Here is a 57,285-nt window from a genome sequence, read left to right as displayed (position 1 = left end):
CAATTATATGTTTGATATTTATTATTGAGCCTGGTCAAATTGTCATCGTCTTCCTCACGCTTATAATTTTCAAAACTAACTTTAATTTTAAAGTGGAACTTCTTTTGTAATGAATGAGACCACAGGCATTATTCCACGTGTAACATTGCAATTGGGTAGCAGGCAAGTAGAAATTAAAAAAAGAAATCAAATTGGACTGGCTCTAAATGGGGCAACGGAGAATAATAAAGAAGATCCCAATTTGATGGGATCCAAGTGAGGAAGTGGGCCCCACAGAGAGAAAAGGAGGGAAGCTTCACAACCTCCCACCGTGTGGAAAACAATCTTTTACTTTTCTAAAGGTATTAAATATATATAGACTTGACCATTCCTTTTCACAAACGAAAGCGAATAATTGGTGCATTACCCATTAGAAAGCATATAATGCAGAGTATTTTTAAAAAATATTTTTTATTTAAAAATATATTAAAATATTTTTTGTGTTTTTTTTATTTTTAACATCAGTACATCAAAACCAGTAAAATATACTAAAAGACATTTATCAATTTAATGTGTTGGGCTATAAGACTTCGTTTGTTTATTCTTATGATTTTTAACATAAAATGATAATGTCAATAATATTCATCTTCCTGCATATCTATGTGTATAAAAATCTTTTGTAGATCTATCATATTTTCATCATCATTAATATTATGTAAGAGATATTATCCCTCATTGATATTGTATAATGGATATTTATCTTTCATTAATGCTATCAAGAAAAAATAAATCTTCAACCCCTTCACTCAAGCAAAATAACAACATTAAGGAGTCATAAATATCTCATGAACTACCAGATAAAGGGTTCTCCATCTCTATTATCTAAGTATTCATACTTTTAAGTCTCAGATCATTTATTATACCAAAGCAAGAACATTCATTATTGTTCTTGGAGTTTAAAACTTATTTTTTTTATTTATTGTAATTTTTTACTAATAAAATACTAATTTTATCATTTGACGGTCTTTAAACCCCACTAAAATTTCTTTATTTATAGGTATTATATTTTTATCACTAACCATCTACTTTTTGAGCTTTAAAGATTGAAATATGAATATATACTTATCCACTATTTAAACACTAAAATACCTCATTCTTGTTCATATTAAATTTTCATCATCATCACTTTTGGAAAGTAGACTCGTAAAAATAGGTTTAATTTACAATTTTCAACCATGCCAAGAAGGGAGAATTCCAAAATTCATGACCATAAGGGATTGGTTCAAGTCAATTTACAATTTTTCACAACACGGAACTCTAACAGGCTATAAATTTCATTGAAAATAAATTTCTCAAAAAAATAAATTATTTAACTAAATGACATTGTTTTTAATATGTATTTGGTATTATGATGCAATATATTTTTTGTTTAAAAATATATTAAAATACTTTTTATATTTTTAATATTTACACATTAAAATTATCAAAAAAATATTAAAAAACATCAATTTGATATTTTTATAAGTTAAACGTATTTTTTAAAATGTACATAAATATATTTTCAAACGGAAAAGTAAATAGAGTGAATCATTCCAAACTTTGTCTTGCGATGAAACAAATGGATCCCATGAAAAAATAATTGGATCAAAAGAGTCTTCCCTTAACAAATCCTCAGCTCCTCATGCCTCCACCTCTCTTTCTTTTTCTTTCATGGAACTTCTATTTCACCAAATTCTTCCCGCATTGTGGTCCATTTAATATAATTTTTTCCACTTTTCCATTAATGGGCTTCCCCTAATTCACGTTGCAAACAAAAATCGTTGACTAGTCAACGCCCCTAAAGTCACTCGGTTTGGTGAGTTCTTGCTTCTCACGCGGCAAAATCTCAAGAATTTCTGCCACGTCCCACTTTCAACAAGCCCACCTTTGAAGAATCAGAATTGCCTGATCAAGGGTCAAGAATAGCGCACGTGTTCTCCATTAAATGGCCCAAGATTACTCTCAGGTTCAAGTCAAGACCTGGGCTCTCTCTCTATAAGTATGGAACAGGGAGGCACATTTACATATTCATCACATCACTTTTATTACAAGGAAAAACAGAGTCCCACTTAAACAGAGAAAAAGCAGAGCAAAAACAGGGGCGATCTCTTCTTCAGCAACACATTATCAATGGCGAGAGGACTCGACATGGCATTCCTTGCAGCAATTGCTGTAGCTGCTTTGATACACAGCTCAGCAGCACAATCAACCTATACGGTAGGTGATACCACAGGTTGGACCATTCCTCCTGGTGGTTCTACTTTCTACCCAACGTGGGCTGCAAGCAAAAACTTCAGTGTTGGTGACATTCTAGGTAAATACCATAGTGGTTTAATTTTTGTTTTAACTATTTTTTGAGGTATAAATCGGAGCGACATAAGGCTAGATTTCTTTCAAATATTGATTTTTTGGGTCATTTTTTGCAGTTTTTAATTTTGCGGCCAATTCTCATGATGTTGCCAAGGTGACAAAGGCAGATTACGATGCCTGCACCACAACTAGTCCCATTTCTTTGGCAGCCACGCCCCCAGTAAGAATCACCATTAATGCTTCAGGAGAGCACTATTTCCTTTGCAATTTTCCTGGCCATTGCACTAATGGTCAAAAGTTGATGATCAATGTTAGTGCTGCATCTTCTTCTCCTTCTCCTTCTCCAGCTCCTCAAACATCTTCTCCTACTCCTCAACCCTCTACACCAGCTCCTCAACCTTCCACTCCAACTCCCCAGTCTTCTCCTGCTCCTCAACCTTCCACTCCAACTCCCCAGTCTTCTCCTGCTCCTCAACCTTCCACTCCTACCCCAGCTTCTAGCCCATCACCACCAACCCCAGCTTCTAGCCCATCACCACCAACCCCAGCTTCTAGCCCATCACCACCTACCACACCTCCTAGTTCATCACCACCACCACCCCCAACCACCACACCACCAACTGCTCCTCCACCAAACTCTGCTACATCTCTTGGTCTCGCTGGCTTTACCACTTTCTTGTCCATTTTTGTAGCGTTGTGCTATTAGATTAGACGAGGTTGAGAGTTTGATTAGTGTGATTCATTTCTATGTAAGGTTATTGCTATAGATATTGTTCCGACATACAGTGAAGCTGGTTTTCACATTTTCAGCTCAATTTGTCATTGCTATGTAATATTTACAATTTCTTTTTATTTTATTTTCATTTTATTTCAAGAGTTTATACATCATGGACACTTTATAGACGATTTTTCCTGTAATTTATTTAAGATATGAGCAAGGGGGGAATAACATGATGTCAATCTGTCAACCCATTTCACTATCAGCTTTTGAATTCTACATAGCTGGATTACACATGAGAGAAAAAAAAAGGAAAGAAAGAGAAGAAAAACCAACATGAAAAGATTGCTTTAAAATGAACGACTATGAATTATTCAAGACCATTTAGTGTTCTTATCTCCTTTTCTTCATTCTTGGTGTCTGTCTGTAATTGGCTTGAACAAAGTGAGGGTGATTTGGTGGAGGAGCGCAAATTGTTGGTCAGCTAACAGGGGAGATCTTATCCTATTTATGAAGTTGCCCAGTGACTAATAAATAGGGCATTGGCATGCTCTGCTTCTCTTTCATGATCATGTTGTGATCACGTCTTCATTTCATCATATCTGCCCTTCTTACAGTTTTGATTTTACTGATAAGCATAGATCTTTGCACCGACAAGGGGTTTGAAATTTATCATAATGGATCAACTTTTTCCACTTGTCCGTATACGGAAATTTTATCAACTTCCAGAAAAAGAATGATAGTAACTGTCCATTTCCGAAGAAAGAACAAGTAAATAAAACATATCGAAAGACTCCAAGACGCCAAGAAACAAATCATATATATATATATATATAGAAAGAGCTCTTGCTTTGCCCTAGGGAAAAAGCTATCAAATGAATTAAAAAAAATTGACAAGCATGTTTATACACTAATCATATTGTTAGGAGACTTGATTTAGAATTTGATCAGTTTGAATCACAAGTTTTTTTAAAAATAATTAAGAAAATATTGTTTTAACTTATCTGAGACAAATCCCGAAACAAGACCTACCGAGTTTTTCAAACTAGTTCCTAAAACTATGCAGAATCATGCTCGACCTATGTCTTTGTCTTCGTGTATGAACTAATTATAATAAGTTTTCAGCAATTAATTAATTAACCTGTGAAATATAAGTCGTTGTCTTCGTATGGCATAGTAATAATAACCGGCCAGCCTGTCAGATTGACCCAAGATCCAGTTGACCCGGGATTTTAGCCGGGTTTTACACGGATAAAAACTGGAGTTGCATTTGACTAGATAAACCCGAAAGACCCGGTATAACCTGGGTCTCTTTGACCCAGATAAGCCCGAATGACCCGGAATAACTGGGTGAGACCCGACATATATATACATATACTTGACAAAACGATGCTGTTTTGTTTTAGGGGTAGAAATCCCGACCTTCCCTTCTTCTTCCTCTTCTTCCCCTGTTCTTATGCTTGAGTGTTGGCTTGTCTAAATGGGAATTAAGAGGCATGAAGACATCAAGAGTGGATGGTGAAGCCGAGGAAGAAGAGGCGGTGGTGCCTGAGAGATCTGAAGGAAACGGAAAAGGAGAAAGATGAAGAGGAAGAAGACCAATATTTGGATCCATATCAACCAGGGAATTCTATAGTTTTCTACTGTAAGCTTGTCGCCAAGATCAAACATGGGTAGAAGAAGAGAAGGTAGATTTGGAAGTGGTTGCTTGACAGAGAGAGAAGCGGGGGTAGGACGAGATGAAAGGAAAGGTAGGACCTAAGCTAGGGGAGGTCAAGGCGGGGAAGGCTCTAAGGGGAAACAGGTGGGAACTGGGAAAAGCTTTAAGAACAAAATATTAAAAATTGATTATTGTATTTATGGATTTGTTGGGCTCACTTAAAGTAGAATAAAAAACATCATGTGATTTCAACATTTTATTGGGTTCCTATATATATAAAACCCGGTCGGCCGATTGATACGAGATCACGTAACCTGAGGTTAAACTTGTATTTGTAATTAATCTGATTAAAATAAAATAACTTATTGGATTAACTTAAAACCTGAATAAAATATGAACTTTTTTTAATATTTTTTTAATAAATTTAAAAATAATAAAACTAATTTGTATATACTTGATATTAAATATATTTTTTTATACCGTTACTTTCCATGAAATAATTTTTAATTTTTAATATGAAATAATTATATACATAATTCATTAATGTTTGTTACATATATATTTCTTAACTTTTATATATAATTTATTAAGAAGTTAAATATTTTTTTTTCAAGGTTAATATGGGTCAATCCATGTGACCTGGAACCAGATTTGACATAGTAAATTTCTAGACTGGACTTAATAATTTTGATCTTTCCCAACTCAAAGCATTTTCTTGTTGACAAATTAGTAAAAAAAAAAGTTTTATTAACCCGGGTGACCCTTGGCCGGTCTCTTGACGGGGTCAAATTTCAGCCTGGGTTTAATAAGTATGCCTTATGGTTTAATTTATTGTCCAAAATCTGCATTTAATTTGGTAAAATGGACTTAAATACCTGGATCCCAAGGTTGTCAATTCTGTTCTGTTTTGCCCGGAATAGCCGAAACATTCCATACCAATTCAAAAAACATAACAAATTTCATCTCATTTTAAATCTTGGTCCGTTCCGGATTTTTCATCTAAATTCTGTCCGGAGTGTTCCGGTTTCATTCCATATATTCTGTTCCGCTCTTGAAAAGTCATTGGATCAAATTGAACTTTGTTCAATTTAATTAATTAAATCACTTAATTATAAAAAAGCTCTTTTTCATTACTATTTTCAATAACAATGATAATAATAATAATATTGAAAATTATTATTACTATTTTCATTAACAATGATATTAATTTTTAAAAATTAGATTTATCACTAATATATATGGTTTATATTTAAGTTGTTTTTTTATATTTATACTTTGTAGGAATTTGAGTAAAACAAGGAATGCTTTAGATTCCATTAGCCTTGATAACATTGATCTAATTTTATATTTAAAATATTTGTGTTAAAACATTTTACTTTCATAATATTTTGATATTTTATTTAAGTTGAATTACTTTAAGTCAAAGATCTATTTAGTCTTGACTATTTAGAAATATTTTAAATTTTAAAATTATATTTGTTTGACATTGTGCTTGTATTGCATAATTTATAATTAATTTATCTTGAATTTAAATTATATTTGTTATATATATATATATAATACAACCCTGAAACGTAAATCAAAACACTTCAAAACTGAAATATTTTATTTTAATTAAAAAATAAAACACTTATTAAATTAAAATTGACACCCTTGCTGGATCCACTCGGCAAAGAAAATAAAGAAAGGGGCCGATCAAAAGATCATAATCCGCGGCAAGGAAGGCCCGCGCTATTCAAAGCAGGCGGAATAAGGTTTCTCTCATGAACTCGATTAACAATATCATGGTATGTGGCTCTGGTCACTCGATCAGATCATGTGGATTCACAAGAATTTGTGACGATAGTTTGTCAGGAGCAGACTGGAAATGCAGGCAATAATTTCAAACTCTGAGCTCTGTGGTCTATATATGTTATAAACAAATATGATTAATTAGACTAGATTTATACTCTAATCTTATTCTAATTTAAACATCAGTATCATTGAGGTTCTACATCACTAATTTCTTTTCCCAGAGTCATGACTGTAGCATACCAAAACTGTAAACCCATGAAAAATAATTTAATAAACCCAAGAAAAATCATGAATTAGATCTCAAAAATCGTGGAAAAACATCACTTTTTGACACAGATCCGATTGAGAAGCACGGCCGGAATACCAAACCGGGTGTTCGAAGTTAAAGCAACATGTTCGTTTTTTGAAATGAAAAGTTACTTCAATTTCTTTACACAATGGTCCCTCAAATCTTAAGCTCTTTTCACTCTAACCCTTAACTCTTTTAATATCATAATATAATTCTTAAATTCAACTCTTAATCATATATATGAATTCAACACTAACATTAATATGAGGTGATATTGCACCTATCCTCTATGTTACTGAGTTTGATTGTTGCTTATTAGCTGGCTAGTCTCGAAACAGTTTTCATTGTATGAGGTGATATATATTGCAAGGTAGTGTAGTGATTCAATGCTCTGTTAATATTAATATAAATTACTTTTTTGTTATCAACATCCTTCTTAATCTAGTTTTTCATATTCGAGTTTTGTCTCACGATTTTTTTAATTAATTAGAGAGCTCAATTAATGAACCTTAAATTATTATAACGAGGATATAGATCTTTTATTATGTTTAATTAAGGAAACTATAGATACTATAAGATATATAGGCTATTGAGTGTTTGCCATTTCGGAAGACAAAGTTGACGAGGTCTTGGTTATTTGAAAGTGATTGGCATTAAGGCTAAAACAATGTTTATTTTAAAAAAATTCAAATTATTTTTTTTATCATTTTAATATATTAATATAAAAAATAACTTTTAAAAATTATTATTTTATAACATTTCAAACAAAAATATATTTTAAAACGTAATTTCTACCGTTCACTTAATTATTCTCTCAAAATAGGTTTTAGCCCAATAACATGGGCATGAAGCCCATACTTATTAACTGAAATTCCAGCACAGAACAAGAGCCTCCTCACTTGCAATTTGGTTTTTCTTTCTTTCTGTATATATGATTTTTTTTTTCTAAAATAACAAGGGTAGTCATAATTTTTTTTCATCCTTGTTAATTTTTTTTAAAATTTTTAATTAAATTAAATTTATTGATTTTATCCTATCATTTAATTTGAGAGAATATCTGAAGGAATTTTGTTTTTTAATTAATTTTTTTAAAAATTAATATTTTTTATTTTTTTACCTTTTATTTCTATAAAGTTATTATGATACGATGTCTTGAATTACGAATTCAACAGATTTATTGAGTTTGATTTAGTTTTTTTTTTAATTTTTTTTCATCATGAATTAATGAATAAATTTTTTTTTAAAAAAATAAATTTGCATTATCTTAATCTTTTATACAATTAAAAAATATAATAGGTCTACAACAAATCACGTGCACGTATCTAGTAACAATATCAAAACGATTGAGGTGGTGAAACAGACAAACACCAAAAAGGGAGATTGGCTCAACGTGGGACGGCGTTCTATATCATCAGTAGTGAGGCTGGCCGGAAATAAGACACGCGAGGGAGACTCTAATAACCAGCTATGGATTTTATTGATCTATCTGATCCACACCAACAAAGCAGTCAAAGAAGAATGGCAAATCAATCAGGAGACGTGATTTTGTCATGTAAAATGTAAAGACGAAGCATTCTTTAACGAAGTGTTTGTTTCTATATATTTTAACAATATTTGCCTTATTCGCGTGCCGTCAAAAACCGGGGCGGCAGGATAAATTAAGGACTGAATCCTGGTTTCATCTTTCATGACGACGTTCTAGAATTTCAGTCGAACACTCAATCAGTTACCTTTTGCAAACTTTTCATCGTGCATATAACTTATCCTCGCTCCCTCTCTATATATAGGTGCATTCCTATCCTGGGAAGATCGTCATCTATCTTTGCTGAAGACATTTTTGAAAGACTATATATATATTCCCTCTCGTTATTTCCGAAATCAAAGAATCCTTAAAAGAGACTGTGCCCCTACAACGTTGATTGTCAGAGGCAAGAAAATGGCTAGCCGATTGTGTTTCAATATTGGGTTCTTGATTGTTGCATCGGTGGGTTTGCTTCACGGTGCATATGCAGCTAATACTTACACAGTTGGAGGTGATTTGGGATGGATTGTTCCTCCGAACAACACTTACTATGAGGAATGGACCAGCCAGAGGACATTTCAGATAGGAGACACCTTCGGTAAGCATTTCTTGATCTCTTTATGATCTTGTTAATTAATTACGGCTCTATTTATTGCATGCATGCATGATATGATACTGATGTTGCTCCATATCTCTGGTATGCCTAATCCTATATATCAAGAGGTATCGTGCCACTTTGGATCTTAAGCCTAAGTTAACATGTAGGTATAGGTTTGGTGGGTTTTGTCATGAGGAACAAGCATGCATGGTATTTCCTCAAATTATTCTTATAACTCCATGCCAATCAATCAACGAGACGTGTTTTCCTTTTCATTTCTTTCAGTATTCAACTGGACAACCGGAACACATACCGCAACTGAAGTAAGTACCAAGGAGGAGTACGATAATTGCACAAAGATGGGAATGATATTGGCATTTGCAGGAGTTAAAGTCACTTTCAATGAAAATGGGACGCACTACTTCCTCTGCTCTGAAGGAACACACTGTGAGCAAGGCCAGAAGATGATAATCAAAATTGGAGATGGCATACCGCCAAGTTTTGCAGCTCCATCTCTTACCGCGGCCGCCGCCTTATCTGCTCTTTTCTTCTCCACCTTAGCCATCTTCTTCTTAAACTAAATCTAAAGACACCCCCCGTCATGCAAGTTACCTTTTCTTATCCAGTAGCTCTAGAATTGGGTGAGCCCTAGATAGCTCGTTGGTAATAAGAAGATGTGGGGATATAGAATAATCGATGTGATCCATTTAACTTGTTTATGACAGTGTACCGATTACATTTGTTCGTTGTAATAAAGCTGTCTTTGCAATGGAAGATTCATACACCGATAAGGTCAGCAGGAGACAGCCTTCCTTGGACCATCTCCTGCCAGTCCTGTCACATTTTATGACCAGAAGTTATGGCATAGCCTCCTTCACATCATATGGATCGCAATAAGTGGTAGTTGAATTATATAATTTAGTATGATGAATTCATTTACACGAAATAGGTTCATGTAAAAAAAAAGAATAATTACCTGAGACTTCTACTCATATCTTTCAGAACTGACGGAGAGAAATGATGAAGGTTCCAGTTTAATGGTTTAAACATCAAATTTCTGGTTCAACCACTGGGTCAATTACTAAAGGAACCCGAAGATCTCAATTACCTGTAAGAACAGTCATGCATGAACAAGCAGCTATACGAATAAGAACTGTCAATATCCATCACGTTCACGAATTACCATATACTGCAGTTGGAAATGGAAACTCTCAGCTCTTCTCCTTCATCTATGCCAAAAAGAACATGGCTGCCTTGTCTTCAGTTATTTCCACCACCATCGTTGTTGCTGCTAGTCTTATTTATCTCTGTTCTTTCTTGTTGTTAGAGAGAAATCATTATATTAACAAGAAATTAAGAAGTGATTGTGTTAGAAAAATTATTCATATTGAACGTACATGCCTTTGTAACGTGAAGATTTGTTGTCTTTAAAGTAAAACATTTCCAAAACTAATTAGGCCTTTCTTCGTCAGAATATATATTATTTAGAAAATTAGTCAAAAGCATTCGTAATGATAAAATTATTATAATACTATAAATCTTTATTTTTTGTTATAATTAAAGAAGATATAATTAATGTGCTGTTTAGGAATTTGCAGATATTTGTGGGTCGGGTCTCAATTTTTGTTTTTTTAATATTGAAGCTTAAAAGAAGAAATAAAATGTTGACAATTTGTTTGCCATTCCGGAAGACAAAGTTGACGAGGTCTTGGTTATGTGAAAGTGATTGGCATTAAGGCTGAAACGATGTTTGTTTAAAATTAAAAAAAAAAATATTTTTTATATTTTTTATCGTTTTGATATATTAATATAAAAATAAATTTTTAAAAAATATATATTATTTTAATATATTTATAAATAAAAAAATACTTTAAAATACAATTTCTAACCTACTCCTCACTCCCAGACTTAATTACTCTTTCAAAATAGTTTTTAGCCCAATCATATAGGCATGAAGCCCATACTTATTAACTGGAATTCCAGCACAGAACAAGAGCCTGCTCTCTTGCAATTTGGTTTTTTACTGAAATGCAATTCAAATTTCATGTGCTCCAAAACATTATTATAAAACATAACCTAATGAATTTACCTGTTAATTTGAAGTCTGACCTAAGTTGAGATGCATTTTGAATTGTTATTGACATTCACCTAACCAAATTTATGTGACGAGTTAAGCTGTGTTTTGAATTATTTTTAACATTGACCTAATTAAATCCATATAACCCAACAAGTTAATTTATAACTTGGCTGACACAACTAAACATTATCCAAACTTAATTTAAACTTAACGATATCAAAACTAATGAATTTTTTTTTAAAAAAATACTAAAATAATATCTTTTTAAAATAAAATGATATATATGAATTAGCCATCAACCTAGCAGTTAGAGCTCACAACCTGGTTGACCTAACTAAATTCAATCAGGTCGGGATATAAATGAAAATAATGAGCTTATTTTGTATTCAAAGTCGGGGCAGAAATCTCAATCTAAAACTATGTTGGTAGGGAATGAGGAGACTAAGTGATTAAAGAATCCCAAATCAGCATGTTAAATGAACTGAACAGGACAGGAGCAGGTTATGTGATAATGAAGGCCGAAGATCATGGAGCTATCGTTGAAATGGATTCTAAACACAAGAACAAAGATCATTACATTACATTACACTGTCCAAATTGAACTGATTTTATCCTTTCGCGGGCAAAGTAGCATGTCTCGGGTCTAGGGGTATGATGGTATTTTTCATGAGACACATTGGTCTCCTTGAAAGGAAGGGATTAGATGAGATTTTTGTGATTTGCACCGTGTGAGTACTTAATTGTCCTTGCAAGATAAAAAAAATCACTTGAGTCAACAAGTTTTTTAATCTTTGACTTGATTTTTAAACAAGTAAATTACTTCATTCCTTTTGAAAGTTAAGAGCTTTTTTATTATTTACATGTGGTTATTTGATAGTTACTGGGTGTTTTTAGTGCAATAAAACAATTTAATAAATAAAAAAAGTTAAAAAAAACTTAATGAATAATATTAATTATTTTCTAACAACACGTGTAATGCCGTCTAGTAGTTAAAATTATGATTCCAAGACAACTTTTAAAGTATTTTGGTGTCCCTACTTAATTTTAATGTGGAATAAAAAAAAAATCAAATCAGCCCTAAAGTAACAAATATCTCTCGTACTCGATTTTGCATTATCTTGATCTTTCCTGCAATGAAAAAAAAATAAAAGGTCTATAACAAATATCTATAACAATATCAAAACGATTGAGGTGGTGAAACCGACAAACTCCAAAAAGGGAGATGGGCTCAACGTGGGACAGTGTTCTTTATCATCACTTGTGAGGCTGGCCGGAAATAAGACACGCGAGGGACTCTACTAACCAGCTAGGGATTTTATTGATCTATCTGATCCACACGCCATTTCAGAGATAAACACCAACCAAGCAGTCAAACAAGAATGGGAAATTTATGGGGAGAGTAATTTTGTCATGTAAAAAGTGAAGACGAAGCATTCTTTACCAAGTGTTTGTTTCTATATATTTTAACAATATTTGCCGAATTCGCATGCTGTCAAAAACTGTGTCGGCAGGGTAAATTAAGGGCTGAATCCTATAGCTTCTTCTTTCACAGTGACGTTCTAGAATTTCAGTCAAACAGTCAATCAGTTACCTTTTGCAAACATTTCATCGTGCATGTAACTTATCCTCGCTCCCTCTCTCTATATAGGTCTGTCTTTGCTGAAGACATTTTTGAAAGACTATATATATCTCGTTATTTCCGAAATCAAAGAATTCTTAAAGAGACTGCTCCTAAAACGTTGATTGTCAGAAGCAATAAAATGGCTAGCCGATTGTGTTTCAATATTGGGTTCTTGATTGTTGCATCGGTAGGTTTGCTTCACGGTGCATATGCAGCTAATACTTACACAGTTGGAGGTGATTTGGGATGGATTGTTCCTCCGAACAGCTCTTACTATGAGGAATGCACCAGCCAGAGCACATTTCAGACAGGAGACGCCTTCGGTTAGCATTTCTTGATCTCTTTATGAGCTTATTAATTAATTACGGCTCTATTTATTGCATGCATGCATGATATGATACTGATGTTGGTCCATATCTTTGGTATGCCTAATCCTATATATCAAGAGGTAGAACTAAGTTAGCATATAGGTATAGGTTTGGTGGGTTTTGTCACGAGGAACAACCACCTTCTACACATTTTTCAAGTCGAGTTCCTTACGCACAATTCGTTGTCCAAATTAAGGACTCAAAAACAAGCATGCATGCATGGTATTTCCTCAAATTATTCTCACTCCATGCCCCAATCAATCAATGAGACGTGTTTTCCTTTTCATTTCTTTCAGTATTCAACTGGACAATCGGAACACATACCGCAACTGAAGTAAGTACCAAGGAGGACTACGATAATTGAGTTAAAGTCACTTTCAAAGAAAATGCCACGCACTACTTCCTCTGCTCTGAAGGAACACACTGTGAGCAAGGCCAGAAGATGATAATCAAAATTGGAGATGGCATACCGCCAAGTTTTGCAGCTCCATCTCTTACCGCGGCCGCCGCCTTATCTGCTCTTTTCTTCTCCACCTTAGTTTTCTTCTTCTTAAACTAAATCTAAAGACACCCCCCGTCATGCAAGTTACCTTTTCTTATCCAGTAGCTCTAGAATTGGGTGAGCCCTAGATAGCTTGTTGGTAATAATCGATGTGGGGATATTTAAATTGTTTATGACAGTGTACCGATTACATTTGTTCGTTGTAATAAAGCTGTCTTTGCAATGAAAGATCCTTACACCGATAAGGTCAGGTAGGAGACAGCCTTCGTTGGACCATCCTCCTGCCAGTCCTGTCACATTTTATGACCAGAAGTTATGGCATAGCCTCCTTCACATCATATGGATCGCAATAAGTGGTTGTTGAATTATATAATTTAGTATGATTAATTCATTTACACGAAATAGGTTCACGTAAAAAAAAGAAAAAAGTTACCGGGTAGTCTTGTAAGGGCTGTCCAAATCCCATGTTTTCACAAGTATTTTCTACACAAATTCTTGATTGATATTTGAACAATTTATGCAGATTTACCTATATCTTCCTTTATGGTTTTCTTGCTGCCTGATTTCCTAATAGTTAGAGCAATACAAAATGTTTAAGCTGTTGCGCGTGTGTGCAAGTCTTACTGCAACAGATCAAAAAAATTGACACGGGTCATTCTTGAACATTTCACATCAGACATCTGTTTCTTTAGCTGGATTGTCAGATGTTGGGCATGCTTTTGATGCCTATGCGGAGAAAGCAGTCTTTCCTAAAGTCTAAAAGAAAGCCCGGACTAGCACGAATATCTCCCACGCTAGATTCATCTTTGTTAATTTAGAAATTATTTATTCAAACTGTTAATTTGAGAAGTATTTTGCCCACTGTTCTAAAATTGGAAAGGTGAGGTTCCGATTTTTTTCCCATATTCAACTATGTTAATTTGAGAAATATTTTCCCCACTGTTCTAAAATTGGAAAGGTGAGTTTCCGAGTTTTTCCCACCTTTCCAATTTTTTTCCCACCTGATGTTGTGCCTGGCCTGCAACCCCAGAACCTGAGACTTCTACTCATATCTTTCAGAACTGACGGAGAGAACTGATGAAGGTTCCAGTTTAATGGTTTAAACATCAAATTTCTGGTTCAACCACTGGGTCAATTACTAAAGGGACCCGAAGATCCCAATTACCTGTAAGCATAGTCATGCATGCATAAGCAGCTATACGAATAAGAACTGTTAATATCCATCACGTTCACGTCATGGACAGAGGTGCACCACTCCCCTATGCATTTCCCTTGAAGTAGACGCTATGCTAGGATAGCAGATTGCAAATTGTACAAAGGGAAAGAAAAAGACAAAAGAATGATGAATCCCACATTGTTCTGCACTCAAAATATTCAAATACATAAAGATAGGGGGTGAGGAGGGAAAGGCGTTGAAAAGGAAATGACACGTGTTAACTCAAATCAGTCGATTATGGAGACATAAATGGAACTATGGAGTCTGAAAATGTTCACTTAGTTTGAACTATCTATTAGATGCTCCATTTCCCTAATAGCAACTTTACTCGTGCATAAGAATCAGACATCCAATCAATTATGTAAAAGCCAAAACCAAGATGTGCTGGTTAGGTTTTAATTCAAAATAACTAATAATAGCTTAAAAAATATTTACACGTATGAGTGATCAAAGAAGAACATGAACATATTCTCCGATATCTATTACTTGTATACAATTATGTGGTGGAAATTGAGCTTATATCCACTGCTATAGAATGATTGCCAAGAGCATGCTATGAGGAATCCTACCATTCTTTCAAAAAAGATCTCAGCACCTACAATAGAAACAGAAGAAACTCCCAACAAGTTCTTTTTCAGCTAATCAAACATTAAATGCCCAAGCTGAGGTATTAGAGGCATGCAAGAGGGAAAAGAGAAATGAAGCAAATAGTAAATGACGGAATGGAGAAATTGGGAGCAGAGCAGGCATTATTGAATTTCATTTTTGTCTTCTTTATATCACATCTGGGGAAGTCTCATAACCTGACCACAGTAGAGTTTCAAATTAAAAAAGATTTGTAGGAAGTTAATGACAAAACTTGATATTTTTTCAGCGCTAACTAGGGAAAGCTGCATAATGCATGATGGTTAGAATCCTGTCCTTTTCCATAAAAATAGTGAACTCTTAAGTTCCAGAACATACAAGACACCGGAAAAGGGATCCACCTTTCTTTTGCTGATGGTAAAGAAACAGTTCGAGAAGGCAGTCAGTCACCGCTTTAACACCAGCAACTGGCCATTTCCATTAAAACAAAAAAGCATTATCGAAACCTATATTAATCTTCTTCCATGACACATTGATGACAGAGAAAAGTCCAAAATGATATCTTGATCACTCCACCAATTCAAAGTGTACCCCATTCCACCAATATACTCTCACCAATTGAAATTACTCAGAATAGGTACAGTGAACTCGATTGCTCGATTGAAGATTAAAGCAAACTTTCTAGCGACCTCCTATGTTATGTCATCGCACCAATAAAACCGCAAAAGGTAATAATCCAAGCTTCAAATAGATCCTTGCTACAGAAACCATATAAAAGTAACCCCCTGAATCATTTCCAGAAATGCTGAAGAAACACACAAAATGCCGAAGTAACCTTCTGAATCATTTCCAGAAATCTGATGTGCTTTAATACTCTTCCACATTCTCAGCATGTTGTCTTACTAGTTACCTCTACGTAATCCATTCTCATTGTCAAGCCTACTATCAGAATCCTCTCCAGAATATAACTTGCCCTATCGAATCACAACCAATTACCTTTCTAAACCTTCTTTGGATATACCCAAGGAAGAGGAGCTGCCCTATAGAATCACAACCAGTTACCTTTCTAAACCTTCTTTGGATATACCCAAGGAAGAGGAGCATTATGCACATCAGATTCTTGCAACAAACCCAGGGTATATTGCCTTAGCTGAAACCTAATTATGTAAATTTGTACAAACCGAAATGGGGGACAAGAGTATCTTTCTTCGCACCAGTTTATTGGGAAACTAGGCAACACTCTCCCCAATATAGAACAGACTTACCTCAACCCAAAGCCTGAGTTTTTTTCTTTTTCCCTTTTTTTTCTTATTTCTTATTTCTTATTTCTTATTTCTTATTTCTTTTTCTTTTTTGGTCTTTTTGATAGATCAATGCATAGAGGCTTATGAATGTAGGTACATACATTTGAAGTTTTTTCTTGCATGTTAGAGAGGACATCCATGAAGAAGCCCCACAATGTCATACCAGGACATTTCAACAGGCTGGTTTCAATGTTATTCCATGCTGTCCTTTGACGTCTTAAGTTTTGTCATATGTCCTACTCCAACAGTGGTGGGTTACTTTACTTTCTCTAAGCTGTGTCCTAAAACTGTTTCTTTTTTCTTTTTTTGTTGTAGGAAATCAAGAAGGTGGAATGAATAAATGATTGTGGTGCTAAACAGATCCCAGTAATATCTATTTAGATGTTGGTGATGGCTTGATGTCTAAATTTTGAAAGCTATGTCACCAGCTATTAAAATTTAAATCAAACTCAGATTTCATTTACAATTCACCTTTTTACCAAGTCCCAAGTTGCAATCTCGTTGTTGGCATGTAAATCTCTGTGATCTGAACTACATAGGAAAATGAGGTTGCAGAAAGGATCGACCAGCATAATTCTAACCATCTCAAATTTTGAAGCATATACACTACAACGAGGAAAACAATGCCTACAAACCTGGCCATTCTATTCGACCAATGAACTGGTTGGACTGCCAGCAAAATGTCCATCCTCCACATTGTCACTGAAGGGTGCCTTGCGCTTTCTGATGTTTGCCTCCAAATTCTGAACATCACCCTCTGAGGCCCACTTATCCGGACAGGACCCAGAGGGATCCCTATTGCTTGTACTGGGAAAAAAACAGAATTCCTTGTTTCTATGTTGAGAAAAAACACTAAACTTGTCTCTTTCTTGAGAACTGCTCGAGCCGATTTCATTTTCTTGAGCTTGATTTCTTTCGGTGCTTATACAAGGGTCTGAGCATGGACCCAACCTTAAGGATAAATCACATTGCGTGCCAGTTGGCTTCTCATGGATATTCCTGAAATCTGCTTTTGTGATTTTCATGGAACCAACTTCAGCACTGGAACATGAGATAACGCCGATATCCCTATGCGCAGCTACTGATGTACCAATAGGTTTACCCACAAGTATATTGTTGGAGTTCATCCTTGTCGAAACTTCAGAGACCATATCAGATGCTTCTATTTGATATTGATCTCCATAAAACAAGGGATAAACTGAACCAAAGTTCTGATGCATGTCGGCTTCCTTGGTAGTCAACTGATCACTGCCAGGAGGGATATTCTCATACAAGATAGGGTAACTGTGAGGAGGAGCAGCATTACTACTCTCAGCCAGACGATGACTAGACTCTGAAACAGGAAGATTTGGATTCACAATTGTGGTGGCTCTTGCAGCAAAGTTCAATGGATTGATCGAGTGAATTGGCATTAGCCGAGGGCCTTGCTCATCATGAGTTCTATCTACAGCTCTAGGAGCTACAGATGCCGGTTCTTGCGTTCTTGGGCTGAGGTAGCTCCTGGGATTGTTGTGTCGTTGGCTTCTCGAAGCTCTCTCCACTTTGCATCCCAAATTAAGGGCAGCTAAACAATATTTCAACAAAGTATAAATGATTTAGCACCTCAAGTACTATTGTTACAAACTATACCTAATTTCAATTTCTGAGTTACACAATTTAAGCTTAGACCAATGCATGCTTTAAAAACTTAGCATGCATAATTTACAATCTCAAATGCAATTGTTACAAGTAATTTAAAGTCTTAGACTCTGACATTGTCAACAAAAAAGAAGTCTTGACTCTGAGATGCTATGCTGCCAAAATGAGAACCCGGAAACATAATTTCAAAGTTGGATCCAAGAAACATGACATTGCATAAAGAAATCAGTACCTTCAATACAAGGAGGCAAAAGATCTCCAGTTTCAGTGCTCTCATCTCTCCTTATAATGGTATTAACGGCATCGTTTACTCTGTCCCATAAAGTCTCTTTGCTCACATACTCGGCCTGGACAGCAAAAACCATGTAATGATGAGTTTAAAATCACAATACAACATAATAAAGATCCAAGAATCTATAGACCAAAAGAAAAACAAAAAGTTTAATCATACCTCAGAGTTGGCTTTGGAGTACATGATTTCCTCAGCCCTGTAAACCACAAGAAGAAGCTTATCTTGCCACTCCCTATTCCCTTTAGTTGCAGCACTATGAGTGTCATAGGCCATCCTAATCAAAGCAAAAACTTTACAATCACAAAATGCATAAAAAGATTCAATCTTTATTCAAAATAAGCAAAAATAATCAAGACCCAGAACCTTAAAATTTGTCCAATCATGGAACCTCTGATGGGTTTGTGTCTATCACTATGCCATGCTCTTCTCACACACTCATAAGGCCTTGGCCCTGGCCTTGGCATCTTCCCCTTGCTAAATACACACACACACACACTCACTCACTCTAAAACACGCACAAAACTAATACCACTGTAGTAAAAAAAAACCAAGTGAAAGGAGAGAGAGAGAGAGAGAGGGAGGGAGGGAGAGACTTGGTGAGATATTTGAGGGTTTTAAATAGAGGGAGGGGAGAGGACACTACATGGGTCAAGGTCACTTCAATTCTTTCAAATCCATTCTTCCAGTTTGCAATGGGGGGGCTCTCTTTTTTGTTGGCTGGGGAGTAGCACAAAAGACTGGAGAGAGAGAAAAAAAAAAGAAAAAGGAAAAAGAGTTGCTTTCCTATGGTTTCCCTGCCCCAGCCCCAATAATTTTAGAGAGGTTACCAGTTTTTCCTCCTCTTTTTTTTAGTTCTTAAGGTAATGTCTTCTTTTTTACAGTGAAAGGTTTTTGGGATTTTGGTTTTCATACTCATTTCTTGGGGAGAAGAAAAGGGGAGGAGTGGCTTTGATGTGGGTGGGCGTCAAAAAACTAAAGGATGGCATCGTCCACTAAAATTTATCTCCCTAGCTTGGGTGCCATGTATTCCTTTGGATTGCCTAAAGCATGGGCACAAACAAAAATGACATCTTATCCTACACCATCCCCTAGAAATCAAATCCCATGTAATCATGACTGTAAACTATTGTTATGCTGTAAGAATTTAGTTCTTTCTTTTGATTATGCCTCCTTTTCCAGAATTTTAAGTTGACCTTCTTTGCTACTTTCAACCAAAAAACAAAAAACCCATCTACATTTTATTTTGTAAAAAATTATTTAATAATATGATAACAGTTATAATTTTTTTTAATATTAATATATTTAAATGATCCAAAATATATAAATTATATTAAATTTTAACAAAAAAAATTAAATTTTTAAAAAATACTATTTGCATCGTGTTTTTAAACACATTTTAAATAGAATCATCCTCTCTCTACTCTGTTTTTCACATGATCTAGGTTGGAGTTGTTCCCATGGTTATTAGGTTTTGTTTCGTGGTTAAATTGTTTTTAGATTGATTAAAACTTTAAAAAAATTATTTGATTTTTATTGCATAAGCATGTTTTTCATGATAGAAACTTGGGTTTGAGAAAATACTATAATTCATGCTTTTTTAAAAAAAAATTTAAATTATAACCGTAAAAACAACTACAATATTAAACAAATTTGGTTATTTTAAATTTGCTTTTATTAAAAAATAGCATTGGAATAATTGCAAAAACAACTTCGGCTAGCTTCAGAAAAGTTTTTTTTATATAAAAAAAAATGACTAAAATCCTTGCACGCCATTGAATAGGGTTAATCACAAGGATTATCATGCAATGCAACTTGGTGTTGCAGTAACTGTTGACTATTTTGGAACAAAACGTTTTTGGGTGGAAAATAAAAAAAGGCAGTGGCTGATATGGATGGAAAAGATGAGATGATGAATCCTTTGGTTTAATGGATATAGCCAGTGAAAAGAACATACGAAAAGAAAAGAAGCGGGGAATCTATTCTTCTTTCCCAGACTCTCCGATTTTCAATCAAGAAGCTGTGTGTTTCTTCCTTTTCAATCTCTTTTTTCATTTTTTTTATTTCTTTGAAGGGTTTCATAAGCCATGAGCTACATATGACTTAAAATACTTGTAAATGACAGATCCCATGGCTGAATGGCTACCTTCAGTAAAGGTCCCTTCTAATACCTCTTTTTTAGTCTCTTTTATTTTGTACATGAACAAAATTCAATTCCATGGAAGGGTTGGTATGGGAGCGCGGTATGATGTAATTGAAACTATGTTTTGACCCGATTATGGTTTTAAAAGTATTAATTTGTTAATTAACTTATAATATAATTTTGCATGATATATCAGAACAGAAGCGCTATAAATACCTACATGAAGGTTTGAGAGAGGCTCAGCACTGCCTTCGACATGTCCCTGTAACAATGTGTGGGTTCTCCCACTCACAAATGCCATATGCCCACTCTTGAAAATGGCTGGCCACAAGCCAGCACTACTCCTGTGGACTCCTTTTTTGGTACTTTATAGACCATTTAATCGAACCCTCCTCGCAGTAAAATGGTCTTGGCTTCCATGCTCGTAGCTTGTGGAAGATGATCCAGTAAAATGGTCTTGGCTTCCATGCTCGTAGCTTGTGGAAAATGATCAGTAAAATGGTCTTGGCTTCCATGCTTGCTCGTAGCTTGTGGAAGATGATCCGGTAAAATGCTCTTGGCTTCCATGCATGCTCGTAGCTTGTGGAAGATGATCCGGTAAAATGGTGTTGGCTTCCATGCTCGTAGCTTGTGGGAAAAATGGGGCAAGCGTCCTCCAACCACATCAACAACAAAAACAAATTAATGTACAGGCCAATGAACCCATGAGTCCATGGCAATGCATGGGAGACATTTTGTTGGGTTACAGTTTGTAGTATCTGTGAGTGAGAATCTGAAAGAGATAGTGCTGATGCTTCGCCAGTAATTGGTAGGGCACTGCCTGGGTTATTTTTCCTGATGAATTTCTTTGATTAGTACATTAATGCAAGTTTTGTGGTTTGATGACCCGTCTTGCTCCATCATCACCATTATATCATGAGCTTGAAGGCAAATAGATATCATAAAATGTGAGGAATCAATGGACCATGCATGTTTGGAGGTGATTTAACGTAAGTGATACTGTATAATATTGATAGAAAATCTTAAAGTATTTTGTGTGAATTATTTTTCTTAGTTATTAATTGTCAACTTTGATTTAATAATCATGGTTGTTATACTCGAGCCACCCTCGTTAATTGACTTGAAAAATCAAAAATCAAAGTTTGACTCGAGCTGAATTGTTAGTTAAATCAGATAAAATATTAACTTAATCAAATAAATTTAAAAGACTTGACTGTGTTTTTGGTAACTTTGTTAACTTAATTAGGTTTAGTTAAACTCGATCCAAACCCCGGCAACATTATTAACAATTTAAAATAAATGAATGAAACCATATTATTTAAATAAAAATAATTAATTAATCCAGACTTGCATGGTGATACAAGTTTTTTTCGTGTCAATCTAACAAACTACGGATTAAGCAACTTTTTTACTGTACTTCAAGCAAATCATCCATACCCAAAAGTTACATGTATTCACATCATTTTTTTAGGCAAACTTCATAAAATGTCCTCCAACTATTGACTTGGTATGAGTTTTATTTTGAAATAAATTTTTATATTGAATTGGGCTTGTTTGGAAGTGCAGTTGCGGTTAATTTTTAAAGTATTTTTCATGTTAAAATATATTAAACTAATATATTTTTTATTTTTTAAAAATTATTTTTGAAATCAGCACATCAAAATGATATAAAATATATAAAAAAATTATTTTTTAAAAAAGCATTAACTGACCCGCATTTCTAAACACTCTTGTCATTAAATATTTCTCAATTTAAGCTTTTATCATATATAATTTATTAACCAGAGATTTTAATATCCTATAAAACAATGTCGTTTCTTGGAGAAATAAATTACAATTCAGATGAAATATATAAACAAATAAAAATACTTTGTTGAAATTTTTTGTAACTTGAAAGATAAAATTGATATAAAATCTCTTGGAGGTAAAAATGGAGACTGTCTATATAATTGAGATCATTTTTTTATATTTCCCAAAAAAACATTTTGTAGCCTTATCATATCTGGTTCAACTCCAAAAATAAGGAGAATTTATTTGTAAATATACAATTTTAAATTTTAACCCATCCGTAGACAATGAAACCTATCTGAAAATCCCTTAATTTTAAAAAAGAAAAAAAAAAGAAAACGAAAAAAAGAAACAATTAATGTTGTGGGTACACATTCAATGTCCAATGCTTGATCGACTCTACGATTCATTTTCTAGTCCATTAATATATTTTTATTTTTATTCTACGGCTAACAGTAGCCAACCAAGAAAATGACAAAAGGAAAACAATAGTGCTTAGCATCCACGTCAATTAACTTCAAATTTAATCTCGTTTTAAATTTTTTAAAAAATATATTAATTATATGACTATGTAATTTAAGCGTTGACCTCAAAAATGTCGAATTTAATAATTATAGCTCACATGTAATCCGAGGTTTGACCTGATGGTCGTCGGGGCTTTTACCTTTGGAGTTCTCCATGCAATACCACATCTTACCCAATTAATTCATCAGCTTATTGTGTAAAAGTTACCCAAATCATGAAAATTGGGAGCACAAATTGTTTTTTCTTTTTTTATTATTTCTTCAATATTAAAATACAATGAAGAGGACATTTTCACGAGGTCTTCTGCGTACATGGCAGACATTCAAATTATCCATGATTGGCCTTCATTGCTGTTAATCTTTGAACCCTTTTGTTTTCGTACGTTGTTCTTCAAATCATGAAAAGATGTCGAGAGGAAAATTCCTCTGAGGTAGGGTCTACATCCTGCAAATAGTCATCAGCACTATCGCGATACATTTGATCAAGAACCAGAACCAATCCCATTGCAAAAGCAACATTAACCTGGTGATAGATTCTTTTTATAAAAAAAAATATTTGAATTTTTTATTTCAAATTAATTTTTTTATAATTTTAAATTGTTTTTAAATAAAAAATTATTATTTTAATATATTTTTAAATAAAAATACTTTGAAATAATTACACAATGCCAGCACACATCCTTACCAAGCATCAGATGAGTTGAGGGGTCCACTTTTATTGTAACTTATTTGTAACTCTTGCCGGCATTTATCCTGTTAAAACGATTGTCGGTGTTTCTCTAGACCCCCAACTTGGTGGGGTTTCTCGCGTAATTTGAATTACATTTGGGATTTTAAAGAAAAGTACGTTTTCAAAGAGACAACAACAATTGAGAAGTTTAAGGGATTAAATTATAATTTTTCAAAACTTAAAAACTGAGTTATGATCACATTCAAAACCTGGGGACTAAAGAATAATTTACTCAATTATTGCCCCAAGGTTAGTTTTCATGTTGAATGATGAAATTTATAAACTTTTTTATTAAAAAAAGATATAAAAAATGAGTCAAGTGAATCGAGTTAACTTGTTAAGCATTATTATTGGGTTATAAAGCTGAAATAACCTATAATAAAAGGCAAATTAAAACAAATCTCGAAACCTAATTTTTAATCAAACACAATATTAAATGATGAAATTGAGGAAAACAATTATGAGACGGGAACAACCCAATAAAAAAAAAATACATGAACCGGGTCATGAGACTGAAATAACCTCTTATAAATAAAATAAAAAAGACCTGATTTAACCATGGCTACGATGGTAAAACCAACAACCTTGTTCATGAGATCATGATATCCTCGTGAAAAGCAAATTAAAAGAGATTGTGAATTTCAATTCCCAACCGACCCAGTGCTAGAGATAATGAAATAAAAAAAATCAATTAAAAATAAGACACAAAAAACAACTCGAGTTTACTCGGATTAATTTTTTAAATATTATTTCCAAGTCACGTGGCTGAAAAATATAATAGAAAATAAACAAAATAAATCATGGAATCTAATTTTAATTTAATATAATATTAAATGAAAATTTTTTTATAAAAAAATTTAATTAAAAAATTGAATTAATTCTTCAAATCATATCAATCTGCTAAAACTGTGACAGCTATATAAAAAATAAATTTAATATTAAATAATAAATTAAAAAAAATAATTGATTGAAAAAAGAAAAAGCAAAGCTTTGTGACAGGGGCTACACTAAACCCCCTTTTTGTTTATAGTTAATTAATAATTTACTGAATTTTTGTATCAATCCGTCGTGTCTGGTTGGATTTGACAACCACGTCTGGATTCCTTTAATGATAATGACACGCGACTTCTTCCTTTACCTTTCTTATGCGTGTTGAATGGTTCTGATTGCTCAAAAGATGATCTAAAGACTTACAAATATTGCTGTATATTTTAGGCCCCGTTTGTTTGCAGGAAAATAGTTTTTTTTTGGAAAGTGAATTTTTGGAAAAGTGAATTTCAGGAAAGTGAATTCCGATATTTGGTAGTGTAATGGAAAATAAGTTGGAAAACACTTTCCAGTGTTTGGTTATGTTATGAAAAATGAGCTGTAAAATAACTTATTAATGTTTTATTTTTTCAAGTTTATTAAAATAATAAGGAACAAATCTTACAAATTAAAAAGTTGAATAAGAATAAAATTACAAAAAAAAAATTCATAAATTATCTCAAATAAAATAAATAATAATCAAAATAATAGAGATCAAATCTAAAAAATTAAAAAAAATGAAAGGTGAAGAAATTAAAATAATAATAATAAACATTTTATAAATTATTTCAAAAAAAGTAAGTAAAAATCAAAAGAACGAGGACCAAATTTGATAGAAAAAAAAAATTCAATAAAAAAATGATAAGGAAAAAGCAAATAACAATTATAAAAATAAGGACCAAAATTAATATAAAAATTAAATTTTAAGAGATGAAATTGAAAAATAAATATTCAAAACAAATTATATATAGCAATCAAAAGTTTGAGGATCAAATTTGATATAATTAGCAAATAATGACATTTCTAAATTTTTCACAACTTCCGAAAAGTGTTTTCCGTCCAAATTTTTCAGGAAAACACTTTCCTGAAAACCAAGCCAAATTTTCCTTTGACTGAAAAGTGTTTTCCGTTGACCAACTTTTCCAATGGCAAACAAACACAAGAAAGTTTGGGAAGTGGTTTCCCGGAAACCATTTTCCGGAAAACAAACACAGCCAAAAGAGAAAACACTTTCCTAGAAACCAAATCAAATTTTTCTTTGACTGGAAAGTGTTTTCCGTTGACCAAAAAGTGTTTCCGTTGATCAGAAAGTGTTTTCCGTTGACCGGAAAGTGTTTTCTGTTGACCAACTTTCCTAATGACAAACAAACACAGGAAAGTTTGGAAAGTGGTTTCTCGAAAAATGAATTTCAAGAAACAAACATGGCCTTAATAGTGGAAGAGGCATTCTATATGAACTTTTTCGGAAACGTGGCTGGCATCATGTTTATTAAAAAAATGATTTTTTAAAAAAATTCTTTTTATAATTTTAGATATTTTGATTGTTTAAATAAAAAACATTTTTTTAAAAAATCACTAACACAATAAAATAAAAAAGAAAGTAGATTCTAAGATATTTATAATTATACTAACGTGGATATAGTGGTTAGATTCTAAGATATTTGTAATTAGACTAACGTGGATATAGTTGTTGGACTGAATTCATTCATGTCGGAGCGATTGGTCTGTGAAGATAAAATGCTTGGACAACTTTTTTTTTTTATTATAATCGGGCTATTTAGTTCAGCTTACACATATTATAATTAATTTTTAAATTTACTAAATATCTTATAAATTTAGTAAATATATAAAAAAACATGTATGAAAAAAAAAAAGAAGTTCCTTCTCCCACTGTATCACGACAAGTGCGTGGCTGTGCCTTGAACAATCCTGTTCCCCCGCTCGAACAACTTGCTTGATTACATGGAAAGAGGTGGCTGTGACTTTTTGTTACTCTCGATTGCTCTGATAGCAATTTCTTTTAGGAATTATTTAGTAATTGTTTTAAAAATATTTTTATTTCGTAATATATTAAAATAATTTGAAAACATTAAAATATTAATTTAAAATAAAAAAAAATATTTTTTTTAAAAATACTTATAAAATAAAAAAATAAACAGGAATGCCGCGATTGATGGAGGAAAAGTTTACAGTTGTTTAGAGCTGACGGGAAAACATTGGCGATTGTGTCTGGAGAGGTTTCTGTAAGAGAACCTAATTGTATACAGCCCCAAAAGATAGAAATACGAGCAATCTGGCTGCCATTGATTGTTCCACCGTCATCCTAGTTATGGTTTTTTTTTTTAAAAAAAAGAAATAATCAAATTAAATACTTTTAATTATTTCCTGAATGATTAAAAAAATCAAGAAATTAAACTCTATTTCCTATCATTTAATTCAAGAAATCAAACCATTCAAAATAATTAGAAAATTATTTTTATCATTTAATTAAAGAAAATAATGAAGTGTTTTGAATAATTTATTTTATTTCTTGTATGTGGCTATCCATCTATATAAACTCTGTCTACATTAAATGTAATTAATATAATCAAATTATTAAATAATATCTTCCTCTTCTCTTGATCGATGCTCTTAAATGATGGACCTGTCATCCTTTTTTCTTATCTAGGTTGTTTTTTTTAGAGCTAGTTTGGGTTAATTTATTTTAAATATATTAAATTGATGCAAATCATCTAAAAACATAACTTAGTTATGATTAATAATAATATTTTTTAAAAAATATTAATTTAATATTTTTTTAAACCGAACATATTTAATGCTATTTATACAAAAAAAAAACAGCACATATGTTCATGAAGATGATGAAGATTGCCTATTTATATTATATATTTATGTGACATTTACATGTATTGATATAGTACTACTAATTCAACCATCAATGTTTGGATTTATTGAATCTGAAAAAACAATTTATCGACGTGATGAACACGTAAATCTGTTTCCGCATTGATATTATATAGTAGCACGAGTGGACAATGGACATCAATTAGAGCATTACACACCTACATCTACGCATTACTAAATCGAGTCACCCTCCAAAAAGTGCTAAGCCATTATTGCACCAAGTTTAGAAACAAGCTTTTTCAAATGGAACCAGGTCTAACAAGGTGACTCGCCAATCTTGCACCCCACTAGCCCATCAATGGCAATCATCATGGTCTCCTGGGCACGAGGCCGATCAACATGCAACTAGACTTCTGACTATAGTTATTAACTTCCAGTCTAATCAGATTAAAAATTTAGATTATGTAGTCGACCTACCAATTTAATTAAAGCCTACATACACTATTTTAATATTTTGTAAAATAAAATGACATTTCTTGAATAATTTCTTTATATATAGTTTATCAACGAGATATAATTAGATCAATGTCAAATCTAATTTAAAGTCCCTAACTAAAACTAAATTATAATTGATTTTGTTTTTTATGATTTTTTTTAAAAACTTAATTGAAAAAACATTAAATTAATATTTTTTATACAATAATATTAAAAATAATAAAAATTATTTTAATATATTTTCAAAATCCAATTAAATAAACATATGTTAATGAGAATGGTTGTGGCCAGTTAAAAAAAAAAACGGACTTTTTAAAAGTTTAATTCCAATTCCAAACAAAACTCCCCGTTTCAACGCCATCGTCTCACTAACGCCAGAAGGAAAGTCAGCTCTCCTCTCCTCCCCTCTCCAATGCAAAACTGAACAGGTTCCTCCCCTCCCCTCCCTCTCCCTCTCCCTCTCCTTCTCCGGCAAATACAATGTCCCTCTCTAGATCACAACCAAGCAACACCACAACTGATACAATCCTCCCTGGCCCACCTTCCCGTAATAACTTTTCCTCCCTCGATCTTTCATCTTCAAATCTCCTCGCCTTTCCCTCCGGTTCTTCCATTTCCATAGTTGATGCTCTTTCCCTCCAATTAATCTCCACTTTTCCTCTCCCTCCTCCTCCTTCTTCCACTTCCTCTCCTTCTCTTTCCCCCTTCATCACTTCCGTACGCTTCACGCCTTCTCCTCTCAATCGCAACCTCCTCTCCACCGAACCTTCTTCCTCCCACCTCCTCCTCGCCGCCGCCGACCGCCATGGCCGTATTGCTCTCCTCGATTTCCGCCTCAAGTCCATTGTCCTCTGGCTCGAACCTGATCCCAATCCGAAATCTGGTATCCAAGACCTTTGCTGGATCCTCTCTCGTTCCGATTCATACGCCCTCGCCGCCATTTCTGGTCCTTCTTCTCTTTATCTCTACACCACCACCGGCGCCGCTTCCACTGCCACCGCTTCGAATTGTTGTTTCTTTAAGTACGATGCGTCGCCGGAGTTTTTGTCGTGCATTCGTCGTGATCCGTTTGATTCGCGGCATTTTTGTGTCATCGGACTTAAAGGATTTTTATTGTCGGTGAAAGTGCTCGCAGAGAGTGAGAATGACGTCATTTTAAAGGAATTTAAGATTCCGACGGATTATAGTGATTTGTTGAGGCTAGAGAAGGACGTAACGCCGAGCAGTGGTGGTGTGGGAGGATCCTTGGCGCCGGCATCGGCGGTTTTTCCGTTGTATAGTGTGAAAATGGCGTTTTCACCACAATGGAGGAATATTCTGTTTGTCACGTTTCCTAGGGAGCTTGTGGTTTTTGATTTGAAATACGAGACCGTGCTTTTTAGTGCTGCATTGCCTAGAGGCTGTGGGAAGTTTCTGGATGTTTTGCCGGATCCGAATAATGAATTGCTTTACTGCGCTCATCTTGATGGAAAGCTCAGTATTTGGCGGCGAAAAGAGTAAGTGTTTCTGTTAATTGGAAAGTGAAGTCTGTATTCATCTTGCAGCTCTTTTTTTCGTATGAAAATTATGTCAAGAATTGTTTTGTGAATTAATTGATTCAATGATATTTGTGTGGGTTTATGGTGTTATTGGAGAAATTGTTATGTAGGCTCGGACTAATGATTTTTTCAGTGAACTTCATTCTTACAATTGGTTAGTGTTACTGTTTTAGATAATTTGATTGTTCTGGTATATGAAGAACTAGGTTTATGCAATGAGTACTTGTGTTGTTGGGTGAAATAAGGAATGCGCTTATTGGGGTAACCATTGCAGAGGAGAACAGGTGCATGTAATGTGTGCAATGGAGGAGTTGATGCCGTCAATTGGAACATCGGTCCCTTCTCCTTCAGTTCTAGCTGTTGCCATTTGTCAGTCAGAGTCTACGCTCCAACATGTTGCTAAGATTTGTTCTGATGCACCTGATTCTCCGTCGGCTGAGGTGGATTTTGACAATCCTTTTGATTTCTGTGATGATACTGTTGTTCACTCTACTACACATATGATCTCAATTTCTGATGATGGAAAAGTATGGAACTGGCTGTTAACTGCTGAAGGGACTGGAGACAATCATAAGGATACGGTTGCTGATTCCCATGAAATTCCACTTATAGGGGACAATGCCAATGCTGTAGTTGTGACTGATGGACTTGGCAAAGAAGCAGGCAAGCAACATGAGCTTGGGAATGGCAATAAAAACCGCCTCTCATCTACTTTGAGCCAGGATTTGTCGTTTAAGGTAAGTGAATAAACATCTCATCTTGAATGTTATTTTATGTAGTTTTATGCATTCTTCTTGGTGGCTGTTGGCCATAGACTGTAAAATTAGTAGCTGAATTGAGGAAGATTATGACTTCAAAATACAACCATAGTTCTGCAAGTTTCTGTTCCATGTCAAGAGTTTGTTTATAAGTGCAAGCTATTATGTTACCTCTCTCCTTTTTTTTTATTGTATTATTAAAGACGGATGACAGTCTTGGCGCGTAGATTTAGTGTTCATCCTATGTTAATTCTAGCTTTATCTGTGCATCCTTATGAGCCAAATTATTGATGCAGATCAGTTTAGTTGGGCAGCTGCAGCTTCTTTCTTCGACAGTTACTATGCTGGCTGTCCCCTCTCCTTCTCTAGTAGCTACTTTGGCCCGTTAGTTTCTTCTTGACACTAAATCCTTGAAGTCAATTTTTTGTTCTCGTTATAACCTAGATTAAGTTGATTATTTACTGTGAAGGTGGGGGGAATTATCCTGCTGTAGCTGTTCCTCTGGTTGCTCTGGGTACTCAATCTGGGACAATTGATGTTGTTGATGTTTCTGCAAATGCTGTTGCAGCTAGTTTTTCAGTTCATAATAGTACGGTTAGGGGGTTACGATGGCTTGGAAATTCTAGACTTGTTTCATTTTCTTACAATCAGGTAAATGACACTGAATCGGAAGTTATTGTATGAATGCATTGTAGTAATCTAAGTTTTACTTGTTTTCATTCACACTCTTTCTTTAAATATCTCTCTCTCTCTCTCTCTCTCTCTGTTGGGACAGGTGAATGAAAAAAATGGAGGTTACAATAATCGGCTTGTTGTAACCTGTCTTAGAAGCGGTCTTAACAGACCATTTCGAGTTTTACAAAAGCCAGAACGTGCACCCATTAGAGCTCTACGAACTTCTTCATCTGGAAGGTTGCTCTGAAACCTTTTTTTCTTCAACTGTAATTGTGGTGCATTACAGTTTCAACTTCATGTACAACTGCTGGCTATATATTTCGTTGCTGTTCTGAATGTTTCTTCATACTACTCTTTTGCTTCTGTTCTGTCTGTGTATTGATACACACATCACATTTATATGTTTTTATTGGTAGCTTACACCCGAGTTTTAAATTTCCAGGTATCTTCTTATTTTATTCCGTGATGCACCGGTGGAGGTTTGGGCAATGACAAAAACTCCCATCATGGTTTGTAGGCTGATTGATACCTTCTCCTTTTCCATCATTACTCAAAATATTCACCTTTTAAATATAACGAGTTTTGTGGTTTTAAGGTGATGTAGGAAGTACTTAATCTATTTATCTTGTTTGAGAGGAGGGAGAATGCCAAAATCTGAGATTTCTCTTGGTGCAAATGGTTGTTTTACTTTGGATAATGACATAAAATGAATCTATGTTTTTCCATTTGCATGCTAATTTCTTAAGGTAAATAGATTTAGTTTGTTTAAAAATATATAAGACACTGTTAAATTCAAAATAAGGCTAAAATTCATTATAAAAAACTTAATCTCTTAGCATGTAGTTGTGGACGTCAATCTTATCTCAGTAATTTCACATATCATGTACCTTCATTTTATATATTTTATAACAGCAGCCATTCATTACTTTTTCCTTGACTACATGAATGTCTGAAGTGTAAATATTTTTCTGACTCATAGTGAATGGTAGAATCTTGAGTTATAACCTTCTGTTTGGTGATTTTTTATTATAATTTTATCCATTAGATAATTATTATGCTTTATATCCTCATGTAGCTTAGATCATTAGCTCTTCCATTTACGGTATTGGAATGGACTCTTCCAACAGTTCCTCGGCCAGTTCAAAATGGTCCTTCTAAACAAGTGTTGTGGTCATCGAAAGATCAAACGCCTGTAGCACAAGATGGAGCATCCACTGCAAAGGAACCTGCATCAGAATCCAGTGAGCTCTTTTTGCTTGATTTTCTAAATTATTATGTAGATTGGTTGCTAGTCCAAACCATTTGATCCAGTTTCTTTTCTTGCTTTCTTATGTTCAAAATCTTTTAAACAAGGAAGTAGCTTTTATGTGCAGCAGCAGGAAGCTCAGATGCTTCTCAGGATGACACTGCTGAAAGTTTTGCATTTGCACTAGTAAATGGTGCTCTTGGAGTTTTTGAGGTTCATGGGCGGAGGATCCGGGATTTCAGGTACAAGTATTTGATGCGAGTTGTTGCATTAGGACATTTGGCATTTGTTATGCCTAAACATCCATTGCTTGATTCTCTTGTATTTATATTTTAGCCATGAGCATGGGCTTGCAAGTAGAGGATGTAGGTTGAACATTGATGAACAGCCAATTTATGCCAAAAAGAAGTTGAAAATATGTTCTTTTCTTAGAACCCTACTTCATTGGAAGCATAACTGGCCAACTGGATAATAGCTTTAACTTTTGTATGTTTTGATCAAGTTGGATTTTCTTTTCAATCATTCCCCATCAGCATCTGCCAGTGTTAGCAAAACATGATGGTCTTATAATAAAAGGGAGGCCAGGTATGTAATTTATGATTCGTATTCTGTGGTAGGGATGAAGCAAAACTTTTTCTAGTATTTTTGAGCAAGCCGTGGTTGTAAAAGAGGTAAAAAGCCAAGAATGTAGATACAGTCCTGCTTGAGTTGGATATGATGAAGTGAATCTGAAACTGCTTTAACGTTTTCATTTTGCTCGACAAAATAAGAACTCTGAAGAATTAAAGCCACCATTTGCTCTTAGGAAGGAGATGCCTTTAGCATCCTAAGTTAAATTATAAAGTCCATATAGATTTCACTTCTGGTTGATAATGAACAGGATGTATGATTGAACATGAATTTAAATTTACTTTATGCACTAGGTTTCTGTTAATTGTACTTTTACATTTTAAGTATCAATTTTTCTCCTTTTCTTACCCCAGCCCCCCAAGGAGAAAAGGATATACTGTAAAAGTCAAAAGGAAATACATAGTTTATGAAGCATGTACCATGATAAATTCCATCATAGATTACCACTTTCTGCAGTCATGTTTGCTGTGATTCATCCCATGCTTTTTCGCATTGTAATGTGGTGATTTTCTTTGCCATGTTCAATGCTTCACTCATCTCAAAGGTGAATAGAGGCTACAAAATGGCTTGAATAAGAATAATTGCCTTTTGAATTCCCCTATATAAAAAAGGCACTATATTTGCAATTTTATACAGATGCAATTTTTCCTTTCCTTTCTATCCCTTTCAAAAGCAACACATCTGGTTTGCTCAATTACTATCATCTATCACCATCAAATGCTACAGAGGTAGTTCTGTTTTTTGCAGTACATGGTGTCTAGTTGTTTGCCTTATCTCATGAAGTTTTCTTTTCTTGTCTATAGACCGAAATGGCCTTCATCTTCATTTGTGTCTTCTGATGGATTGATTACGGCCATGGCCTACCGCTTGCCTCATGTTGTATGTATCATTATATTCCTAATTATTTCAGTTAATTGGCCATATCAACAAATTAATTGTTCCAAAGTTTCTATTGTGAGAGGCAGTGACTTGACTACTTTTCAGGTCATGGGGGATAGGTCTGGGAACATACGGTGGTGGGATGTAACAACTGGGCATTCTTCATCATTTAACACTCACAGGGAAGGAATCAGGAGAATCAAATTCTCACCTGTTGTTCCTGGAGACCGCAGCCGAGGGCTTATTGCTGTCCTTTTTTATGACAATACCTTTTCTATTTTTGACCTTGTAAGCATGAAATATGGCAACGAATCTTGTTCCTTAAAGCATAGTCTGCATTCATGTTACTGTGATACAGAGTCTACTGTTCTGCTGGCAAATTTTAATGTCCATGCTATTTTTTTATTTGCAGGATTTGCCAGACCCGTTAGCTAATTCCCTTTTACAACCTCTATTTCCTGGAACCCTTGTGTTGGAACTCGATTGGTTGCCTCTGCGAACTAATAGAAATGACCCTCTGGTATTATGTATTGCTGGAGCTGATAGTAGCTTTCGCCTTGTTGAGGTTAACATGTATGTGCCGCCAAATATATGTTGTCGAACTTTTTTTCTTCACTTGTTATTGTCTTTATATTTGAAAGGGTTAAGTGGTGTCAATAATAAATTACTTTTTGAAAAACATTCTTGATTGGACTGGTCAGGGATTTAGGTGGTGCTGTAGCATGCAGCAATCTGTTTTCTTTGCACCTATTATCTCTGGAATATAATCAGATTGAATTGTACAACTAATTAGCGAACATGATTTGATGGAGTCTGATTAAATAGTTTAGAAACTTTTTATCTCTCTTCTGGGCATCGGACATTGGGGATTGTTCGTACATGTCTTTCATGCTTTGTCAATTACAATTTTACTGGCGCTATGTTTTGTGCAAAGTGGCGATTTGGTAGTTGTTTTGCTGTAAATTGTTTGATGATGTAGATCAGTAATTTTCACACTGTTGATATTTGTAGTGAATATTCCATTAAAAAATTGTAGTGTGTAATAATGCTTGATGAATTAGCTTTAATATAATATGTGATTCCTCTTAATTTTTTTTCAATGGATATTTGTCATTGTTTGTGCTTTGATACCAGTGCCTGTGGTCATCTTTTCATGCAGAAATGACAAAAAACTTGGCCTCCAACCCCGAGCTATTAAAGAAAAATTTCAGCCTATGCCTATATGCTCTCCCATACTGCTTCCCACACCACATGCACTGGTGAGAATTACTCTCTCTCTCTCTCTCTCTCTCTCTCTCTCTCTCTCTATATATATATATATATATATATATATCCACCCATCCATTCAGGGGTGGCTCTCTTTTAAGAAAACAAAAAACAAGGAATGGAAATCAAATTGTTGATGGGCTAGAAATTCAACTGCCCCTCCCCCACTCCCTCAACAGCCCAACAGCCATTTATTCCCCAATCAAAAAAGAGAGAATCTTTTGAAAATAAATCCCAGGCTATGTTTTGCTAATCATGGAGGTTGTAGCATTTCATGCCCTGCATTTACTGTCTAGGATATGGTGACATCCAAAAAAAGGCTGTGGAAAAAGGCATGTCTGTTTGTCTTCCAAAATTGGTGAATTTTTCGTGGATAAAGGCTGTCATTTATGGTGACCACCAACTACTGTTGTTGTTCCTTGTGCAGGCATTGCGGATGATCTTGCAATTAGGTGTCAAACCCTCTTGGTTTAACACTTGCAGCACAACTATTGACAAGAGGCCTCACTTAATTCCTGGAACTGCTTCATTCAAAGGGGATCTCCGGAATTACATAATTGATCTTCCACCTGTTGGTGACTCTGTGGTGCCAGAAATGCTCCTCAAAGTGTTAGATCCTTACAGGAGAGAAGGTCGGTCATGGGTGGCCTGTCCAACACGTGCAATACATAAAAAATCTACCATATGAGCATTTGTTTTAATTGGTTTAGCACTCACACATTCCTAATGTTTCCATTGCTCAAGGCTGCATACTTGATGATGAAACGGCTAGACTATATGCTATCGTAGTCAAGAAAGGCTGTGCTGCGAGGTTTGCATTTGCAGCTGCAATTTTTGGTGAAACCTCAGAAGCACTATTCTGGTTGCAGTTGCCTCGTGCTCTTAAACATTTGATGGATAAGCTAGTTACGAAGTCAACACAGAAAGCGCCTGTCTCAGCATCAACCCCAGAGCTCGATGACGTGACTATGCTGAACAGAATTTCATCAAAGGGGAGGTCGGTAATTGGGACTGAGAAAAAGGATCCATTGGTAAGTCATTTCATGTTTTCACTTTGTAAAATGCTAGATTGCAGATATTATGATGTTTTAATCATTTATAATGTATTATCATTTTATAACTTGGACTATCCTGTGGCAGAGTGAAGGTCAACTTAGATCAATGGCTTTCCAGAAAGAAGAACTATGGGAAAGTGCTTGTGAGCGCATTCCTTGGCATGAGAAATTGGAGGGAGAAGAGGCTATTCAGAATCGAGTACATGAGTGAGTTCCTTGCCTTACTGTTGTATGTTGCATGTACTGGTTACCTTTTCTTCCCCGCAGATCATCTATTTATTGATTGAAAGCTTGGATCTAGTATATGAGCTGTCTTCCCTTGCACCTGTATTTGGGTTTTAGAGTGATGATTATATGCCATATTCTTGATAAACAGGCTCGTTTCTATTGGGAACTTAGAAGCAGCAGTCAGCTTGTTGCTTTCTACTTCTCCTGAGAGCTCTTATTTCTATGTAAATGCTCTACGTGCAGTCGCTCTCTCGTCTGCTGTGTCAAGGTCTCTTCATGAGCTTGCAGTTAAGGTGAGCAATGATATAGAACAGCTTATGTTTCAATGTTAGCCCACATCCTGTCATTGGAATTGCACTAGCTACTTCTATGTGCATTTTGACTTCTTTACGACCGTGTTATCATCTAGGTTGTTGCAGCCAACATGGTCCAGACAGACAGATCATTGTCTGGCACTCATCTTCTTTGTGCTGTTGGAAGGTATCAAGAGGCTTGTTCACAGGTTAGGTTCTATATCAAACTGTCTGTGTTCCTTCAATGTCTCTGAAATTGATCACCAAAGTAAAATATTTTATCAAGATGCATTTTTATATTATGATCTATCACTTGATATCCACACTGCAAATTTGTCTTTCATTTTGGGTTTTTTCCATAATTGTTGAACAGTTGTAGAAATTGCACAGATTAAGCGGAAATAAATCTCGACAGTAATAAAATATTTATTCCATAATGATCCAATGACAACAGGGACAAGGAGAAATGCACATGTCATAAAATTAATAGTATTCATAAATCACTGTTGACTTTCCATGACAGTTGGCTGAATTAATGACAAGTTGAAGGAGATTTTGGATTGATCCCATCTGTATTGGTTGCAAATCCAATGATACTTTACATACGTGCATGACTTTTCTGCACAAAACTGGAGGCAAAAAAAAAAAAGCAGACAGGGCATAATGTCATGACCTCTGACTTGGAATTTGTTTTTTCTCCCATGACATGTGGAGAGGACTTTTTGTTCCTTTAGCAGGGTGTTAAATTGAGCAATGATTATTTTTTTCTAGACTGATAGAATACATAAACTTGTGCAGTTGCAAGATGCAGGATGCTGGACGGATGCTGCAACTTTGGCGGCTACACATTTAAGTGGATCTGATTATGCTAGGTTATGATCCTTTTCATCACTAAATTTGATGATTCTGTTAGCATTTTTAGGTGCATCTTGCAAAATTGCATAGCCTTTTATCAATCAATTTCCAGTCAACGATTTCATTTCTCAATGTGGTTGCTTGTGCATGTGTAATACAATAGTGCATGTGCTGTGTGAAGCATCTCTAATCAATCAAACCCAAATCTCATCTAGAATCCCTTATATTTTGTCTGCATTGCACATCTAGGCATTTGCATAGGTATAACTAATTTTGAACTATGCTAATCATACTTGCAAATTTTAACTTCTTAGGGTGTTGTTAAGATGGGCCAACCATGTCCTCCATGCCGAACACAACATCTGGAGGTACTATCATTTTCTGGTTTTGATGTTTGCAATGTTCCTGTCAATTTGCTCATGTTCCCGTCAATTTGCTAATGTTATCGTCTTGACGTTTGCAATGGGCCAATGCAGGGCTCTTATTCTTTATGTTGCAGCTGGTGCATTGCAAGATGCCCTAGCAGCACTCCGGGAAGCACAACAACCTGATACAGCTGCCATGTTCATACTTGCTTGCCATGAAGGCCATGCACAATTTATATCAAATTTAGGAAATTCAGATGATGAATCTGGGTCTTCAATCAAGGATACTCTCGTTGGCTTGCCAGGGTTGAATCCAGAGAATGAAGATGTCATTGCAGTAGGTGAATATTATGGACAATACCAAAGAAAGTTGGTGCATCTGTGCATGGACTCCCAGCCATTTTCTGACTAATTAACTGAGCATACCACCATATTTAGCAAAGTTTCTCTCGTTCAAGTGATAGTGATGCCTATTTCATAGGGTGATAATTTCAAGTTAAAGAGACCATGTCCATGTTAAGTCACCATGATTGCAGGTTCAAATCTGAAAATTGAGTTGGACTCCTATTTAGGGTTTGAAAATTAGAATGAACAGAGTGATACACCCGTCTATATGAACACTTTCAGCTGAATAACTCTGGCGATGTTGTCTGTTGTAGAGAAAATCACTGTGATGGTTGATAATGTTGTAGCTGATGTTAAAATTTCCACTGGAACTCACAGTAAAGAATATGGTAGGAAGAAGTAGTTATATAGTAATTCGTTTGTATTGTTGCAAAAGCATAAGAAATTTGATATGAATTATGTTATTGATTTTCTAGTCACTTTCTGTGACATTTTTGAGTAAAAATAAACTAGTGCTGATTGTTATTACTGCCTTGATTCCTTTGAAGGTTTTTTTAGCAATAAGAAAAGCACGGGTTTTCAATTCAGAGCTGAATTGAGAGATTTGTGCTGATTTCAATCTCTCATGGGTTTAGAGACGCTGTTGTTTACATGTTTTGATCCGGCATCTGGCTCTATTTCTTATCAAAAGAATGAAGAGACAGTTGGCTCTTGAGCTTGCTAGAAGATTGGTCAGCTTGAATCACTCTTGAAATTTGTTTAGATGAAACCAGTGGAACAAGCTCCATCACTGCTGGAGACTCTAATGCTGATGATTTATTTTGCTGAAATTCAACAATTCTACTTACAACGCTTCTAACAGAATTAGTAATGCTAGGCATCGCCGCCTCTATTCACAATCAGGCAGCTTTATTTGTTACTGTTTGTGATTGGCTCACCTTTCCCTTGTGGCTGTTCTTCAATGAAAAAGACATTCATTCGAAATCCACTGCAAACCCTACTCGTACAATATCCATGAGCTGTTTCGGTTCAACCATGGAAGTTTCGCAGATTGGGACTTCGATTTTTATGACCTCTATCGTCCCCATGCTATGTTCCAAGGCCAGATTGGAGGGCGGCGTTGGGAGGATAGAGTCCCGCTCAGGGTAGCTTGCATGACCATAAAAAAAACTACAATATGACTCGTAACATTTCTCGGATTAAGAATTTTGTACAGGACAGTTCGCCATCATTTTCAATGAAGTTGTGTTGTGTTGTTAGAGAGGAACGACATCAAAACGCAAACGACAAAAAGGATAGATGAGTCGATCACAATTGATTGTACGTAAACCAGCCTATAAACCATGCAAAGGTTACCGGATATTTGCACGAAAAATGCCAAGAAACCAACAGCCACCAGTCATTGAACGCTCTCTGTTAAACAGGTGGGAGTATGTCCCAAATAAAGAAAGCAAAACCCTAATAAGCAGGAATGGCCCTGAATTTGTGAAACCTCGATCTGGAATCACCATCTCTTGGATGCACAAGTATGGTGGCATGTTGGCTTTGCAGGAATACCGTAGGTGCAGTTTCTTCCACGGATTACCCTTTGCACCAAATAATTATAAGAATCAGGAGGCCAAAGAACAATGCGTCACCATGTCATAGTGATGACCGTAGATACGTCAGGTTTCTGGCTTCAGAAGTAAGCCAGTTAGGCCTGCTTCCACCTTTCTTTTGATCAACATGCATGCAAAAGCTCATCGCAGAAATGGCGGGACAGCTGGCTGCAATTTCCTCGTGTGCTGTTTAGTTCTTCCCTCCACTGATAGGAAAAGGTCATTCAAAATGAGAATCTGACATCTAATGGAAATTCAAGAAAGGTATAGACTTCTGTATCCCTTCTCAATAAAACAGCACATGTTAACTTGAAAGGTGGATGCAGTAAGGAGATAAAATACCTTGGGCAGTTTTGTTTCTCAATGAAAGAATCTCCTTCGACATCGAGCAGATCCAAGTTCCTCATACTCAGCCTTGGTAACACACATTGCTTCAAAATCAGGACTGGATGCCAAAAGGGATCCACCTCGCCACACACCTAGAATAGGACTGCACAAGCATTACAAAATTTTATCAATTGTGAAGCAGCAGCATTTCGAAGCCAAGCTAATACTTTCAAGGAGGGAAGAGTTTTACTCTTCTTGTGTAGTTATCTTCACTTGATAGTCATCTGGGACAAGAGGTCGAAGCTCCATTTCACTGTAATTTTATCCAATATAAAGTTTAAACATTGCCTCGAGATAAAATAAAAAAATTCAGCGTGTAAGCTAATAGGAGAAGTTCATGAGCTTACAGTCTCTCAGCAAATCTAGGGAACAATGTGCTTCCACCAGTTAATATAATGCTGTCCAAGCACAAGTTTTAAACAGTTATCACTTGGTATTGGGAAATAAAAACTAAAAAGAAAAACAGTGAAATGCTTGATGCATGAAATCACAAGACTTTGTAAAAGCACCTTTGGTAGAGCAGAGGATGAAGAAGAGGATGGCAAGAGTTCACAGCTCGAACAATGCACTCTGCTAGTCCAGCCTGATTCATACCTGCAGAAATGGTTAAAATTAGCACCATTTTCCAATTTGCTTCCACAAGAAACAGCCAAACATAAAACACTTTCCTCTTAATTTCATTACACAACATCTATCTACAAGACTAGAATATTTCCTGATACATTCATTTCTCTCTAAGAAAAAATCACGCATTAATTATTGTAAAAGCAAGTCTCCAAACACATGTTTCTCAAACCATGTAGCAGCAGAAATAAGTCCAGAGTGCACCTATACCAAACTGAAGGCATAGAAGTGTGTTTCACTTCTCTAATAGCAAGGAACAACACAAACCTAAATCTGCTGGGTGGAAAATCATCTCTGGAACCAGGAACCGTTCATTTGTCAAGTCAAACTCCTGTACAGATGGCAAAATTATCATTTTATTGACTTAGGCCAGGAAACATTACTTTCAAAGGTAACAAGAACTCACATTTTTAGTTAAATCAACTTTCTTTCGGTCCATAATTTCAGTGCGATCCATATCCTTTTTCGTTCCTAAATACGCTCCATCATCCACAGTGAGATACTTACTTGCTTCATCTGGGTCTTTAACAAAACCTTTTGTGTGGGTCACTCCATCAGGTAGAACATAAGTACACCTAAAAAAATTGTCGTTTCCTCGTCTCCTAATACAGAAAACTTCAAAATTTCAAAAACCAATTCAAAGAATCACCATCCCAACCAACCAAGCTATAAAGTAAAAAAAATCAATTTTTATAGGCCAGCAACAATCCCAAAAGCACACACCCACGTCAAAAATGTTGTCCTTTCTACGTCTCCTATTACAAGTTGCTCAAAATCCTAATACCTGAAACCCAAAGAATCATCATTCTACTAAAACAAACACTCCAAACTATCAAGATAACAAGATAACAACTTCCACTTTTTGCTAACATTCTAAGCCAATAACAAACCCGAAAATCATCCTTTTCATGTCCTACTATAACAAGTTCCTCAAAATCGTAAAAAACAAAGCCAAAAATCAACATTTCTACTCGCAAACAAGACAGCCTAAAACTTTACACTAACAACATAGCAACATTCATTTTTTATTCACATTATCAGCCAACAACAACCATAAAGAACACACCCCCACCTCAAAAAATTGTCAAAGTTCCTCAAAATGTTACTGCCAAAAACCCCAAAACAATCAGAATTCCTACTGGCTAACAAAATGAAGTCTAACGCTTAACATTATGAAAAACACAACAACATTCCATTATCATCACATTATAAGCTAAACAGCAACCAGAAACACAAACAAAAACCCACCTTGCAATCTTCAAATCTCTAGCAACATCAAGAGAAACAAAGCACAACTTCTCCTTAACATCATCCATAATAAAACTTTCATCCATAACACTAACACTCCTGTAAGACACCAATTCCTTCAAAAAATTCGTCAACGCTTTTCCTCCTAAATCAATCCTTTTCACTCCATAATTCAACGTAAAGTTCTGAAACACAGGCGCAGCATGCGTAAAACTAAACCCACAATCCACAACTAAGCTACATTGCGCTTTTGAAACTAACCCATATGGCCTTCTACTCGCCTCATAAAGATGAACCAACTTCGGTGGATCAGAAATGAACAGAGAATTGAACCCAAAATCTTCAAAAACAAGCTCATCGGTTGCACGTTCAATTGAAGGGAGGGAAAACAAGGGTTCTGTAAGTAGTAAAGAAGAGTTTGATGGGTTTATGTGGAGGAGATTGGAGAAGAGGTGGTTCCAGATATCGCGTTGGAGGTCTGGGTTTATTAGGTAGCCTCGGTCTATGGGGCGGCGGACGGCGGCGGAGGTGAGATCTTCTTCGGTGGTGGGAGTGGGGTGGAGGAATTTTTTGGAGGAGAGAGGACGATAGAGGCAGTTTGGGATTGTGGTGGAGGGGTCACGTTCGCCGCCGTAGCCGGCTTTGATTAGGCCACCGCCGTTGTCGAGAACGACGACGTTTGACATGTCGTTTGAGGATTAGGAAGGTGGTGGGTTTGTGCGGGGCTTGTAGTGGTCGAGCATTTTCTGGGGTTCTAGAGGCTGAATGCGAATGGCATGGTTTGAGAGTACTTTAAAAGTATTTGATGTTAAAAAAAATATTAAATTGATATTTTTATTATTATTTTTAGATTATTTTGATATATTTATATTAAAGATAAAAATAAAAATCTGAAAATATTTTTTTTTTATTTTTTAAAAAATATTATTTAAAAAAATATTATGCATTGTATCAAACACACATTAGAATTTTAACTTTTTTTTTAATTTTAGAATTTTAATGAATAATAAGATAAGTGAATTGGGTTAAATTTTTTCTAATATAGAAAAACCAAATAAATAGTAATTAAATAAATGAAAATTAAAATTGATAAAAAAAAATATAATTTGACAAGATACATTTAATTTTTTTAAGGGTTTAAACAAAAATTAAAGGCACAAATAAAAAAAAAGGTAAAGAAAAATATTTCATCAGAACACAAACGGTGCTCTATTATGTACACATGTTTGACCATTGTGAAGAGGATGTCAGGACTTTTCCAATGTTGTTTGGACTCAAGGAGACAATGCATCTGTTGTCTAATGAGTGTGAGTGTCTCCTACTCGTTAAAACATGCAATTTATTTATTAATTTTTTTTATTTTTAAATAACATTTTATATTTATAAAATATCAAATTGCCTCTAAATCAACTTAATAATAACCAGAAGAATATAATAAAAAAAATGCCCTTGAATGCAAGTTTAATATTATTATTTTTTTTGCTTTCAATAGCAATCCAATTATTTTACAATGTTTTAAAAATTAAAAAGTGTAAAAAGTCCCTGGATAACAATTTTATAATTTTTGTTTTTAATAATATTTAAGTTATTTTACCATGGTAAAAAATAAAATAAAAAACTAAATTGTTTCTGCTTGATATGTTAATGATCAATAAATCATATTGAAAAAACTATATTACTCTTGATAACTAGTTATTTAGTTTTATTTGAGAAAAACAAAATAATTATTTTATTATTTTAATCTACAATAATATTTTGCCAGTAAAAAAAACAGTCCTTTTAAATTTGTTTTTAATTGTAATTTATTAATTAGAGGGGTGATTTGTAATATCAAGATAAAAATAGTGAGTAACTAGTCTGCTGTTAGGTATGACCTACGAGGGTTTATGGTGTTTTTAATTTCATGACATGATTAATTAAATTTTTAGGGCTCTGAAAAAAGGAAAATGAAAAAAAATATTAAGGGTTTAAGATTTGATTTGTTAAAAAAGGGTTTGAGGATTGGAAGTAAAAAGAGTTATAACTTAGTCATTGAGGTGTATTTAAACATGTTAAATGTCCTTTATTATTATATTAAATAGTTCTTTGATTAGTGTTTTTCATTTGGTTTTTTTTTTCAAAAATGATTCTAACCTAGTCATATTTACCATCTTAATTATTTTTATTTTTTCTCCTGCCATTATTTAAATATAAAACTTAAAATTAATTGTAAAAAATAATAGAATTATAAAAAGATTAGAGTTGGTGTTGTATTGTGATAATGATTTCTTTTAAAATATATTTTATTTAAAAATATATTAAAATAATATTTACTTATTTTTAACATGAACGTATCAAAATATTTATAAATAATAAAATAAATTGAACTAAATAAAAAATTTATAAAAATACTTTTAAGATGAAAGAGCATTCGTACTCTAAAAGGTTATTGAGAGAGAGAGTTTAAAACAGGATATAATGTATAATATTTTCATTTAACTAAAAACAATAAATTATTACACCTAAAAAGCTAAAACAACGTGGCCTTTTACTGTAGTTTGCTATAGCTCAAGAAATAATACACTGTTATCGACATTGTTATATGAACAGTTTTATTTCACTGTGTTGCTGAATTTTTTTTAGAAGAAATTAAACTAAAAATAATATTTTCAGTTAAAAAATAATTTTTAAAAAAATTTAAAAAGTATATTTTTAATATATTTTTAAATAAAAAAATATTTTAAAAATACTATTATTATAATAACAAACAGACTCCTTGTGAACACCGTTACTTATATTATCCACTCATTAAAAAAATAGAAAAATCACGTGGAACTGACATTGCGAGTCCAAGCACGTCAGGGCATTAATTTTAGGGCCTGATGCGCAGGGATCCTACTTCTAGCCCCTAGCCTCTTTTTAAACTACACTTTTTTTCTAAAGAATTGTTTTTTATAAAATTTATTATAAATGAATATTATCCTATTTTACCATAATTTTTAAATAAAATTATAATTTTTTATGATATTATTAACAATTATTCTGTGAGTTATTATATAGAAACCTAATATGTAAAATTATAATAAAAAAGATATGTTCATGAATATTAAATGAGAATTAAATATTTATTTTTTATTATAAATATTTTTATTTAATTTTTAAGCTAATTACTCTTTTATTTATTTTTCTATTGCCTAAAAATTACGAGTCTTGTTTTTTTTTTTCAATTAAAACTTGATTTTCAAACAACAATAAGTTTTTGTTTAGAAAACAATACTTCTCCTAGAAAATGTTTTTTTTTTTTAAAAGAAAGAACAAGGAAAAGGAAAGGAAGTCTTTATTAAAGAGATACACCTTTTCCTTCTTAAATCAAATGATTAAATTTTTTATGAATATTTATTTTATTATCATTACGTTTTTATTAAAAACATTTTACTAATAAAAAACATGTTTCTGTAAAAAATAAATACATGAATAAAAAATGAAAATTCATCTAATAAAAAATATATTTTTTCAGAATTTAAATTATTTTTTCATAGATATCTATTTTAATTGTAATAAAAATAACTAAAAGTTAATTTTAGAAATTATCTTGCAGCATCATAATAAAAACAAACTAGTAATTAAATCAAACAAAAAAGATTATTTAAATAGGTAAACAAATGGATTTAGAGGAAAACAAAGAAAAAATAGGTAGTTATGTGATTGTTTTTCAAGGGTTGAAGTGAGTAAAGCATCTGGTAATACTGTGAGTATTTTTTTAAAGTGTTTTTTAATTAAAAATATTTTAAAATAATATATATATATATATATATATATATTTTATATCTCACATTAATAAATTAAAATCATCCAATACACATTAAATCCATCAATTTCATATCTTATTAGGCTGGTTGTTATTTGTGGCAAAACCTCGAAAGTCATGAACTCAGGGCCATTCCATCCTCAATATGCTTTAAATCACACTGCATAATTAATTTGTGTTTACTTCATTTTTAATATATTACAGTAAATAATTTTTTTTAAAAAAATAAATCATCTCGCTAGCCGTCAGCAAGCATAATAATTAATAGACAATAAGATTGACCAAAGCAGCTTGAAATGGTCATGGCCATGGCCATGACAGGTTAATTGGACCGGCAACCAGTCCTGAAAGTTGACTCAGTCAGGTCAAACTTATAAGGGTGGTGACGATGATAGATTGAGAGAATCAAAGTGAACTCAACGCTCCTTCCATGCCAGTCAAAGTTGACATGTTCAAACATAAAGTTCAAAGTCTCCTAATCAGGAGAGTTTCAACAGTTTGAAACTAGAAAGTGGAAATTTAAGACATGAAGGTTTCTTTAACTCCTAAATTCAGACAAGGTTGCCTTCTACAGGTGCCTCGTCCAAGAACTTTGAACAACAAAGTAAGCCACCGAGAGACATAAAAGACAACACAGATAGAATTCATTTTAGTGTGAAAATTCAATGGCGAAAGAAGTAAAATAATGTCCATCTTGTATTGTAATATAACACATTCAAAATCTTGCATGTCCCTTGCTTCCTGCGATGCAAGGAATTACTAATTACATAAAAAAAAAAAGGAACCATAATGGCCAGAATTCAAAAAATCTTCACAAAGTGATGCAGATCAGGAAAAAAGTATGACAGCAATGTGCATCATATGAAGTGCGAGCAGGTAATCGAGACAAGCGATCTTAATAGGAGGGATAGTAGTGCCCTCCCTGCTGCCTCATGCCACTGACCTGTGGCATCCCGGAAGGCATCACCATTGGATGAGGACTAGGGCCATGGTAACCAGAGGCACCATTAATCCTGGCCAAACCCACTTGACCGTGCATCCCATCCCTTCCGTAATGTTGCCAGAGCTGCTGTTCATTTACTAGAAAATGCTGCTTCCTCTCCATTTCTGCTATCTGCACATAGGAAGGAGGCGGAACTGTAAGGGAGGCAGCAAACGGGTCCTGATTCTGAACTGACTGCATTGTCCCATCAGGAGCAGGCAATGCCAACACTGGTGTTGCACTCTTGCCCACACTACTAGCACTCCCGCCAGTCAGTTGTGTTGTGCTCACATGTTGCCTTGCTGCCCCCTGATCATACATTCCATTCAAGAGCAATGAATCAAATCCACCACCTAAAGTAGTTCTCTGTTTCGATAGATTGCTAGCTGACTCCACCAACGCCAATTCCCAATCTGCTTGACTACTCTGGGCAGCTGGGGTTTGCCATGCTGAAGTCACTTCAGGTTCTCTAGGTGATGGGAATGCTACCCACGCACCATTTGCATTTGTAGTTGGAGGTCCAGAGAACAAAGCCAAAGCCAATTCGTTGCCCTGCTCATCTGCTGAAATGCCATCGTCCTTGAGATTTACCAAATCTTCTGTCATCTGTTGAGGCTGAGGCTGAGGCTGAGGCTGCTGCGAAGGAGGGGGTGGAGGAGGGGTATAACTCTCTGGAGGAGGAAGAGACTTGACCTCATTCATACCAGGTTCTTGGTCTTGCTTATCAGGAACCTTCTCCTCTATACTTCTCTCGGAACTCTTAGTTCGTCTATTAGTCATTTCTCTCAAGCTCTCCCCGAGGGCCCCCAAAATATTTTCAGTAATCTTCTGCACTTCAGGATACTCAGATGATCTTCCAATTCCTATATCCTTGCACCAAACATAAAACACCACCAGCTCATCAATTATCTTGGCTGCGCCAGCATAAATATCAAAACCTTTAAGACAATATGCATACTCCATCTCAGTAAATCTATCCAACAATACCCCCAATGCCTCACAAACCTCGGTGTATAGTCCAAAACTCTCCTTCACCACCTGGTAAAGGGCAACAAGCACCAATCTATCATTCTTGGCTATTCCTGTTGGTCTGCAAGCCAAAACTCTATCAAGGATCCTCAACTGCTGGTCCAATATGCCTAAGAGTCTCTCTGGCTTCATTTCCCTAATTGCTGCTACTTCCATCTTCTGTTCACGCCTAACCAAATCACCATAGGAGCTTGATCTCTTGGGCATCCCATACTCAAATTCATCCCTATTCTCTCCACGTCCAAACCCATCACCGCCCTCATCAAATTTCCTCTCATCCTCCCTCACTTTCCTCTCAAAAACAGAAAACTCGACCTTCTCATCGAGAAACATCGCGTAAAACCTCACAAACCCTGTATGATCCCATGAATTAGAATGCGCCTCATCTCTAAAATCCGACATATTCAAGACACGCATCCCATTCCTCGTCGCAAACAATAACGCCTCCTCAAACAAAGGGTTCCCATCAATCAAAACCCTATGTACAAGCATCAAAGCCTTCAAAGCCACAATCCAATCACGGGTTTTACTTATCCTTCTCGTTATAGTAGCCACACAAGCATTCACATAACCCCTTGAACTCGAAATACGGCTTATAATCTCCCTATAATACTTCTCACCAGCAGGATCCTCATCATGACTAGTAGCTTTAACAACCAAAACCTCAAGTTCTGCTGATGTATTCGCTGCCACTTTCGCTATACTTATACTCGTCTGATCTTTCACAGCCCCAATTGCTTTACGTAGTGCCATTTTTCTCCTCCGTCAGGATATGAGCCACCAAAACTCTATCCTTTCACCATAAAAAATCAAGAAAAACCAATAAAAAAAAAATCTTTTTAAATGGGTTCATATCGAACAAGCCTAAACTGCACCTTCATCAATAAAACTGCAACTGGGGTGTTCTTTTTATTTTACTATAACCTTTCCTCGGTTTTTTTCATGGATTCTTGATCAGTCATAATCAAGTAAAAGAGAAAATTGAAAAAAGAAAGAGAAAAAGACAGTACCTTTGGCTTTGAAGGTTCAAATGGTATCGGCCTTCGAAATGTGAGATCTGTAGTGGTGGCTGTATATATCCAAGAAGAGGTTGACACTGCAGCGAAAGAAGGACTCTCTCTCTCTCTCTCCCTCTCTCTCTGAGACTGCTTTGATTGTGTTGTGTTTCATTTCTGTACGCTGTTGTGGTACTTATTAGAGGCAACAAAGGCTGGCTTTGAAAAAAGCGCCTCGTAGGCGGTGAGATGATGACTTTGAAAGGATAATGCGCTGCGTGTGATGAATTTGGTTTTGCGTTTTTGAAAAAAAAAAAAGAAACTCGCTCTGAAACTGGCATTTTTAATTTGCTTAATTAATTATTTTGCTTTTTAACGGATTTGATTAATAGGGTGGGGGACATTTCCTTTTCGTTTTAATTGAGTTTTGACTTTGCATTTTTCTCAAAAAGTATATGTCATGGTTTTAATCGGCGACCTTCATTAGTCAATCTAATAACATGTTAGTTCAAACCTTGATTCATTGTAGATTTTATTTTGAATAGGTTTTTTCGATGATTAGTTCATTCATAGCCTGATTCTATTTTTTATATATTTTTTATGTTTCTTGATTTTTTAATATGATAATGTCAAAAATATTTTTTTAAAATAAAAAATATATTATTTTAATATATTTCTAAATAAAAAATAATTTAAACCATAATTACGCACTACCTTACTTTGAATTAATTTATTTTTCTTCATCAAAATAATATTTTTAAGTTGATCTATCATCAGTTCATATATCAATTTATTGAATTCATGATCTGAAACATAAACCGGATCGACCTTAAATATAATGTTGTAACAAGGGTACATGCCACCATAATACTTTGCCTTGTATGGAATGAATGATTGAATCTTGCTCGTGATCTATTAACATGTGACGTGTGATTGGATTTAATAATGATATAAGGTATGGGTAATGGTTATATAAAAACGGTAGCGTATGTTTCGAAGATACAGTATTATATTGTCGTGCTTTGCTGAATACTTGACTGTTAATTGAAAATTGAAAAACGTTATATTAAAGAATGTTCATATTCAAAATCTACAGTGTCTGTAGCTGATCTATTGATATGTCAATATTCATATATATATAAATATATCCAATTTACATGTTTACGTGCTGATTTATTGAATACTATGCGGATAAAATTGCTAATGTCCAAGGTTCGTATGTTAAATAATTCTACAAATAGTAAATAGTTATAAAATCTGAATTAAATTTGTATGTTTATTCAGGGCTTGTCGATCCAGGATTTGAACTATTCCGAGTTACATAATAAATATAAAAAAACATTGATATAGATTGAACCTCTCAAAAATGACTAGCAACGCATTGGACCCAATAAAATTAGTCAAAACATGTTGTTTTAAAAGATTATTTTTTGTCAGAGTGATATTATTTTGATTTTTTTTAAATACAAAATGAATTAACCTTCTCAACTTTTGACAACATTGCAACACTGCATAATGCAAGCTTCTACATGTTATATAGTTGTTGTAGGTCTCATTAATAAATTTAATGATATGATTATTTTTTTTTATTAATGTGGGTATTCGAGTGAGTTTGTGCGTACCTCGACTAATCTAACAGATCCTGAAATTAACAATCATGTAAACTTTTAGTAGCTCTAAGATTTGTCAGACTCGAACTAGTAAGATATAAAGAACAAATTCAAAATCTAACTACTTGAATTACACCCCTTAAAATTTAATGATATAATTTTTAGCATGTGAATATGGTAGTTGTGATATTAACGAATAAATAATATCATCCCAAGCAAATAATATCATCCCAAGCTAAATTCAACCCAACTTATACCAAATAAATAAATAAAGTAATCCAATAGTTTCATAAAACTATGATATATATATATATATATATATAAGTCTTTAATTTTTCTGAATTTGTTTGCTGGGAAGATGGCCCGGCTTTTTAAAAAAATATTTAACGAGTGTCTTTAGATTATTTATTAATTAAGAGGTTAATAATTATTAGTTTAATGGTGATTAAATGTTGCAATCATTATATGATTTTGGATTTTAAACCTCTCGTTTAATCATATCATAAATCTAGTGGCTGGCATCAATGGCTTAGTTGATGGTGATTCAATTAAATTCTTTAAATTAAAAATTCATTAGTTATTAAAATATTTTAATACCATTAATTCGCAGCTAACAATAACGAATGTTTGTAAAACAGCTATTAGAGGTGATCATTTTGAATTTGATTTAGTTTTTATTAAAAAAGTAATTAAACTAGTTTTTTTAAAAAAGATCAAAACCAAACCGGTTTTGGTTCAGTTATTTTAGAAAAAAATCGGTTTAAACTGGTTGGCTCGATTTTTTCTGGTTTTTAGCTCGGGTTTTTTCGGTCTGGGTTCGGTTCGGTTTTTTCAGTTTCAGGTTTATAAAACCAAAACCAAATCGGTTGGTTTTTTTTCACGGTTTGATTTTTTTGATTATTTTTTTTTATTTTTCTCAATTTAATCGGTTTTTTGATTTTTTTATTCACCACTAAAGCATAAGCTTTTCTAATAAAAAATAAAAAATAAAACAATCCATCAAATAAATACCTTGTAGAAGAAAACCAAAGGTAAAACAATCAATTGTTTTGTACCCGCCCAATCCTTTAATTATGTGTGTTTGATAAATCATCAATGTTATTATATTTAATAATTAAAGCTAAAAGAGGTTAAGATTATTTTTAAAAATCAAATTAAATTTTAATTAAAACATGAGTTGATCTGCTAAATCTAAATCAATTTAGTTAGCTTTAATCTAATTATTTTAAAATTCAACTTTGATTAGTTTTGGATTAACAAGTGAATGACAGTGGAACTCATATTATTTATTTAGTATAATTTTATCAATGTTAAGTTTTATATTTCATGAAAAATCTTAATATGGTCCCTGTTTAAAAAAATTCAGAAGAATTCAAAGGATACGTCCTTTCCTACTGTTAGCTATTTAACGGCAAACACCTCTCTTTTAACCTAACCGCCGATTTCCCGCGACTCTATTTGTTTCTGTTTCACCATTCTCTCTCTAGCCCAACCCCGATCCAACTCACCGATCCAACTCACTCCAAAAAAATGTTCAGCCTCCGAGTCCACTCAGTAGACAGCAATCATCCTCTAACTCTTGAAGAAACCACCTTCATCTCCGCGGCCGCCACCACCTCCACCACGGCAGCCACCACCAAATTCAATGAAAGGAGAGGCATTTCACATCTATATCGAAACGCATCGCAGAAATCCTCACTGCCAAACCCTAATCCTAACTCTCGATCCACTTCTCTCTTCGTCGTCGCCGTCCCTAACTACTTCTCCGAAGACGACTTCATCAGATTCTGCGGTTCCCATATTGATCATGTCCATGTACTCCTCTTCATCAGGTACTACCAAAACCCCTGATTTTTATCCCAGATTGAAAATTCTGTTGTCAGAAACTCTAATTTCATAATTTATGTTATCAAAAACGCTAATTTTTACTGTTAAGAGCAGAAAATTAAATTGATCATAACAAAAACTCTAATTTGTTTATCTTATGCAATTTTTGTTTAGGAATGATGGGATGGAAGATAGGTACAGTGTGTTAATAAAGCTTGATAATCAAGTAACAGCAGATAGATTCTACAATAGTTTCAATGAGAAGCGATTTTCGCCATCTGAGGTTAGTTAGTGTGAGATTTCGGTTTTGGTTATGTTGATTTTGATTTTGTGTTAAGTAAATTGATGAATATAAGTGTGTTTATTTTATGATGGTAATTTTTGTAGGCAGAGATTTGCCATATATTATATGTGCTTTCTGTGGAATTCACGGAATCGGCAGAAATAGCTAGCACTCCTCCGGAAAATTTCACCGAGTTGCCAGCTTGTCCAATTTGTCTCGGTTAGTTGCAGTTTTCCTTTTCGTTTTCTATACCTTTTTTTTTTCTGGGCTGGAGTGAGTGTGATTGGTATTTGGATTATGGTATGTTGATTTTGTGTTTTGTTGCTTTTAGAGAGATTGGACCCGGATACTAGTGGAATACGCAATACTCTTTGTGATCATTCGTTTCAATGTTCATGCACTTCAAAATGGACGCACTTGTCTTGCCAGGTGAGCTAGGTTTTTTTTTTTGTGTTGGTGTGATCAAGCTTCTCGAGGCTTTTATCAGTGACATTGCACACACAACAAACTCTGTTTTTGGTGTTTAGTGAACAACTTGGCTGTTATGGTAAAGGATCAATTCATCTATTTTTGTTAGCACAACATGATGTTGTACCATTATTATAAATAAGAACTGAAGGGCACATTTGTTCGAGTTCTATGTTTCTCTCTTTCCACATTGAACAGAATAAATCCCAACACCACATGGAAATCATAATATTCTGGGGATTCAATTGATGTATCCTTTTGTTATGAATATTAAAGGTAGTGATTTGGTTATCCTGAGAGGATTTTGATTTGATATGCACATTTTGTCAGGTCTGTCGTCTTTGTCAGCAGCAGGATGAGAAGCCAGCTTGTTCTGTTTGTGGAACTTCAGAAAATTTGTGGGTTTGTCTGATATGCGGTTTTGTAGGATGTGGAAGGTAATGCAACACTTCACTTACTGAGTATTCTTATGTGAAGAATCTAAACATACCATATAAATTTCACAGTTCATATGATAACTGTAAGTTATCCTTGTCACTTGCTGGGAGTACACAGCCACTTATGCCTTTTTCCCTGAACTCAGATATAAAGAAGGACATGCTAAAAGGCACTGGCAAGATACACAGCATTGTTATTCTCTTGATCTGAGAACACAACAAATTTGGGACTATGTTGGCGACAACTATGTTCATCGGCTGAACCAGTCAAAAACCGATGGCAAGTCGATAGATACAAACTCTTGTTGTGTGTCGTTTGAAGGAGATTGTGGCACTTGTGGATGTAGTGAGGATTCTGGAATTAGTGGGGCTCTCTTTAGCAGCAAAGTTGAAGCAGTACGTATTTCCATATGAGTATTACTTACCTTGTCTAGTACAGCCAAAACTAGAGATGAAAAAACTTCCTATTGTGGGATTTTTTTACCTTGCATGATACTACATGTTAAGGAATTTGATAGGGAGTTTACAGCTCTTGCAGACAGGCATGATTAACTCAAGAATTAACATTGTTAGCCTTCCATTGTAAATGTCTTGACTTTGTTTCACATGCTTGATAATAGATTGCAGATGAGTACAATCGTCTTTTGGCCACTCAGCTGGAGGCTCAAAGACAAGTAAATACACAGTTTCCAGCATCTCACCACCTCTTCTCTTTCTTTTTCCTTGGCTGGTTTGCAGTTGATCTCTAGTGTTCTCATTTGCAACTCTGCCTTGTTTAAATTTCTCGTTGAAATAATTCTCTAAATTGTACTCTCTTTTTTTTCCAATTCTCATTGCATTCTTTCAGCATTATGAATCTCTAATTATTGAGGCCAAAAGTAAAAGACAAAGTTCCATTTCAGAAGCAGTAGAGAATGCTGTGACATCCACTATGCAGGATATCCAAAATAAATTGGAAAGGTGTGAGCTAGAAAAAAATGCTGTAGCAGATGTAAGTGTTCGAGTATCTCAACAAGCTTTCAGAATTTGTATATGATATAGGTGATGGCCTTTTGCAGCACTTGGTTTCCTAATAGATTCACTTCTTTCTTTTCTTAGATCAATCGGGGTCTCATCAAGAATCAAGAAATTTGGCGTAAAAAGGTCAAGGAACTTGAAGATAGGTATGCTTTCCATCTCCCGCCCTTTCCTTTGTGGGGCAGAATTTGTTGTTTTGATTTGTTTCTTTTGGTGGGGGGATGGGATTTACAGGGAACAGGAGGGTGGTGCGAACGCAGCTTTTTTTCAACTAGTATTGTTTCATGTTTTCATGAAAATCTCTTGACTACATGCTGTAGAATGTAGACTTGGTTTCCATTGGAATAGGTGCATGCTGCAGAAACTAACTTAGCATGTTTCAGATGCACAACTTGCAGTGAATCCTTGCATTCTTTTCTCTCTTTTCTCTATTTAATGAATGAAAAGTTGTTTTGCTTTTCTTAGGGAAACTTCATCTTTATCGTCAAGGGACGAGAGAATACATGATCTGGAAGAACAGGTGATACAAAAACTTCCAAATATTATCTTATGACTGATTGAAAATATTGGTCTTACAAAAGTTCAATTGACCATTCACAGATTCGAGATCTCACAGTCTACATTGAAGCTCAGAAAACACTTCACACCATGACAGATACAGATGATGGGATTAAAGGAGGGACATTGTTACCTGTACCTCCGAAGCAATCTTCGCCAGCAAATAGCAGAAAACACGCAAAACTGGGTCGTAAACGGAATTAGATACAATGTTTTGTATACTTGTATAAAGTTAATCTGATAAGCTAAAAGGAAACAGATTTTTTGAGAAATAAAAATCTGGGGCTCACATTGATATTTTTAGCTCTCTTTATAAATATGATAATGTTATTCGTCCCAAATTAGTTCCTGAAATATTATTATCAACTATTGATGGGTATTTCTGGTTGAATAGCCTTATTCTTCTATATGTACACGCTTGCCAGTATCTTAAGAGTTTTTCAGAGGGTCGGTCTTTAACATTTGCTGCTTAGATAGGTGTAGGCCGACATCCTATTGGCCAAGCCACAAGGGTCTCTGCAACCGCAAGGGGGTAGGGTACTGTCATCTTTGTTGTATGCTGACATGACTGGAGTAACCAATCCTCGAATGACTAGTGTAATTTTCTTTCTTATTTTTTTTTGGGGGCTTTTGCCCCCTTGTTAAAAAAAAAAAGGGAAAGAAAAACACAGTCCATCTTGTTCAAAAAATGAAGTAGCGGATCTCAACTCTTCGAGGAGCATATAAAAGGGTATTTTTATTATTCTAATACAGCTTGATAAAATTTTTTAAAAAATAATATAGTTTAAACACAATTGCTTACAAAAATCAGTCAAAGATTTTATGAAATCCAATAATAAAAAAATAAAATTCAATATCCAATGACTAAAAAATAACAGAAATAAAATGATGTAGCGAGATAAACTAACGTTGCAAGAGATAGGAATGAAGAAAAAAAGAATGGAAAAAAAAGAACTCTGTATTTCACACGCATAATAAATGTTGGAATGAAAAAGTAGGTAAGACTTTGTTGAATAATGAAAAGATGAAGAGGAATGAATAAATGATAAAAAATAATAATAAATAAGACGAGTAATGAAGAGGATAACTTCCATGAATAAATCAAATCTAAAGGTATTGTTGAAGTTTTTATAAGTTGACTTCAAAAATTTATAACATCGGTGGAATCAATAACTGAGTTTTCATGGATAAAAATAAATAAATAAATAAAACAAGAAAATGGTGCCCTAAATAAATAAAAAAATAAAAATAAATAGAATTACATGTTGAAATTTTTTTTTTAAAAAAAAAAACCTCCCCTCCTGACATACTGTCATACCTGACATTAAAACTTTGGGTCAATTGAAGTTCGTAGGGTTGTCCGAAATTATCAGTGGCCAGGTGGACTAAATGAAATTATCAGGGCCAATTTAAACTTAGAATAAATCAGGCTAACCACTAGATAGTTTGGAAACAGGTTATAAATTTCCTCGGCCCATATCAGGCACCGTCGGTCAACATGCTCAGCAGTGCAGAGCCATCGTCAACTATTCCTTGTTGGATCGCCAGGCAGAAGAACTCGAAAGCAACCTCTCATTGAAAGTATCAAAACACATCGAAGAAAGGGAACGCCACTAAGAAGGACGGCCCATGTCAAGGCAAAGAATCTCAACTCTTAATTGAATCAAAATCAACTATGGAAAGGGATCAGAGAGTAAGAGATGCAGAAAAACAGAGACTGCTAATAAAAAGGAATAAAACAAGGGAGTCAAAGGCCACTAGCAGAGGGGAAAAAATGAAAAAAATTAGATGGCTATCTTCGAAAATAGATAAAAATGAACACAGACAAAACAACCAGCTCAAGAGTGTCTTCCTAAATCACCTTTAAAATTCTATAGTCAGACCTTCACCTTCAGTTTTTCTTCCTTCTTTGTTTTTGCATTTGACTCCTAGAATGTACAACCATAAACTCATGCTTCTCCAACCATTTCTAATGAGGGGGAACGGAGAACATCATGCCTTCGGAAGCAAAATGATTAAATTGGCACTTAAACGAGCTCTCTCTATCAGGATGCAAGTATCCTAAACCTATATTATAGTACCTAATTTCTGCAGCTTCCCCTCGAAAATCACAATGTGGTGGGCCCAGGGAGCGGGATTGCATACAAGGCATGCACAATAAAGGTCCTGGTTGAAAGCCATGCACCCGACTACCTTTGAGCTTGTTCAGAACCAGCAGCACCAGAAGCTGTACTAGGGCCAGCACCATTTTCAACAGGAGGCGAGGTCCCCCATTTTCCTTCCGACTCCAATGGTTCAAGCACATGAATTCCACCGTCTGTTAGTCCCAGTGCGAATTGATCAGGCTCAGAGGGATGTGCAGCAATGACAAGAGGATACACTCTCAAGCTGTTAAAATTACATCATCAGGCAGATAAAACAAGCAAAAATTTTTGAATGGTTGGTCTTCTTAACAAAGAAGA

At 34.5% G+C, this 57,285-nt stretch overlaps 8 protein-coding genes and 1 long non-coding RNA gene across 15 annotated transcripts in view; 5 read left to right on the top strand and 4 right to left on the bottom strand.

Moving 5' to 3' along the window:
- Nucleotides 1-2,038: 2,038 nt before the first annotated feature.
- LOC133673799 (cucumber peeling cupredoxin-like) lies at nt 2,039-3,202 on the top strand. The gene is made up of 2 exons (XM_062094690.1): nt 2,039-2,332; nt 2,445-3,202. The coding sequence occupies exons 1-2, from the start codon at nt 2,149-2,151 to the stop codon at nt 3,032-3,034; spliced, it is 774 nt and encodes a 257-aa protein (XP_061950674.1). The 5' UTR covers nt 2,039-2,148; the 3' UTR covers nt 3,035-3,202.
- Nucleotides 3,203-8,725: 5,523 nt separating this feature from the next.
- LOC133674003 (umecyanin-like) lies at nt 8,726-9,545 on the top strand. The gene is made up of 2 exons (XM_062094967.1): nt 8,726-8,909; nt 9,195-9,545. The coding sequence occupies exons 1-2, from the start codon at nt 8,726-8,728 to the stop codon at nt 9,488-9,490; spliced, it is 480 nt and encodes a 159-aa protein (XP_061950951.1). The 3' UTR covers nt 9,491-9,545.
- Nucleotides 9,546-12,366: 2,821 nt separating this feature from the next.
- Nucleotides 12,367-13,753, top strand: LOC133673888 (uncharacterized). The gene is made up of 2 exons (XR_009835090.1): nt 12,367-12,930; nt 13,272-13,753. It is a non-coding gene; the product is annotated as an uncharacterized LOC133673888 (long non-coding RNA).
- A 1,328-nt stretch (nt 13,754-15,081) lies between these two features.
- On the bottom strand, nt 15,082-19,492 carry LOC133674084 (uncharacterized). 2 transcript variants are annotated; one of them, XM_062095060.1, is made up of 5 exons: nt 18,876-19,492; nt 18,672-18,786; nt 18,453-18,567; nt 17,218-18,146; nt 15,082-15,288 (listed from the first exon to the last, which is right to left on the bottom strand). In XM_062095060.1, exons 1-4 carry the CDS (start codon nt 18,974-18,976, stop codon nt 17,227-17,229), a joined length of 1,251 nt encoding a protein of 416 aa, XP_061951044.1. In that variant the 5' UTR covers nt 18,977-19,492; the 3' UTR covers nt 15,082-15,288; nt 17,218-17,226. The 2 variants fall into 2 exon arrangements, with proteins under 2 accessions (XP_061951044.1, XP_061951043.1); XM_062095059.1 differs by lacking the exon at nt 15,082-15,288 and having other exon boundaries at nt 17,014-18,146.
- Nucleotides 19,493-28,203: 8,711 nt separating this feature from the next.
- On the top strand, nt 28,204-38,501 carry LOC133674754 (uncharacterized). Of its 2 annotated transcripts, none has more exons than XM_062095977.1 (20): nt 28,204-29,336; nt 29,653-30,115; nt 30,433-30,520; nt 30,606-30,787; nt 30,912-31,048; nt 31,254-31,320; nt 31,887-32,052; nt 32,188-32,299; nt 33,491-33,566; nt 33,672-33,854; nt 33,979-34,139; nt 34,726-34,825; nt 35,260-35,464; nt 35,577-35,863; nt 35,973-36,094; nt 36,264-36,408; nt 36,525-36,617; nt 37,207-37,280; nt 37,578-37,631; nt 37,740-38,501. In XM_062095977.1, exons 1-20 carry the CDS (start codon nt 28,321-28,323, stop codon nt 38,038-38,040), a joined length of 4,032 nt encoding a protein of 1,343 aa, XP_061951961.1. In that variant the 5' UTR covers nt 28,204-28,320; the 3' UTR covers nt 38,041-38,501. The 2 variants fall into 2 exon arrangements, with proteins under 2 accessions (XP_061951961.1, XP_061951960.1); XM_062095976.1 differs by having other exon boundaries at nt 32,185-32,299.
- Nucleotides 38,502-39,291: 790 nt separating this feature from the next.
- Nucleotides 39,292-42,615, bottom strand: LOC133674755 (actin-related protein 6). The gene is made up of 8 exons (XM_062095978.1): nt 41,831-42,615; nt 40,989-41,184; nt 40,850-40,913; nt 40,468-40,552; nt 40,306-40,356; nt 40,149-40,211; nt 39,914-40,061; nt 39,292-39,777 (listed from the first exon to the last, which is right to left on the bottom strand). The coding sequence occupies exons 1-7, from the start codon at nt 42,514-42,516 to the stop codon at nt 39,932-39,934; spliced, it is 1,275 nt and encodes a 424-aa protein (XP_061951962.1). The 5' UTR covers nt 42,517-42,615; the 3' UTR covers nt 39,292-39,777; nt 39,914-39,931.
- A 3,680-nt stretch (nt 42,616-46,295) lies between these two features.
- On the bottom strand, nt 46,296-48,897 carry LOC133674813 (probable clathrin assembly protein At4g32285). Of its 2 annotated transcripts, none has more exons than XM_062096070.1 (2): nt 48,639-48,897; nt 46,296-48,421 (listed from the first exon to the last, which is right to left on the bottom strand). In XM_062096070.1, exon 2 carries the CDS (start codon nt 48,379-48,381, stop codon nt 46,513-46,515), a length of 1,869 nt encoding a protein of 622 aa, XP_061952054.1. In that variant the 5' UTR covers nt 48,382-48,421; nt 48,639-48,897; the 3' UTR covers nt 46,296-46,512. The 2 variants fall into 2 exon arrangements, with proteins under 2 accessions (XP_061952054.1, XP_061952055.1); XM_062096071.1 differs by having other exon boundaries at nt 46,296-48,416.
- A 2,749-nt stretch (nt 48,898-51,646) lies between these two features.
- On the top strand, nt 51,647-55,140 carry LOC133674805 (BRAP2 RING ZnF UBP domain-containing protein 1). Of its 2 annotated transcripts, none has more exons than XM_062096061.1 (11): nt 51,647-52,065; nt 52,235-52,343; nt 52,448-52,562; nt 52,675-52,772; nt 53,142-53,248; nt 53,395-53,644; nt 53,869-53,922; nt 54,096-54,239; nt 54,347-54,411; nt 54,713-54,785; nt 54,866-55,140. In XM_062096061.1, the coding sequence occupies exons 1-11, from the start codon at nt 51,764-51,766 to the stop codon at nt 55,025-55,027; spliced, it is 1,479 nt and encodes a 492-aa protein (XP_061952045.1). In that variant the 5' UTR covers nt 51,647-51,763; the 3' UTR covers nt 55,028-55,140. The 2 variants fall into 2 exon arrangements, with proteins under 2 accessions (XP_061952045.1, XP_061952046.1); XM_062096062.1 differs by having other exon boundaries at nt 51,650-52,065; nt 54,731-54,785.
- A 1,458-nt stretch (nt 55,141-56,598) lies between these two features.
- Nucleotides 56,599-57,285, bottom strand: part of LOC133674804 (topless-related protein 4-like) — a 9,472-nt gene continuing 8,785 nt past the window's right edge. For all 3 annotated transcript variants that reach the window (XM_062096060.1, XM_062096059.1, XM_062096058.1), the window contains exon 26: nt 56,599-57,211. In XM_062096060.1, coding sequence (XP_061952044.1) covers nt 57,013-57,211 — 199 coding nt within the window. In that variant the 3' untranslated portion in view covers nt 56,599-57,012. The remainder of the gene's footprint in view (nt 57,212-57,285) is intronic.

This window comes from Populus nigra, chromosome 15 (assembly GCF_951802175.1).
Source record: "Populus nigra chromosome 15, ddPopNigr1.1, whole genome shotgun sequence".
Taxonomy (NCBI): Eukaryota; Viridiplantae; Streptophyta; class Magnoliopsida; order Malpighiales; family Salicaceae; genus Populus; species Populus nigra.
The sequence above is the reverse complement of the archived record's forward strand: the minus strand, read 5'-3'. Positions and strand labels throughout refer to the sequence as shown.

Excerpts from the sequence above, each read along its gene's own strand:
- LOC133673799 (XM_062094690.1), top strand. The coding sequence starts at position 2,149 with ATGGCGAGAGGACTCGACATGGCATTCCTTGCAGCAATTGCTGTAGCT. Across the intron at positions 2,333-2,444 it reads CAGTGTTGGTGACATTCTAG|TTTTTAATTTTGCGGCCAAT; the intron begins GTAAATACCATA and ends CATTTTTTGCAG.
- LOC133674754 (XM_062095976.1), top strand. The coding sequence starts at position 28,321 with ATGTCCCTCTCTAGATCACAACCAAGCAACACCACAACTGATACAATC. Across the intron at positions 29,337-29,652 it reads AGTATTTGGCGGCGAAAAGA|AGGAGAACAGGTGCATGTAA; the intron begins GTAAGTGTTTCT and ends TAACCATTGCAG. Across the intron at positions 35,864-35,972 it reads CTGAGAAAAAGGATCCATTG|AGTGAAGGTCAACTTAGATC; the intron begins GTAAGTCATTTC and ends ATCCTGTGGCAG.
- LOC133674805 (XM_062096061.1), top strand. The coding sequence starts at position 51,764 with ATGTTCAGCCTCCGAGTCCACTCAGTAGACAGCAATCATCCTCTAACT. Across the intron at positions 53,249-53,394 it reads GGTTTTGTAGGATGTGGAAG|ATATAAAGAAGGACATGCTA; the intron begins GTAATGCAACAC and ends CCCTGAACTCAG. Across the intron at positions 54,786-54,865 it reads TACATGATCTGGAAGAACAG|ATTCGAGATCTCACAGTCTA; the intron begins GTGATACAAAAA and ends GACCATTCACAG.
- LOC133674813 (XM_062096070.1), bottom strand. The coding sequence starts at position 48,381 with ATGGCACTACGTAAAGCAATTGGGGCTGTGAAAGATCAGACGAGTATA.
- LOC133674755 (XM_062095978.1), bottom strand. The coding sequence starts at position 42,516 with ATGTCAAACGTCGTCGTTCTCGACAACGGCGGTGGCCTAATCAAAGCC. Across the intron at positions 40,553-40,849 it reads TTTCCACCCAGCAGATTTAG|GTATGAATCAGGCTGGACTA; the intron begins GTTTGTGTTGTT and ends CCATTTCTGCAG. Across the intron at positions 40,212-40,305 it reads CCTAGATTTGCTGAGAGACT|TGAAATGGAGCTTCGACCTC; the intron begins GTAAGCTCATGA and ends ATAAAATTACAG.
- LOC133674003 (XM_062094967.1), top strand. The coding sequence starts at position 8,726 with ATGGCTAGCCGATTGTGTTTCAATATTGGGTTCTTGATTGTTGCATCG. Across the intron at positions 8,910-9,194 it reads TCAGATAGGAGACACCTTCG|TATTCAACTGGACAACCGGA; the intron begins GTAAGCATTTCT and ends CATTTCTTTCAG.
- LOC133674084 (XM_062095060.1), bottom strand. The coding sequence starts at position 18,976 with ATGCCAAGGCCAGGGCCAAGGCCTTATGAGTGTGTGAGAAGAGCATGG. Across the intron at positions 18,787-18,875 it reads ATGATTGGACAAATTTTAAG|GATGGCCTATGACACTCATA; the intron begins GTTCTGGGTCTT and ends TGCTTTGATTAG. Across the intron at positions 18,147-18,452 it reads TTTGCCTCCTTGTATTGAAG|CTGCCCTTAATTTGGGATGC; the intron begins GTACTGATTTCT and ends AATATTGTTTAG.